General features: G+C 37.4%; 3 protein-coding genes across 6 annotated transcripts in view; all 3 read right to left on the bottom strand.

Moving 5' to 3' along the window:
• kcne4 (potassium voltage-gated channel, Isk-related family, member 4) overlaps nt 1-1,672 on the bottom strand; it is a 4,096-nt gene extending 2,424 nt beyond the window's left edge. Inside the window, exon 1 of the mRNA XM_079886897.1 lies at nt 1,360-1,672. The gene's annotated coding sequence lies outside the window, so the exon portion shown is untranslated. The remainder of the gene's footprint in view (nt 1-1,359) is intronic.
• A 2,139-nt stretch (nt 1,673-3,811) lies between these two features.
• On the bottom strand, nt 3,812-35,008 carry acsl3a (acyl-CoA synthetase long chain family member 3a). The gene is made up of 14 exons (XM_079886763.1): nt 34,376-35,008; nt 31,121-31,298; nt 27,803-27,912; nt 25,716-25,854; nt 20,275-20,425; nt 19,102-19,225; nt 17,409-17,480; nt 16,010-16,149; nt 14,522-14,694; nt 12,929-13,003; nt 10,820-11,011; nt 10,411-10,525; nt 8,532-8,689; nt 3,812-7,147 (listed from the first exon to the last, which is right to left on the bottom strand). The coding sequence occupies exons 1-14, from the start codon at nt 34,730-34,732 to the stop codon at nt 6,990-6,992; spliced, it is 2,142 nt and encodes a 713-aa protein (XP_079742889.1). The 5' UTR covers nt 34,733-35,008; the 3' UTR covers nt 3,812-6,989.
• A 7,745-nt stretch (nt 35,009-42,753) lies between these two features.
• Nucleotides 42,754-72,089, bottom strand: part of slc8a2b (solute carrier family 8 member 2b) — a 111,020-nt gene continuing 81,684 nt past the window's right edge. For 3 of the 4 annotated variants that reach the window (XM_079886737.1, XM_079886739.1, XM_079886738.1), the window contains exons 3-13: nt 67,197-67,334; nt 63,541-63,768; nt 62,023-62,367; nt 60,414-60,869; nt 58,691-59,067; nt 56,883-56,986; nt 53,754-53,771; nt 53,084-53,208; nt 51,207-51,306; nt 50,362-50,640; nt 42,754-48,083 (exon numbers count right to left, since the gene is read on the bottom strand). In XM_079886737.1, coding sequence (XP_079742863.1) covers nt 47,707-48,083; nt 50,362-50,640; nt 51,207-51,306; nt 53,084-53,208; nt 53,754-53,771; nt 56,883-56,986; nt 58,691-59,067; nt 60,414-60,869; nt 62,023-62,367; nt 63,541-63,768; nt 67,197-67,334 — 2,547 coding nt within the window. In that variant the 3' untranslated portion in view covers nt 42,754-47,706. The remainder of the gene's footprint in view (nt 48,084-50,361; nt 50,641-51,206; nt 51,307-53,083; nt 53,209-53,753; nt 53,772-56,882; nt 56,987-58,690; nt 59,068-60,413; nt 60,870-62,022; nt 62,368-63,540; nt 63,769-67,196; nt 67,335-72,089) is intronic. The other variant, XM_079886740.1, reaches the window with a different exon arrangement.

A 72,089-nucleotide genomic window follows, 5' to 3' on the forward strand; every position in this document is an offset into this window, starting at 1 on the left:
TTGCTGTGATGCATTTACACGGCTTTGACCAGCGGATGTCGCTAGTGTGGCACGCCCTTCTGCTCCGCTGCTTTGCGCATGCGTAGAAGTGCGAGAAAATAAGTCATTATTATGAGAAAGTTTCTCATTATTACGAGAAAGTTTCTCATTATTACGAGATGTTAAGTCATTATTATGAGAAAGTTTCTCATTATTACGAGATGTTAAGTCATTATTACGAGAAAGTTTCTCATTATTACGAGATGTTAAGTCATAATTATGAGAAAGTTTCTCATTATTACGAGATGTTAAGTCATTATTACGAGAAAGTTTCTCATTATTACGAGAAAGTTTCTCATTATTACGAGATGTTAAGTCATTATTACGAGAAAGTTTCTCATTATTATGAGAAAGTTTCTCATTATTACGAGATGTTAAGTCATTATTACGAGAAAGTTTCTCATTATTACGAGAAAGTTTCTCATTATTACGAGATGTTAAGTCATAATTATGAGAAAGTTTCTCATTATTATGACTTAAAGAATCTTTATTTTTTTACTCAATGTGGCGGAAACGGGCTTCCATACTATTCGGTGTCGTGTCGGCCCCTAAGTTAATATGATCTTTGCAATGGAAGTGAATCAATCAAAACTAACTTTAGCTGGATAATAACTTAATTCTAGAACTGTAAAGCCAAAACAATCTCTGTTACTTTAATTTCCTATCATCACTGTAAAGCTGCGTTGAAACAATCTATAGGCCTATAGTTAAAAGCACTATATAAATGAAGATGACTTGACTATTAGAATAAACATCTGTAAGAAAAAAGTGATTATATTAGAGTTCAATTCTTACTAATAACTTTTGCCTCAATTAACCCCCAATTGCTACTTTTTAATAGTTAGTAAGGTAGTTAAGTTTAGGTATTTGATTTAGAGATGTAGAAAATGGTCATGCAGAATAAGCAATTAATATGTGCTTTATAAATACTAATAAACAGTCAATATCCTAGTAATATGCATGCCAATAAGCAACGAGTTCATAGTGAGAATTGGACCCTAAACGTGTTACCGATAGTTGGCTATTATTATGACTAAAATTGGATCACAAAGAAATGGGGAATTTACAAAATCAGAATTCTTCCAGAAAACCTAAAACTAAAAAGAATCTTCAAAACCACTTAAAAAAACTATACAGACTAGGGCAAAATCAGCTCTAGCCTACATCAAAGTTCACAATGACTAAAGTTTTTGTAAACTATCCTCGCATATTTAGACATGACTTAAACATATGTTTATATTTGAAAGTAGCCTACACATCGCAGCTTTTTAATGTAAAGTAGTATAAAGTAGTCAAAAGGCCAGTGCTGTAGTTACTCACCGGGATGTTTCACCCTGCAGCGCGTCAGCCCGTTTCACGCGTTTCCTCGAGTCTCTCTGGATTGTAACGGGTTTGTCAGCAGAGTCCGGTTTAAATAGCGGATCCCATGCCTGGACACGAGCCAGCGGGATCTGCGACAGAGGTTCAGCGAGTCGAGATCCTCACGTTCCTCCTAGCGCTTGAGCTCACACACACATTCTGATGACGTTTAATGAAGTCCAAGTGCGCAGCGCTGCCAAATGTGCTCGTTTATCATAACATATCCAGACAGGCTTGCTTTAGGAAAGCCTCTTCTTCTGCAGAACAGCAAGCTTTTGGAAAAACCAGAGGAATGGGTTGCACGAGAAACAAGAATGGCTCACGCAAAAAGGAAAATCCTTCATCATTGAACAATGAACAAATATATTTTTTACTAAGATTAACAGATTAATGCATGCTTTAAAAAATATTTTTCTCATTGTTAGTCCATGTTAGCTAATGCATTAATGGGATAGTTCACCCAAAAATTAAAACTGTCATTAATTACTACGAATGTAAGTAAGAATTTCGTTCATCTTCGTAACACAAATTTTGATCTTTTTGAAGAAACCATGTAGTCAAACTTATCTTTGATCACCAAAATTTTACATTTAAACGCTATACTTTAAAAATTCTTCATGCCTTAAAATAGCTTGAATGTAACTCTACACCCTTGCCTCATTTAGTAAACATGGTTCTATGAATATGCAAATGAGCCCCGCCTCCACTCACTCACTCCAGCTCAGAGATCCACTGGTTGACGATCACACGTTGATCTGATTGGTTACAAGGTAGTTTGTGACGTCAGAAACACCAGCAATGTTTTTGAGACTGTCTTTGATTCACTGCAGTTTTAAGGAGAAAATACTCAGCAATGGTGTTGACATATAAATTTGCACATGGTTTGTCTTAAAGCATATTAAAAACACCAACATTAAAAGCTTGATTTTCACCACAGCGGGACTAATAACAGATTAATACATGCTTTAAAAATATATTGCTTGTTAGTTCATGTTAGCTAATGCATTATTAACTAATGAGACCTTATTGTAAAGGGTTACTTTAACAAGCATTACTATCAAAATTCAGGGTAACATTAATCAAATGCATACTAGGACTAATGCCAAGCATGCATTTGAAGTTTAAGCTGTACTGTACAACCCCACTGACGTAGTTTTCAAGGGTGTCCTGGTCTGGTTTACGTCAACAGTGAAAGAATCAGTGCCAACCTCATCTGTCTGGCAGTGATGCATCATGGGCAAGCGTAGCGTGGTATGGCTGCAGAAAACTGGAGCCAGAATATGCAAACCAAAGCCTGACCACACCTGTCAATTAGGATCGAGTAACAGAGAACTGACGCAAAGTGCATGAAGAATCTGATCAAATCAGCAGTTCTAGGGCAGTTCCCTGTCTGAGACCACATTACAGACACAACAGCATTATAACACTCAGTTCTTTCAGCTACATGGACTTTTTCCAATCATAAGTCGCTATAGGGAGTTTTGTACTCGGTAGATCTGTAATGAACACGAGTGTGTTGTCATTTATGGAAGTATTTCTATAAAAGGGTATAGCAGACTCAGACATTGTCAAGATCAGACACTTCAACTTGATTAAGTATAACCTGATTATTTACACAATGGAGTTAGAGTTAGTCATTGCTCAGTGACGGATTGAGTTTTGTTTTTTTTTACCTGAAGTTTGTTTTGAATGTTTTTAGAGTAACACAAACCGTCTGATATCACAAAACATCACACAATTCATCACCTCCATCGCTAATACTAACTGAAGAGGATGGAAAGTAGAAAAGAAAGCCTATAAAATTGATTACCAGTTAACAAACAATATTCACAAGTAAACATGTTTGATTAGCAACATGAAAATTATGAAGCTCTTGTAATCTTTCAGGGACATGGCAACATCCACTCAAACCAATAACTTACTCTATGTTCACTTAATTTGTCTTAAAGGTCCCGTATTATGCCCCTTTTCACAAGATGTAAAATAAGTCTCTGATGTCCCCAGAGTGTGTATGTGAAGTTTCAGCTCAAAATACCCAACAGATCATTTTTTATAGCATGTTTAAATTGACATTTTTTGGGGCTCAGAAAAACACGCTGTTTTAGTGTGTGCCCTTTAAATGCAAATAAGCTTCTGCTGCACGACACAGGGGGCGGAGCTTCATGAGCTCGCGCTCAGTCTCTCAGGACAATTTCATCTCACGGAATGATTATAATATCAGAAACTCTCAGTAACGGTGTTCATTTCGAGTCGGACAATAATGCCTACAGAGTCAGAGTGCTGTATAGAGATGGAACAGGTATAGTTTAGTAGTTTAATTACGGTTATTATAACGTATTTGTCATCTGCTTGTATGTATCCATTATTTATTAATAGCCTACAAGTCTGCTGTCTGAATGATGATCAAACATGTACTGATGAGTTTAATAAAGTTTATTGTACATCACACAAAAGATGAAGCGTCAGTTTTACTTCAGAAAATCACAGTAAGAGCTGAGTAAACACAGTAAGTTATTAGAAGTGCGCAAGTACATAAACGAATTTTGGTAGAGATGAGGGAGCATTCCTGTGGGCGGAGGTTAGTCAAAAAACGGTTCTACTGACGTCATTAAAGAAGGAAGTAGAGGGATGTAGTCCAAACGGGCCGTTCGCTGTAGGCGACTTCTGTTAAATAAAATATCTCGCTTGGCATTGAACTTTGAGCTTTATCATTTTACAGATATTATTTATGCTCTAACAGCAACATTACACACTAAGTAAAGTTTGAAACATGGGATCACGAAGAACGGGACCTTTAAGACACATTCTACATACTGTATGGTATATGTGTACTGAGTAGTATGAGTTTTTTTCCCAACAGGAAAGCCCTTCATTCCATTATCTCAAGTTCACAGGATAATTTTATGACAAATTACAAAATAAATGACTAACTTATGACCTGATATTGCAATGTCAATGACTGATTTCATTTTAGTTCAAAACGGGCTGTTATCAGGGGGCACCGAAAACAGAGTAGGACCAAAAGGACAAAGTAATAACGAAAGGAGAGAGATCGTGCGACAGCTGCTTCCACAGGGATCAAAATGAGTTCAGTTAACAAGCAGAGAAAAAGAAGAAGCAGGGAGCTCTTCTACTCATCCAAGATCAGCTATGAATAACAAAACTGTTATCATAAACCAAGAAGGTCTCTTATACCAGGAAAATGCAGTCTGTTAGCTTTTCAAGCTTTTTAGAGTACAACTGTCAGGTTCTGGAAGAAAAAACTATTTTTTTTTCCTCCTTCATTTGTTTCCTCCATAGGGAAATAGATTGTTAACAATAATGTGTAAACCTTTAAAGGAAGCCCTACTGTGAGTTCTGAGGTTGATTGTTGATGGTATAATTCTGTTGAAGCCACCCGTTTGCATTATTTCAATGTATTTGTTTAAATAATCATGTTAACAGGGGAATTCATGGTGTAAAACTACATTACCCATGATGCAGTGCAAAAATTCCACCAATCAGAGAAACATGGCAAGCAAAAGACATTGCAGGGACATCCAAAATGCCAGGATGTCATACATACAAGAATTGAACAACTCCATTTGCAGCAAGCCTCAGCTGGTATCTTAGATTTATTTATTTCTAAACGAAACAGTTCAACACGCTCTGAAACAACTCAAGCACATGTCAGTGTCTTTATAGACAAATAGAGGAAAACCTCCTTGAAATGAATCAATTCATTTTAAAATGTTTAATGGACACGGTTGAATGGTTTATATTAGAAGAATTATACTAGATCTATTATCCTGTCCAGCAGGATATACAGTCACCCAATAGGAACATTCCAATCCTTGCACATAAATCAGAATCATCCAATGAGCAGAAACGGTTTAGTGATTTCATACTCTCCAATGAGCATGCTCTAATATTTAAATAAATCAGATTATTAACAATAACAATAATTTAAAATAAGCTTAAAGATGTTTGATTTTCCAGATCGTTGGTTAATATGCACACAGTCTCCTCCCGACAGAATTCAATTCAAATTATGGAAAGATTGAAAAAGCAAATAATGGCTTTAAGATTTCCTCATGTGTTTAGACATAATGAAACCATTCCAACGTTTGCATCAGCATTTGTCTATATACAAGAAACTGAAGGTTTCAATGAAATAGTAAGCTTAGAAAAACATGTCTTTTGATTCATGGGGGGGGGGGGGGGGGGTATCATGCATAAAATGTCCTGAGAAATCGCACATTAAGCTACCCTGGTAATCCAGAGTTCTCGCGAGAGCACAAGTTGAATTTGCTCAGTGAGTTACTCTGGTGTCGAGTAATGATGCTCATTAAATATGCCCCTCGATCTGAGCTGCACCAATCACATCGGGTTATCTGATATAGGCGGGCCAGAGGCGAGCTAAACAGATGACGACAGCGCTGTGACGTAGAAGTCATTAGTAAACACTGCAAGATGCCTATGGATGAACACCAGTTGTTTGAAACGGCTTTGGCCTCTACAATGAACGAGTTAGACTTGGCTTTTTATTTAAAACAGGAACAGAAGACGCCGCTCGAATCGTTCCTTTGCAAGAAAGACGTTTTTGCTGTTTTGCCGACCGGATACGGCAAGAGTCTAATCTACCAGTTAGCTCCGCTGGTAGCTAAGCGTATGGGGTTTATTGTTGTGATTGGTCGTAAGTGTTATCCAATTGCGTGCAGTGAGATTTTCAAATGCATGCTTGGTGCCGCCCCTCGAGCTGGCTGAATTTCATTAGTCGACGCCAGACCATTAATCTTTTAGATTTAGGTCTGGATTTCCAGGCTAACATTAAGCACTAATTTAATTTGAATGTGAACCCTACATTTTGCAATCCAATTCACATATTACTTTGCATCTGAGTTACATGTTGAGAGCAAAACACAGTGCTTAGTCACCATGTATATAACTGGAGAAAGCCACCACGATAATGTCACCAGAAGATTTTTTTTTAGCATATATTTAGTATCATCAAATAACATATGCACGTTTGTATGATGTAAAACGCATTTAAATATACGCATCACAGCACTGTGCACGTGCACAAGGTATTACTGAATTCGAATGAGAGAATAGTCAGATTCATGGATTACTTCAGGTCTACACCACACCTTTCAATCCAATCGAAAAGTCATTCAGATCGAGCTCAATCGGATTGATCGAGGTGTTTACATGAAGGATATGAGCAATCAATCTGATTATAAATGGATTTTTTTGGGTGTACTATATGTAATTGTAACATTTTTGCATGTCAATTATTTCACACGTTCTGATTTGCTGACATGTCGTGGGGGGGTTTGGAGAGTGCGCATGTGCTTAAGTCTGGAGGAAGTCTGGCATTACTTTTGGCAGCTTTGAGTTTTGCTGGTTGTGAGTGTTTGTGTTTACTGGACATCAGAAATATCATACTGATTCAATCAACTGTTTGAAAACATTTCCAAATGATTATGTTCACGTGTCTGTAACATCCATGGGAAATCTCCATCCTGATTGGAGTTTGCTAAAGTGTGATAAGTTACTTTTTCTGGCCCTCTTGTCCATCTCTTTTGTCTGGAACCAGCAGTGGTTTGGTTCTACTTGGCACCATACATCCTCTCAATGTCATCCTGGTAGTGAGTTTTTAGCTCCTTTCGCTTGAGTTTAAAAGCGTCTGTAACCAGGCCGGTCTCTGGAGTCCAGGGCTCAATGCTCAAGCAGATCTTCCGGGGAATCTCAAATCTTTCTAACTGGGCTGTTAAATACACAGGAACAGGAAATGAATCATAAGCACAACTAAACTAAGTGGTAAAACAAGAAGCACAACAAATGACTTTGTGCAGGATATAAACATTAATCTATAGCAGGGGTTCCCAAACTTTTTTGTCAGCCGAACCCCTTAGATGTGAAATATTTACTTAATTTGGATCGGATCAGCACGGAATGGAATGGTTAAGCAAAGAGAACAGTTTGGCGAGACGGGGGAAAAGCAGCTTTTGTAGCTGGACTTTAAAATGGACTCAAACCTCTTTTTAGTTGTGATAGTGTCTCAGTCCATATTAGATGTGGATATATTTTAACTAGTTATAAAAATGAAGACCGGAATATATTACTTTTGTAAATTACAATTGTAATGTAAACTAAAAAAATATTATTTAATAATTATAATAATCATTTTATTGACACTACAACACTAATATTTATGCTGTATATTAAATTCTTTACTTTCAAATGTTCTGTAATAAAATAATCTAGAGCATGTTGTGTTCCCAAATGAACGTTAAACTCTCAGTAGTTCCCTGCATTTACTGTGAGAGGCTGAATACAGTAGATCATATGGTGATTATCGTGCAGCCCCATTTATTTATTTAGATTTTACATTTGATTAATTAATTATTAGCTTTTTAATCACCTCACAAACTCCCGGTTGGGAAGCCCTGATCTATAAAAGTAAAATTTTAAGATTGCGCAGGTGCATTCTAGAGCTGAACTATTCGGAATGAATTGAGAATCCCGATTTTTTTTTTCTTCAGATAGAGATCACGATTCTGAACAGACAATTAAACAAAATAACTAGTAAAATTTACTAGAGGTTCTGACAAAATGTTATTTGCTGGCGTATATTTAAAAATGTTTAATTCATTTGAAATACTTATTTAAAAAAATCGGTTTGAATGAATGATTCAGTGACTCAGTCATAAATATTTCACTTGTTTCATTATTGGATGAATCAGCGTTTTTGAACGAATCTTGAATGATTCAATGACAAATACATATTTAATTTAAACAGTCAGTTGTCGCCACCTACTGGTGTAACGATGTAATGATACAATCGTTATTTGGAAGCACCAAGTTACTTTCAAAAGGTGATTTGCTTTATTGTGATTACTTTGCAGAGCAAACACAGATTTGAATGTTCTGGTGTGATTAAAAATAAAAATAAATAAATAATAGACGAGAATCGTTGTCATTTAGGAATAAGTTTGCATGGGAGTTTGAATCGAGATTGCAATCTTTTAACAATTAATCATGCAGCTCTAATGCATTCTTAGAGAAACTTGCATTCTGTGCACAGTATACATGCAACATACTACAGAAATAGTATGAGTAGTATGATAGTATGCCATGGACCCATTCACCTGTCAGTGCCGCTTCTGTGATGACTTTAAGCACCTCCTCCACGATGACAGGGTTGTTACAGAGCTCCTCCCACAAACCTCTGATACGCTTCCTCTCCGCCAGCGCCAGGAGCTGCTTCTTATTGGGCACCACAAAGCCAATCACGTACGACTCGTCACTGGAAAACAGGAAGAGGAGGGACTACAATTATTTGTGGGTGTATTCAGGAGTGTTGACTATCAAAGTGTTTTAGTTAGGGTTGGGCAATATGATTTCTTAAGAGTCATTTTATTTCAAGAAATTGATATATATCACAATATAGTTACTTTTATTTTACTTCGTATTTATTAACAACAACAATAGGACAAATACAATATAAAAACTATACAAATGACTGAACTGTGCTTTAAGCTTTTCAGGTACAGTGGGTCTATTTAACAGTTGCATAATACATGAATTAAATAATTGTGGAATGTTGTAACATCATAATTATTACTAAACCGAATTTAATCAACATTGAACTCAAAGTGAATAATGACACTATTGTCTTCTGTAGAGCTCCTTATAAGGATTATGAACTAATTTCATACTTGATGGACTTTATTCAGCTACTGAACTGAATCGACACTATTGTCTTTTTTAGAGCTGCTTTACTACAGAATTTGAATTGGTCTCATATTTGATATGCATAACTGATCATTATTTTCCTGTTCATCACTGTGAAGCTGCTTTGAATTAATCTATATTTTATAAAAGTGCTTTATCAGTAAAGGTGACTTGACATGATTACTGACATACATTATTTAGAAATGATGTTACAGAATTCATATTAAAATACTGGTGATGCCAATGTGCTTGCTGTGTGCTGCCACTACATACACTGCCTGGACAAAAAAGACGCTGTTTGGCTTTAAATGGATTTAAAGGCAAATGCTTAAAGGTGCCATATTATGCCCCTTTTCACAAGATGTAATATAAATCTATGGTGTCCTCAGAATGTGTCTGTGAAATTTAAACCAAAAAAAAATACCCCCCAGATCATTTATTATAACTTGTCAAATTTGCCCCTTTTTGGGTGTGAGCAAAAATGCGCCGTTTTTGTGTGTGTCCCTTTAAATGCAAATGAGCTGGCGCTCCTCGTCTCCGTTCAGAAGACGGCCGATCCTTTACACGAGCTTTGGATAACGGCAATAACAAAACACGCAAATCTTATCCAAAATCTCAGAAATAACCAGTAGTGGACTGCAGCCTTACAGAGACTCAGAAGACGCTGCAACCTTTAGACGCACCTGAATGGTTAGTGGATACTTTTATGTAGTTGTTGTGGAGTTACATTGATTCATCTCATCGACTTGCATGTACTGTCATGTTTAACTTTTACACAAGGTGACACAGTTCCCTGAGGTCTTTATAAGACAGCTGAGGCATTTTTTTGGTCAAATAGTGTTCAGTGCTCGTCTGTGCAACAATGACAGAACAGTTTGCATGCTTTGCTCGAAGTTTTGCCATTGCGTCAGAACTGGTTACACTGTTGTCGCTTCCGAAAACCAAATGGTGGCACCGTGGGTGGAAACGTGCAGATTAAGAGGCGGTAATATTATAATAAGATCCCCTTCCTACGTCAAAAGTGGAGCGAAATCTGATTGGCTTATTTTTTGACATGCTTGCAGAGAAAGGCTTACCAAAACAAAGTTTACTGGGTTGTCACTTTTCACGTTTTCTGGGTTGGTAGATGCACCGGGGACCCGATTATAGCACTTAAACACGGAGAAAGTCAGATTTTCATGATATGTCCCCTTTTAGAGTCTATGAATGATTGTAACTGTACTAAGGCATTTGTAAGTACTGTAACACATGTGTTTTTATTAGTGCAGTACAGGTTGTACTTTGTGTTGGCACCTGCTGGCATAGGCACAGATGTTGTCGACGAGTGGGCAGCTTTTCAGGACGGCCTCCACTTTTCCCAGAGACACATATTCTCCAGCTTGAAGCTTCACCAGGTCTTTCTTACGGTCTTAATACACACACACACACACACACACACACATGCAAATATTAAGCAGATTTCATCTGATATGATAAGTGAACTACAGGAAGTTCTCCTTTCTCTCCCTTTTGGAGTGTATCCTGCTTTCTTTGAGTTCTTATCACTGCCTTTATGGAAATATGTTGACAGTAAGATGTGTCATTTACAGGAAGAACAGGACTAAAGCGTTTTATTGCAAAACAGATGGGATTTCCATTCGCTCACTCCTGCCAAAACAATCTTTATGATGTTCTGGATAATCTCTCTTTGTCGCTCTCTTACCGATAATCTTCAGACAGCCATCTCCATGAAACTCTCCGATGTCTCCAGTGCAGAACCACCGCTGGCCTTTCTTATCCACGAAGAAGTCCTCACGGTTCTTGTCTTTGTTCTTGTAGTAGCCCATTGTTATGTTTGGCCCACCGACCAGAATCTCTCCTCGCGGACAGGGCCGGTCTGTGCTGCGATAGCCACCTGGATACACACATACATGATGCATTATGATGACAAAAAAGAGGGATGGGAAAACAGACTACACTGTATAAAAGCGCAACAGAAGAATTCCAGAAATACAAGTATCTTTCAAAATCTCCAGAGCGAAACTGAAGACAGACCTATCACGGGTTCATAGGTTGTTTAGCCAAAAGCCAATGTTATTTTAGTCTTGTGTAGCCAAACGTTTGACAAATCGACATATGTTTAATCCACATTGCAGCTTATGTTGGCCAAGAACAGCCCACTTACACAGGAAGAGACCATCTGACTGACAAATAAAGGGACCAATCACAGTTTTTCTAGCCAATTTAGGAGCGGTTTCCATGAACAGGTTTAGTTAAAACACTGAAAATTGTCAGAAAGTGTGTGTCGACAAGTGCATGAATCCTTGTGAAAAAGAAGTGTGCTTAATTGATTGAATGTGTGCTTGTAGTGTACTTCAAATCTTAAAAGTATGTATTTTTTAAAAACTGTACTTGCAGATAATATAAGATTAATTAAATAAAAGGCCACTACTACTTCCATTACCGTTTCTTAACACACTCAAGTATACTTTTAAAATGTGCACTTTGTAATAATGTGAAATTACATGATTACACTCTAAATCATTATCTTTTCATATCTTTTGTCATGCTTTAAAGAAGTACACTTATTTTGATGTGTTGACTAACATACTAAAGCACATCTAAAGTGTTTGATTATAATTTAAACTGTAGTGTGTTTTGTGTTGTAGTATATTTAAATATGACACAAGTTTCAATAGCAATTACATTAGTGTATATTGGTAGTTTACCATATATACATGTCAATTCAGACATTCATCAGTACACTTAAACCATATATTTTAAAGACAGTATAATTATGAAATTACATATAAAGATGGAATTAAGTTAAGTGGGTCAAAAAAACACTTTAGTTCATCTAATTGCATTTAATATAAATTTAAACTATAATTTTTTTTATTGTAGTGCAATTAATGATTACGATTTATTTTAAGGTGTCAGTGTTACAGTGTAATTATACATTTAAGTACTGAGTAATAATAAATGAACTTCATGTATGCACTTACTATAGAGTTAGGATTAGGGTCTGGTTTAGGGTTAGTTGCATCTAAAAACAATACATTGCAGTTTCTGAAAGCAGTACATTCAATAAGTATAGTATACATGATAGTTAAGTATATTCTTTGAAAGCATGTTATTTACTTCAGCATACTTTAAAAAAAAATATTTACGTGTACTTCTTTTTCACAAGAGCTAATCTGCATATGGATATCTACTTTACTTGCTACTAAGCGCCTCGAACAAACTGAATGTCTTTCAAAGATTTGAACACACTACTCTGACAAACTTTGGCAAATCCAGCTCCACCAGTCAGAGAAGTCGTTTGGCTATCATGGAAATGGGTAACACAGTAATCTCCAAAGTAATACTGCAAGCTAGCGAAGACTGCCTAGATACCGTTATATAATGTTTTGTGAGGCCTTAGTGTTAAAGCATAAAAGTGTAACCATCTAATCCCTGTGACGCGTGGCCTTCCATTCTTATGGCTTTAATAATGCTGCCATTATATAACATTTTGGCCTGTATTTTCCTATGAATATAGACTGTTCATAGTAATTTGATGCGTTTTCAAATAAAATGTTTGGTATCATTTACAGAACACAGCTGAGCTGATCTGTCCAGAAATAGCCGCTCGAAGTGTCTTCCTTACAAGGCCACAAATGACCATAAATACTTTTTTCCACTTCCTTCTCTTTTGTTCTGCTGTTATATTGCTCATAATTCTCTCGAGGTAGCAAACCACCAGACGTATCTCCTGATGGATAGGTAAACGTCCATGACAGTGTTTTTATAAGAGCAGATAAATGTGTGTATGTATGTGTATCACACTCACCCTCTATCCAGTCCTTCAGCTGAATTTCACAGCAAACCAATGGTGCACCAACTCGTCCTGTACTGTAATCCCAAACTACACACACACACACACACACACACACACACACACACACACACACACACACACACACACACACAATGAGATCAAATAAAACAATCTGTGCTTTGGCTGTAAGGTCACCGTTATATAATTATTTCCATTGCAGAAAAAAACATTAGAACATAAGACTAAATGTGTTTCTTCGATTAAACGAAATCTCATATTTCAGGAGTCACCAGCTGCGTTGCCTGTTCAACCATAGATTCCTCTTAGGAACACAACCATCAATCATTTTACAAGGCAACTGTCTTCCACAAATGTCCATGTTAACGTTTTTAAGGAACAGGATATAGAGTTAGAGACCTAGTTTCATTTGGCTGGACTTTTGTAAATATAATTTTCTCATTAATACACAATTACTGTTATTTTGAGTATGCAGAATCTGTTTACGTATTAAAGAGATCATATCATGATTTGTTTGGACTCTGAGGTCCACTTATAATGTCAGTCATGTATTTTTTGCACCACAGACCACAGAACATTTTTAAACTAGTTTTATTGCTTTGAATGGGACAATGTAGTTTTGCTTGTATTACTTGTGTTGTAAAAACATGAGCTTTATAGCAACAGTCTATTTTCCATCATATGACCCATTGAAGTGTTACAATATCCATGATTGTGTGCCTTTAACACTATTTATATTTACATACCGTAAAGTTTGGGTTTGGTAAGATTTAAATGTTTTTTTTTTGTTTTTTTTTAAAAAAGAAGTCTCTAACCAAAGCTGCATTTATTTGATAAAAAATAAAGTAAAAACAGTCATATTTGAATATATTTTAAAATGTAATTTATTCCTCCTATCACGTTCTTCTGTTTATTTTTAGTTTGTATCGCATTATTAATCCTGTGTTTCCTTCTGTTGTCATGGTTACTGATTGATACACTGATTTCACACACCTGATCCTTGTTTTGTTTATTGAGTTTGCTTGGTATATAATGCCCTCATTTCTGTCTGTTCTTTGTATGGTACTGTTTGTGTTAGCTCATTGTATCTTTGTTTTGTTTAGTACATTTAAGTTAATAGTGCTGCAAATTAGATCCTCTGCGCCTCATCTTGTCTTCTTCCTGACCACCTACGTGTCACTGTCAATTTTCAGCATCATTACTCCAGTCTTCAGTGTCACATGATCCTTCAGAAATCAGTCTAATATGATGATTCGCTGCTCAAGAAACATTTCTGATTATTATCCATGTTGAAAACAGTTGTGCTGCTTAATATTGTTGAAACTGGGATTCTTTGATGAAAAGAAAGTTCAAAAGAACAGCGTTTATTTGAAAACGAAATATTTCGTAACATTATAAATGTCTTTACTGATGCTTTTGATCAATTTAATGCATCCTTGCTGAATAAAAGTATTAATGTCTTTTTAACAAAATGTCTTACTGACCCCAAACATTTAAAGGTAGTAGTGCAGGTTATGAAAATATGTATTTGAAGTATAGTATTTGAAATCATGAAATAACAGTGCACAGTAGAGGTGTAAATCTCACGCTGGCTGATGGTCCCGGCGCCGCAGGTCTCTGTGAGGCCGTAGCCCTGACCCACAGGGCAGCAGAAGCAGATGTTCATGAACCGCTGGGTCACTGCAGAGAGAGGTGCCCCGCCTGACAATAACACTCGTAAACGCCCACCTAACAACGCCCGAACCTTCCGGAAGACCAGCCTGGAGAGAGAAGAAAGATTGGGCTTTGATGGTAGAGTATATTGAGGACATGCGTGTAAGATGTGTCGAGTTTCTGTATGTGTGTGTGTGAGGGATGTCAGTGACTGTGAGAACCGGTTTTGGGGAGTTACTAAAATTAGTATTGCTATTCAATGATAATTCAATAATAATCAAATGCACCATCCCTGAATGCAGTCTTTCTTTCGAGTAGCATTGAGAAGACTAATTGATTGTGGTAAATTGTTTTTTGGATATTTCAATGAACTATTAAAAAATTGAACTCAGTATTCCAAGAATAGTGAAATAAATATTTAGTTAAATCAGTGTTTCTCAACCGGTGGGTCGGGACCCAAAAGTGGTTCTGAGTAGTGATGGGCAAGAGTGATCGAGTACTCGTTCGTGACAGCGACGATCGATCATGAAACTGACGATCGCCATGACTTTAAAAAATATATTTATCTTTTTTTCTGATTGGTTATTGCGGCATTTGGGGCGGTTCCTGAGGTCTGATTGGATAGCGTTAGACACATGCCTTCCAGACCGGCGAAATAAAGTGAAATTGGATTTGAAAGCGTGCTCTGTTTGCAGGTATGATGTTCATTCTATTCATCAGAAGCAGTTTCCATATGTTTTAGTAACAGTTCATGTTAGTATTGTGTATTTGGTAACTTGTTTCCATAACCCCAAAATGCCACTTTATTTTCACATGTTATTTTGTATATATTTAAGTGACTGGTGGTGGCTCATACCAACTTACCAACTTTATTGTATTAACAAAAACTATTTTGGGACTGCTATTTAATAGCCTTATCTTATATACCTACTATTTATTAGTTATTAGTCATATTCTTACAATTTACGTGTATGTTAAGTAAAGGAGGATGGTACTATGTGTGTGTATGTGTGTGTGTGAGTATGTGTGTCAAAAAGTTTTGTGAAATATATTTGCTTGGTTTTTATTACAAATGTATTAATATATATATATATATATATATATATATATATATGTGTGTGTGTGTGTGTGTGTGTGTGTATCCTAAAAAAAGTGGGTTGCGGCTTGATGAAAATGTGGGTCATGGCAAAACTAGTTGAGAACCACTGAGCTAAATAATGACTGATTCAATTATACAAGTTACATGTTTTTCATTATAGTTTTATAACAATTATGTAAATATACGTGTTCAAGTTTCGAAACACAAGCTTTACTGTAGTTTTACTACTCTAAATCATGAGCAGCTTGTAAAGAATGTTCTTCAACACTAGGGATGGAGTTTGTATGTGTGTGTGAGAGTATTCGTGTGTGTGTTTGATGTACTTGTCACACAGTGGAGTGCTGTATCCCATCGCAAGCTGCTCCATCTTATAGTTGTAGGCCAGTAGAAACAGAGTCCTCTGAAAAGTGCTCATTTCCTCCACCTTTAGCATTACATTCTTGTAGATTCGATCCATAATCTCCTATACACACGGACAGAGAAAATATGTGCATATAAGAGCCGCAGACATAACTGATGACCTCACTGAAACATGAAAGGGATTTCTATCTCTTTCTGACGTTGCATGAATGTCTTTGTTTCCAGACATTAATATATTTTTTAAAACGTTAATGCATGTCACACTGGCAATGACCTGAATACACCTCTTTTATGATACTCACGTTTACATTTCTGAATTAAAATTATATTTTTTTGTGGGGCTTGAAATCCAAAATGTCTACTTTGAGTAACCCTCCCCCAGATATCATAAGAAAGAAAAAAAGTCACAAATCTCGATATTTTAAAAAAGTAATAAAATTGAAAATCATTATATACATACTAACATATTTAATATACAATAAAATATACTATATAAAAGTCTAGAATTTTCTGACCAAAATATTTTTTTATGCTAAATTATTATTATTATTATTATTATTATTATTACATTATTAATATGTTTTTAACATTTTAAAAACTTTTGTCCACCAAAGCAAAAGTCATTGAGGTATAATCAACATGCAGGAGGCCATTCTGTGAAACAAAAAAACAAACAGGAAATAACATCACAAAAGGACCCCTAGACTGTGGGCACAGAAGCAATGACCTCTTCTCACAGAGAGAGGAGGATAAAAAGTACCACAAAAAAGTAGAACACATCTTAAAAAAAACTTAAAGCATAATATTTCATGGTACATGAATATGGTAGTCATTCAGAACAATGGTAATATTACCATCTGGTACCACCAAGGGAAGTGGACATGGATTCTAATTGAGTTCATGCTGACATTTTTCCATTTCACATTGTGATATGGGAGGGTGGAGAAGCCCCTTATGATTTTTCCCTTTTCAATGCTCCCTTATGATTCGGATGTTCTCCCACTGCTGAGAGAGCCGTGTCAGCCGCTGTGTTTATGGAAGTTTGCTGTGCTGTGTCGTTATCAGTCCACAGGGACCCTCGTATCCAACCACACCAAGACAGTGTGTGTGTGTGAGTGAGTGAGTGTGCATTTACAGTGTCCTCAGGCACAGAAAATCTTGAAATTAAACATTATTAATTGTGTATCTACAGTGTGTGAGTCACTACTTGTGTGTGTGTGTGTGTTTGTGTATGTCAGAGGGATATCCACACCGGGCTTTCTCACGTTCTGTTTACAGCTGCGAATCATTCTGGACAATCACATTCGCTGACATTAAACCCCAAAAGCCCAGAGAGAAACAGAGAGAAAGCTTCAGCCTTACTGGTACTGCTGCCATTAGAGTGGGCTTCAGGACACTGATGTCTCCTTTGCTTCCCTTCTTTATCTTGGTTGACTATAAAGTGAAAACAACACAAAAAGAGAAACATCTCTGTAAGTTTAATTCATCTCAACCCATTTGCAAAACCAAAGAAAACTCCCACAGTGCTGCACATTTTTTCCATTACGTGATTCTGACGTTTCAGCATTTTCTCTGGTGACAATATTTCGCTCCTATTATGCTTTTTTTTTTTTTTTTAGGATATAACCTTTAATGTAGGGTGTTATATAGCTGCTTGTGAATGTAAAAGGACTGTGAAGTTTCAAAGATCAGAGTGCACAATAAATGGAGGTATTTTCTCCTAAAAGAAAGAAATAATCTCAGTCTAAGGTCTTCATTGGCTGCCGCGAACAACGTCTACTTTGACCCGCCCTCAAACACTGTAGTTGTAGCGGATACTGAAAGAGTTTGGTTGGTGTTGTCGACAAAAGACCGTCAACCGTGTCAAAATTTCTGACACGGGCTGTAAGCGGTCGACCAATTACAACAGACTGGGCCGTCTGACCAATCAGAGCACAGCAGGCTCTTGGAAAGGCGGATTTTGTTTAAAAATGTTTAAAAACAGCTGATGATCAGTGCCGATTATATCCTGTCAATCAAAAGGGTGTGGTAAAACATGACCGACAGCAAATCACATTGTGTGTGAAGAAAATCTCTTGTGTTGAGTTAGTTAATGCAAGTTAATGCGACAATAACGCATTGACAGCTAAAAACAGCTACATAAAAGCAGGCTCTATTTGACCCTATGAATCACCCGTAGTTCAAGCCAGGGTTGCCAGATCTGCAGTTTTTCCCTATAGGCTACTGAACATTATTTGTAGCGCACCTCTCATCCAATAATCGCAAATAGCTCTGTGTTTTGATACTTACAAAAAGAAACAAAGTGTCATCTTTCAAATTCTGTCCATTTTATCACGAAATTCAAACAATAAATGGCGTTTTGATGCTCTTAAATGTGAGGTGACAGATCACTGTAGCGCCTCAGTTCAAGCAGTCTATTCTTCCACTTTAATACAAATTGTATCTAGAAAAACATGCATGAATATCAGAAGGTAAGTTGAAAGTTACAGTACAACTTGCCGAAATCCGTGTCATATCTCATGCAATCACTCAATCAGTGTTTCAACTGTGGAAAGATGTCAATAAAGATGTCACTTGCTTGTGAAGTAAATATTACATTTATTTATGCATTTAGCAGACGTTTTTATCCAAAGCGACTTACATTGCATTTCAAGGTACACATTTACATTCTTATCAGTTCTAGCTTTCCCTGGGAATTGAACCCATGACCTTGGCGTTGCAAGCGCCAACGCTCTACTGTTTGAGCCACAGGAAAAATTATAGTATGCCAAATGAGAGGGTTCTCTGTATAGTTTGCATATTTTTTTATCCATAAGAAAAAACTATCGGTATTGGTATCGGCTGATATAATTCTGAATAATCGGCTATCGGTATCGGCTGAGAAATTTCATATCGGTGCATCTCTACTTTAAATACTTGATTGTGACATCACAGAGCACTGTGTTGATTTCCTGAGTCCAATCACAGAGAGCGCTTTGATGAACAGAGTGCCTCACTGTAACATCATAGGCCTGTGTTTTGACTTTCAGAGTCGATAGGAGCAAAAGGTTATTACCTGGTCTGAGAGAGTTTGTGGTGAAGAGTAGCCGATTCTACAGCCGTGTGCAAAACACACCATCTCAGCGCTCAACTCTAACACATGAGCCAGTGGAAGGTAGCCAATGTATGTGTCATCCTCACTGCAAAAACAAAAACTGTCTGTTTAATATAAACATCAGGTTTTAAATTTAAAACCAGAGAATGGAAAATATGTGTTTTATATCTAAACATACAGTATCTAGTTAGTCAGACTCTGTTAATCATCAGGCCTGTTCTACACATTGTGTATAAAAAAATAAAATAGAATAATAAGAAATATACAGTGATTTTTTTCTGATACTACTTTACCAACAGCCATAAAAACAATTAAAGACTTGATCATTATGAAATCTACACTACTGTTTATCTTTTATTCAGCAAAGATGAATTAAAATAGAAAAAGGAGGACCACATTTACATCTAAATGGTCATTATTTTATACAGAAATATCTTTTTCCAAACAATAAGAAAGTTGGTGACAGTTGGGTTTCATTAGTAAACATTAGTTAACTACTAAAGTTAACATGAATTAAGAATGAAGAATACTTCTACAGCATTTATAAATCTTAGTTCATGTTAATTTCAACATTTACTCAAACATTATTAAAATCAAGTTGTATTTGTTAACATTAGTTAATGCACTGTGAACTAACATGAACAAGAACAGCTGGATTTTTAACTAACATTAACGAAGATGAATAAATACTGTGACAAATGTATTGCTCACTGTTAGTTCATGTTAGTTAATACATTAACTGATGTTAACTAATTAAACCTTATTGTAAAGTGTTACCAGAAAGTTTATTCTTTTATTTTATTTTGCCTCATAAAAGTTTGTTGCAAAAACAGTTTTTCCTGTATTTTCAGTTTGTTTTTTCAAACACATAGTAGAAGTGGACAATAAAATACACATGACATATATAATATGCAGTGCATGGCACAGGAATTCCCACAGACCCATAACTGTCACTGTTTTTTCTCTTTCTCACTCTCTGTTTATTTTATCCATAGGGAACGATTGGTTTTCTAGGAAACACTGATAAACATACAACATCCACAAACACATCAGTGAATGCACAATACTGCATGTGCACAGTTAATGCCAAGACATGACAGATCGAGGGATGTTAGCATGGATTTGTTTCCATACCCGAGGTTGGGAATCCTCTCTGCCATGCCAGTGATTGCGGCAATAATATTACTGTGAGAGATCATGACTCCTTTAGGCACTCCAGTGGAGCCGCTGGTGTACATGATCACGGCCACATCAGAGGCACACGGAGCCTGTCTCTGCCTCGACGCTGTGGAGACATCAGAAGAACTTACTACAAATGTCTAATTACATTCTCTATATGTGACACTGCACCACAAAACCAGTCACATGGGTCAATTTTTTGACATTGAGATGTATACATCATCTGAAAGCTGAATAAATAAGCTTTCCATTGATGTATGGTTTATTAGGATAGGACGATATTTGGCCGAGATACAACTATTTGAAAATCTGGAATCTGAGGGTGCAAACCAATCTAAACATTGAGAAAATCGCCTTTAAATTGTCCATTTATGTTGTGCTGCATTCACTCACAATAATAACTGTTTTATATATTTATGGTAGGAAATTTACAAAATATCTTCATGGAACATGATCTTTACTTAATATCCTAATGATTTTTGGCATAAAAGAAAAATCGATAATTTTGACCCATACAATGTATTGTTGGCAATTCCCACAAATATACCCGTGCGACTTGTGACTGGTTTTGTGATCCAGGGTCACATATATAAAGGGATTATTCTATTAAAGGTGCTCTAAGTGATGTCACACGTTTTTTAGGCCAAAACATTTTTTGTCACATACAGCAAACATCTGAACACACTGTAAAAAAACGCGGTCTCTGTAGACACCACAGGCTCCACAAACAGCAACAAAACCAAACTGGGCTCACCCGCACCAAGAAACAGAACAAACTGTGTTCCAGCCAATCACCGACAAGAAGTATTTGAGGGTGGGGTTTGGGGGGTTAGTGCGCGTACACATGAAGGGGGTGTGTGGAGGAGAGAGAAGCATCAAGCATGAAGAGGGAAGTTTGAATTATGGCCGACACACGACCAAAGAGACGACGTTCCGATGAACAAATTGCAAAGAAGAGGGACAAGGATAAGGAACACGCGAAGTACCGAATTTACATCGGAAAAACCTTCGAAAGGTGGCGAGAACTCCGCCGGCAGAACGGATTCCAATCCGACATTCAATTGCTCTGTTTTTGCAGAACAGGTAGTAGGCCTAAATCCATTTTTCTTTCTAAACTGACGTTCATGTTCGCCAAACCAACACAAGGATGTAATTAGCTAGAACTATGTAGTCAGCGTCAACTTTGGTGAATACAACATATATGTTTCTAGCAGCTAGCGATCAATTTCTATTGTAAATGATCAAGCAAATTCACAGTAGGGCGACAATTTGTGTGAATGATTGTTTTCAGCCACTGTTTGTTATGAATTTGAATGTTCATTTATAACGTTAGGCTATTGACAACTTTGACTAAATTTGTTTACGACGCCGCCGTTGTTTATGCTCACTGTGAAACGCGAAGCTAACGTTATCTTGCTATTATTGCGTCCTTGTATGGGCGATATAGTTATAACCTCATGTGGCGAAACGATTTTAAGACAATGTTTCTCTTTTTCTGCATTCTGTTCTGCAATATATAAAAGCATTTATCTAACTTGGTGACATTACACATTGAATGAAGTATCAGTAAAACTTAACTTTGTTTGTAGTGACTACTTTGACTTTCCTTTATGCCGGAAGGGAGGGGAGGAGGGAGGAGACGGGATGAGGAGGAGGGAGGGTCTAGCTAGCCTCCGTTTTGTTTGACAACAATTCGAATGTCTACAAGAAGTTACGACTCCCGGCATCGCTTATAGCACCTTTAATCACTAGCGTTCCAATTAGAATGCATTATATCTGGCTTTAGAATGCTTCACTGTGACAGAACAGGGCTTTGATCTCATCAATGCTTATTTGTTGTGACATCATAGAGAGTAGTGCTTTCATCTCATAACTGTGCAACTGTAAAATCACAGACGAGACCTTTGTACTCTTGAGTGTTTAATTATAACATCACAGAGCTTTGCCTTGATCTCCTGAGAGGATTATTTCAATAATTCCTTACTTTACCTGTCCAGCAAAATAAAATCAGTGTTTTATTCAGAATTGATTCCATTTTAACATATTATTAATAGTTTCCACACCCTTTGACTCGTGAATTTATATGAATCATTATGATTAAAGGGGGGGTGAAATGCTCATTTTCACTCAATCTCCTGTTAATCTTGAGTACCTATAGAGTAATATTGCATCCTTCATATCTCCAAAAAGTCTTTTGTTTTATTAAATTTTTAACAGAAAGATAGACTGTACCGAGTCTTTCCGGAAAAAAACGAGCGGCTGGGGGCGGGCCCTGTGGGCGAAGCTAAAGCTGTGCTAACGCGCCGAGCTAGTGACAACACACAGAGACATTTGTTCAACAAACAGTTTTACTCACCGTCCGGTTCCAGCGCACGACCGCGAACCTTTATCATTGTGACTGCTCGATCCTTAAGCATTAGACGATCTGCAAATCCGTCGATATGGGCTTTGTTTATAAAACAATCATCGTCGAAATGCAGGGAACAAACAGTCTAACAGTTAGCCTACACAACTCCGTTTATGCTCAGGAAAACAAACTCCATCCACGGGTTCCTTAACGCTGGGTTCTTTGGGAATCTGTGCAGGGTTGTCTTGCCCTGGCAACCAAAAACACACTTCTTTGGTGACATTGACTTCCCAAAAGCCGGGCAGGGCGCTTTGATGGCGAACTGCTTTCACTCTCTTGCTCTAGTCTACGAGTGCGCGCGCGGCCGCGATCTTACCGGAGAAGTGCCCTTAGGACCCATATAAGGAAATTCCGCCCTATCTTACGTAAGACAGAGCCATACTCGAAAAAAACTTTCCGAAACTTGTGACAAACCGGAAGGAGTATTTTTGGAACAAAAATACTCCTTCAAACGTACAACTTAGTTTTTGAAACTTTGTCCATGTTTAGCATGGGAATCCAACTCTTTACCAGTGTAAAAAACTCAGTATGCATGAAATAGCATTTCACCCCCCCTTTAAAATTCATTTTATATAGAGTTCAAGACAATTCAATATTTTAGATATGAGAATAACAAAAAACATGTATATTCACTACAGCAATTTCTATGACTCAATTTTCATGACATTTCACATGTTATTAAAGGGATAGTTCACTTTGAAATTAAATTTTGGTATGTTTTAGCTTACCTCAAGGGCATCCAAGATGTAGGTGTCTTTTTTTCCGCAGTAGTTTCAATTTTGATATTTTTTAGGTCAAACCGTTCTTGTCTGACAGTCATATAATGCAGGTCTATGGTCACGGTCTCAAAGAGCATGCACAGAGTCCAAATTAAAACAATTCCCCATCGTCCAAATTAAACAATTCCCCATCGTAAGTACACATTGATGGCCTAAGACACGAAACGAGCGGTTTGTGTGAGAAAACGAACAGTATTTATATCGTTTTTACCTCTTATAACACAACCACGTCCAAGTGATCTGAGTGCGCGAGCGCTTCCTGCTGTGTGACGTGTGCGCAGACTGGTGCATAGATATATATACACTAGATTTCGCATTAAAGACATTCGTTCCAATGAACTGCCGTAGACAAGGCGACCTCTAGTGTATATATATCTATGCACCAGTCTGCGCACGACACACAGCAGGATGCGCTCGCGCCCTCAGATCACTTGGACGTGGTTGTGTTATAAGAGGTAAAAACGATATAAATACTGTTCGTTTTCTCACACAAACCGCTCGTTTCGTGTCTTAGGCCATCAATGTGTACTTACGATGGGGAATTGTTTAATTTGGACGATGAGGAATTGTTTTAATTTGGACTCTGTGCATGCTCTTTGAGACCGTGACCATAGACCTGCATGATATGACTGACAGACAAGAACAGTTTGACCTAAAATTATCAAAATTGAAACTACTGCGGAAAAAAAGACACCTACATCTTGGATGCCCTTGAGGTAAGCTAAAACATACCAAAATTTAATTTCAAAGTGAACTATCCCTTTAAGTTTTCCAGGCCAGTTTTCATTCTGACTGTTTTTCTTAAAGCAACACTAAGGAACTTTTCCTCTTCGGTCCCCCTACAGGTTGGAAGCGGAATTGTCCATTACCGCTGTCGTAAATAATTTCGTCGCCCGCAGCCTACTGTCGCACTCACGCTCGCTGTTCATCCAGCACTAGCTTTGGAATGAACGATGTCCACAGACAAGGTAGAGTATGTTGCATGATTTCATGAAAGTATGATGTATTGTGACATCAGAAACTAAGGAAAACTAAATAATGACTATTGTAACGCTTGACGTAAAGCAAGTCAAATTTTTATTTTTTATTTTCTGAAACTATTCAAAATCATTTTGATATAAAGCTGAAATAAAATATAAATATTTGATGAAAAACTTAAACCTGAAAAACTTAAACTTAAAAAAAGGTAGACAAAAATGAATTGAAATAAAACAATTTAAGTTGAAGTACAAAAATTACCAAAATAAAAAATACAGAAAACATCTCCTTGACTGACATGAGAATGAGTACATTTTTATTTTTGGATAAGCTATTCCTTTTAAGAATCCTTTCTATTATAAGTATTCTTTCAAGTATGTTTTTTTCAAGTATGTTTTTCATATCCTTTCAGGCATGTCATTAACAAACAAACTATTTACTTTAAAGCAACACTAAGGAACATTTTTTTACCTTAAAATAATGTTTCCAAAATCGTATCAGTGGTTCATCAAGCCTTTATCGGCTATAACCGCACTATAAAAGTTTGCCAAACCGGGTCGCGTTTCTGTAGTTCGAATGAGACATAAGAAAACTACACTGGTTTGAAACTACTATTATTTGGTGAATAACCCATAACACTGCATATGAGGGGAGGATAGGTTGTAAACTTGAATTTATAGTTGTTTGAAGTATATTGATAAAGACTACCCAAGTAAAAATATAGTTGTATGTGTGAATGAATGAAATAAGATAAGAACAGGAAGCGGGGGTGAAATGTCAGTAGCAGAACAGAACGTTTTAGCTTTGAAAATGAGAGTGCCATTTGAGCCGTCCCAAGATTTTAGAACCATTAATGTGGAACATGGGAATCGAGTGTGTACATTTGTGTGCATGAGTGTGTTTTAAGGGGCCAATGTGATTTAGCATTAGCACGCTGACACAGAACAGAGCGAATGTCATGTTGAGCCGAAGGAGGAAGATCAGCTCAATGTCATGTGAAGTCTGTGGCAGTGTGAGAAAACATGACCCGACACACACATACACACTCTCCAGTGTGTGACGACGACTACTACTACCAGCTGTTGAGGGCTTCACAGAGAATTATAACGGAGGAAGTAAACGGCAGAGCGAAAGAGTCAGGGACACCCTCGACCCTGGCCTTAATTTGACACAGATGGAGGATTTCTCATTCACATGACCTAAAATGACCTCACACACACACACACTAGTACCATTCTCAGGATGGGCCCCAAGTCTCTTCACAGCCGCCATGCTGTGGACACTGATGCCTCGTGGGTATTCAGAGCCGCTGTTGAGCTTATCGTCAACTACGATGATATGTCGTAATCTCGGAACCTCCAGCAAAATGTTCTGTGTGTTAAAATACAGACAGACAAAAACATTAGTGCATGTATTTAACTGCCATAATGTGATGTATTTCAGAACAAATTATAATATTCAGTAGGAGGGATAGTGTTGTCAAAGTACCGGTACTTCGGTACCAAGTCGGTACTGACATTTTGAACATGTGACGATACCAGCATTTCTGTAGTACCGGGTAAAATGTTACGAGACCAGCATTTCTGTAGTACCAGGTAAAATGTTATGAGACCAGCATTTCTGTAGTACCGGGTATATTCCGTAACGTTACCCACTGATAGGCAGCTGCTTTCAGTCGCTTCCGTGTTTATCTAAGCGCGGGGCTCCAGACTAACTTTTTTACTAGGAGCACTGTAGACGATATATACCACAATATATACAGTGTCTGTGTATATTAAACCGCAAAAAGACTATTTAAATATTAACCCAGCATGTTCTACTTGTCTCTGTGAATGTATGGCACAGACACACGGTTTCATTTACCTCACACACACACACACACACACACTGAAGCACGAGTGATGCTCGCGCTGTTTTCAGTCTCTGCTGCCTCACGATATGATGACATGATGAAATTCATCTTCAGAGCCACTCTGAGAGTCACTTCATGAGCATTTTACCGTTTCATCATTTGAGAAAAACTATCGTCATATCATACACACACAGAAACTCAAAGGTCTTCACGGAAACCCGTCAAAATAAAAGTTCGGTTTAACTTGAAATTGACAGAAATAATTATATTAGGCTACTGTACAGTAGATTTAGCCACGTCTCCATGTATTAAAAATATTAAAAATAATGTTTGCACTGTGCATAGACGGTTGCTTATTTTTCACTTGTTTTTTTTTTTTATAAGCAATATTTAAGTTTAAACAGTATGTAGCCTTCAATGCTTATGTATTATTTACTTATGATTAACGTCATAAATAATAAAGTCATTGAATTGAATTGAATTTTTTTGAAATATTAAATAAAATAGAAAAATAGTTCCAACAGATTTTGCTGTGGTACCGAAATTGGTACCGAGAACCGTAAAATTTTAATGGTATCGGTACCGACTACTGTAATTTTGGTATCGTGACATCCCTAAGGAGGGATATAATTTATCTATTGGGATTTGGTTGGGTCATGTAAAGTAGGCTGTGATATACCCATGCGGTCTCAGTTAAAGGAGCATTTCACCCGTGGGAGCATTAATCTTTATTGAAAGTGGGTCATATATGCAGTCGAAATGTAACATAAATTTCGATTTTGGTGCCTTCTTGACCGAGGAAAGACAGAAAGGAGCTTTAGGGCGCATTTGTATGGAAGACAACATCTCCCACAATGCACCACATTGCACAGCTCCGCAAGCCACTCCCAAGTTGTAACTTCACATCTGGCTCGACAGCGCCTGTTAGCTTAGCTTCCAAACAAGATGGCGGATATTGCTTTTAGTTTCTGCAAGTGAAGTCCCACCCACTGATCTGTAATAGGTCTGCAGCGTGTGTGGGTCCCACTGACCCACGAGTGTTTGTAGTCTCAACCCCTCTACAAAGATATGGGACTTCCTGCTTAGAATGACGCAAAATGACGATTTTTACATCATTAAACGCAGGAACTGCAACACTGAAATCCGTATTTCTCCCGTCTCAGGTGAAAATTAGGGAATAATACATGACCATTCAAAAATATGACTGGGTTTCTAACGATACAAAGCTTAATGCAAATGGGTGAATTGTTCCTTTAAGTCCAAGGGGTCAAAGTTTGGCTAGTTAGCCCCTGCTGGTAGATGCTGTAACTACTTTATCCTTTGCCAGCAACATATTTAGTTACATTAGATGTTCTTTATAAGTCATATTAAATAATATCTGAGTAAAACCAGTTAAGATTAATACATAAAACACTTTGTTAGTCAGGTTTTTGACTGCAGGAACTACAGTCCAGAGTGTCTGATCACCTTGAGTTTGGTTTCCAGAAGGTCTTTGCTGGTGATAATGTGGGAAACTTCAGCTTCATTGAGTCCATGAGCAATAGCAGGACCTCCCAGAGTCGAGTAAAGAGTTACCACTGTAAAACACACATACACACGTTGGGTCTTCAGGTTTTATGGGGACTTTAAAGAGACATCATGATTTTTATACTGTACAAACCATATATTATATCCTCTAACCCTAAATCTACCCATCATAGAAAACTTTCTGCAATTTTACATTTTCAAAAAACATCACTTAGTATGATTTATAAGCTGTTTTCCTCATGGGGACAAAAATGTCCCCGCATTACAAGGAATTTGGATATTACCATCTTTGGGTGGACGTTTCATTCCATTCCATTCAATTGTACATATATAAACACACACACACACACACACACACACACACACACACACACACACACACACACACACACACACACACACACACACACACACACACACACACACACACACACACACACACTTTCCCCTTAAAGGAGACATATCATGCTTTTAAATCGTTCCTTTTTACATATAAATCATACATTTGTAGTCTATATAAAGCAGAACTGCAATGCTTGGGTCTGAATTCCTCATTATTATAGCTCCACAGGCCACTTTTCTACCCCTTTTCTGATGTGCGTCTGAGAGCAACTCGTTTTGGTGCGGTCTCTTTAAATACAATTGAGATACTTCATACCCCGCCCCCTCTCCAGGTTGCAGAGGTGACACTCGGTTCAACTCCACCCCGTTCGGCCATTTTTGTAGTCTGATAGCAGAGATAGGATTATCTAGCGGCACAGAAACTTTTTATTCACACGTTATTAACAAAATGTCAACAACGGAAGACTTGTCCAGCCAGCCTTACATGTTCAAGCCAGAGTCGGAGCCGGAGCGAGATGAAAATGAAGACGACGAACCTGCAGAACAACGTCTTCATATGGATGTATCGCAATGGTGTGCTACTGTATTTACACATGAAACTTTGGTCTTTCAACCTTTTACCACCGTGTCGATTTATTTTGATTAATATGTGCGAGGGAGAGAGAGCAAGACAGCGTCTAGTTTGGAGACGGTGATGTCTTGTTTACACTTTCGCCTCTCTGAAGAGAGAGAGTGAGCGTGCGCGCGACCGGGTCTCTCTCTCTGCTCGTTCTTTTAGTTAAACATGCGCCCTGTCACAAGCGCGGCAGTTCATCTACATTAGACGGTGTAATGAAGCGTGTGGGTTACTACATCCAACAACCGATCATTTTAACTTACCCTCTCGTAACTTCTGCATCTTTTAGCTTGGACTACAAAATTGCAGCGAGAAATAATAATGGCGGATTGCTCGAAGTGTTGGGCTGGAAGTCAATGTCCTTATTTGGCAGTTCCGCTGCAAATACTGTGACGTAATAGTTCACAAAACGTCATAGATAACAGAAAAATCGGAACAGGTTGAAAAATATGACCAAAACAGAATATAAAGATATCAACGAAGCACCTGAAGAGAATAATTTCAACTTTTCTGTACTTCTAAACACTCCAAATATACAACAAAATGCATTTAAGGGCTAAAAAAGTGGATTTAGCATGATATGTCCCCTTTAAGTTTGAGCATGCAGTCGTGTAGCTGTGTCAGTTATCAGTAGCAGCAGCACGCATGGCTGTGAAAAGTTCAGGATGAGGGCAAACAAGCACAAGCCAGAACACACATGCACAAACACAACACACACAGTAAACAAAGCTAATCATGCACATATGAAGAAATATTCATATAGATATATGCACATTTTTGCACATGACAAACATACATGAAACAATCCATGTGCCTTTACTTTTGTGCTCATCCACAGACATAAACACACACTGACAAAAGCACACTGAGAACATAGGGGGTCCGTGAGCTGCGTTCTGTGACATCATCAGTCTGCGTCACTGCCTGAGGGCGCGACACTTCAGCCGTGAGACACAAACAGAAAAGAGATCACCACGGAAACATCAACATGCACACACATGCAAATAAGCTTAAATGTTTAAGAGCACACACACACACACACACACATTTTCTAACATAAATACATGAAACAATTCATGTTTGCAACATATGAACACACAGCTACTCTCTCTCTCACACATACACACAAACACACACACACACACACACACACACACACACACACACACACGCACACACACGTAGGCCGGATGACAACAAGTACGTGAGCATCTGATGTTGACAGGAACACCAGGGTGCAGAAGTCAGCCAAAGAGACATAGAAGTCTGAGTGTGTGTGTGTGTGTGTGTGTGTGTGTGTGTGTTTGTGTGAACACATTATGTCACAGACACGAGGGGGTGAATCTCATGATATCAAGTCTCCAAAAAACAATAAAATAAACATAAATAATATATACATTTATATTAGTTTATAAATTATTTGTATTATATATATATATATATATATATATATACATACACACACTGCATTATATATAATTTACTGCATTATATATAATATATATATATACAATCTATGTATGATATAATGTATTATATTATGTATATACACACACATTTAATTCATTTTATTTATATATTTTTTTTTCACACACATAGTGAAACCAGTGAGTCCTTGTGGGGACATCCTTATTTTTGTGTTTGAGTGTGTGTGAGTGTGTGTTTAGGGATGGCCCCAGACCTGAGAAAAATCACGTCGCTATCAGACACTTTAGAGGGAAAGTGAGAGGAAAAAAAGGAAAAGAGAGAGGAGGAGGAGGAGGAGGGGAGGATGGCGAGTTTATATAACAGCAGTGCAATGAGGACAATCTGACCTCCATACAAAACACACACACACAAACCTCTGTATTAGCCCCATGTGTGTCATAAACACACAAATATGAAACAAATCTGGCTGTAGACTTGCATAAATGTGCGGGTCGAGATGTGCATATGTTAACATGAACAACAGTGTCACATTGCGTGCCTATATATGTACCATGTTGTGTTTTCTATGATGCATAAATAAGTCAAATTGACTAAAGCTTGTCATTTCTGTAGAGGATGACAATGTTAGGGCATTATGGGAAGTCGCTTGGGTGTTTCTATGCATTTGCAATTTTCTAAAAGATTTGAGGCATGTAGCAATGAGTTTGCACAATCTAAAGTATGTGCTGATTCTTTAAAGAAACATGTTTAATCCACAAAGAATCCTATACCAACTCAAGAAACCTAAACAGCCTAAAACCGGCTCTTGATAAGAAGGCTCTTTGCTGAACCCAAGAGATGTTCTTTGTTTTGTACGTGTTCGTGTGACTCACATGGGAAGTTGTACATGAAACAGGCTTGCGCCGCTATGATCCACTCCTCTCTGGTCTCGCAGATGATGGCAATGTTTTTCAGAGGTCTCTGTCCTAGAGAAGCCAAACCGCTCCCGAACGCTCTCACTTCTTTATACACCTGATCATACGACATCCAGCGATACTCTCCCAAAATCACCTGCAGAGAAACAGAGAGTATGAAAGGGTAATTAGTCCACCTGTTCAGTCCTTTAACTTTCCCCCATGCCACTGTACCAGACTTTACAATTTTACAGATCAACAGCTCCTCCTATTGGTTCATTATATAGTCACAGGTCATGGAGAATTTATAGGATTCATACATAGTCAACATTACATTTCAGAAGCATTTTGTTTAATCTTTTTCCAAAAGTTCAGTAGCCAAGGTTTTTTAAAGTCATAACATCACTTGTGTCCCACATTATGCACTATACACTTTGCACACATGCACGTACACACTGTGTGGTCTATGACCTTCATAAGGTTATTTTGTCGTTCAGCATCAGAGTCTGAAAGCTCCTCTGCTACGTGATTAAAACTGTGACAGTTCAGGGCATGAAGTGTCCAACATTCCACACTTCATCCGGGAATTTCCATTTGGAGTTTCCAGTGTGACCATTAGGGTCATAACTTTTTGACTATTTTTCAAATGAAAGATTTCCTGTGTCATACATCATGAACTTTTGCTTAAAAACAATGAAAAAGCCCCTAATTCCTCTAAGTTTAAAAAAAGGTAACCCTAGATCATAAAGGGGAACAACCATATAACAAACAATACTGCTTATGTCATATTATATTACTGCTTAAACGAATATCAAAAAGTATCAAGTTGAGTTGTTTGCTTATAAAGCTCCCTCTCTCATATATGTATACCAAGATTTGTTCTAGAAAGTTCCAGAAAGTTCTAAACAGTTCTAGAAAGTTAAGAAGTGCTACTTTTAAGCACAAGCAGTAACATTTGTTGTATGATTGTTCCTATTTTTTTATTGTTCCTATTAAAAAAGGGTGACCTTTTTTAAAACTTAGAGGAATTAGGGCATTTTTCACTGTTTTTAAGCAAAAGTTCATCGATTTATGATACAGGAAATCTTTTATTTGAAAAATGAGTCAAAAAGTTCTAACAGTGCACACACTACTCACACTATTTACACAATATAGATATAGCTAATGGGGACGCACCTATAGTTGTACATTTTAAATCCTCTGTCTGACCTTTACAATTAAAGATCTGGTTGCTTAATAAAAAAAGGTAAACTTCAAAATAGCAAGAAAAATCTGTTTTCTGATATGATCAAGATTAATGTATGTAGACATACTTTAACTTTTACAGACACAAAGTAGTATTATTGAGAACAGTATAATTATATTTTTTTCTCTCCTGTATTGTACTGCTATATAATACCCATGCCTCTTTATAAGCATTTAAATGTAAAGTTTGTCATGATTTTTTTTTGTGCACAGGACAAATTAACTTGAAAAATCCCTCCACAGTCTATTTCAACATTTATCGACGCCTGTTCAGTATCCAGAAACTTTGTAAGGAAGTTGTCATTATTTTTACATCCAAAGAATTTCCGGTCATTTACATAATAATCATCTTGAAGATACAGATATAAAAGCTGGATGGAAAATAAAATAAAAAATGAAATGCAACAAAAGTGCATCAGGTATCAGGTTTGTGTTTTGGATGTTCAAACCAGAATAGTGTACAAATAGAGCACTCTCTTAAACAATGTTAGAACAAAAGCAAATCACCCAGCAGAAAGAAACATCCAGCAGCAGTTGTTTGGGATGCATAATCAAGCCCTTTTCATCTTGCACAACAGCAGCACATGTTTGGCAGCTTTAGTTGAGTAACAGCAGCAACACAGGAGAATAGTATTACTATATGAGCTGCTCCAGTGCTGGACAATAGGATTATCATCAGAACTGAGAGATCATTCACATGCTGCAGGTCAGTCTGTTACAGGCTGCTTGACTTAAACGGGTCATGACATGGAAAACAAGATTTTCTCTGTGCTTTCGAAAACAGAGTTTAATGTATTACGCACACACACACCCACGCAACACAAAACAGACCTCCCTTATTAGTCCACTCCACTCAGACCATTTATAAAGTTATCACAACATGTCATTCAGAAATCATCACATTTATGACATCAGCTCATTAACTTTAGGCCCAATTTTTGAATATATGTTTATTAAATTTATCCAATATTTGAATACACACTATCGGTCAAAACTTTAGATTCATTAAGATTTTTTATATTATCTTATGCTCATCAAGGCTGCATTAATTTGACCAAAAATACAGTAAAAACTTTATAGTTGTGAAATATTATTACAATTTAAGACAAGTGTTTTCTATGTGAATATATTTTAAAGAGTAATTTATTCAATTAATGCTTTTATTCAGCAAGGATGCATTAAATTGATCAAAAGTGACAGTAAAGACATTTGCAATGTTAAAAAGAGATTTAAATAAAATAAATGCTGTTCTTGTCTTGAACTTTCTATTCGTCAAAGAATTCTGAGGGAATTTCAATGTTCAAGTTTTCAACATTGATAATAAAAAAAAACAATTATTTTTAATTGAGCCCCAATAATAACTGATAATAACTGAACAGCAAATCATCATATTCTACTGATTTCTGAAGGATCATGTGACGCTGAAGACTGGAGTAATGTTAAAATTCAGATTTGATCACAGGACTAAATTACATTTTAAAATATATTCACATAGAAAACATTTTTATTTCCATTTTTATTGCATTTTTGGTCAAATAAATACACCCTTGTTGAGCAGAAGAGACTTCTTTCAAAAAACATAAAAATAAATAAATCTGTAATATATACAATTATTTCAAACTTTATTTGGCCAGTAGCGTAGGCTTACTAATTACTATACAGTAATTCCCACACAGAAGTAGCATATACTAGGCAGCGTACAATTAATTTTGTGTCTAATTCAATATTTTTAAATTATTTTAATAATATAATATTATTCCTTATTTGATGAGCAAGTTTTCAGTATTTTTTTAAGCATGATTTCAATGATTAATCCATTGGTGGATGACTAGTCAACCATCTCTAAGGTGAGAAGTGTTCATAAAAACTAAACTATGACTTTTGGTTTAACCAACAATATGAGTGGACATCAGTGGAGGAGGGATACTTCAACACATCCAAGAGTTTTGAAGGGCCAAAGCATAGCATGGACTTTCAGACGATACACACCTTCTTGAAGACTCTTCCATCCTCCTGACCTTCGTCCTCCTCGCTCAGCAACTCTCTGGTGCCCAGGCAGTCCAGGTCAGGATAGCGGCTCACGGTTGATTCAAACACCCGATCGAGTGTGTTCACCCCGGGCTGTAGGCACACTGCCAACGCCCTCAGCGCTCCGACATCCCGGTACGGTCCCGACGGGTGTGCGCTCAGGGAACGGCCTTTCACCCTCCGCGAACACTCGGAGAACGACTGCAGTTCGGACGATCTCAGCAACAGGTACGGCAGGTACGAGATGAGAGAGTAAAGCCAAACCACCAATCTGAATATGACGACCACTACTGGACTCACATCCTGCTTCAGCCTCATACTGACAGAATGAAGTAGAAATAATGTTGTCACTTCCTCCTCTTCTTTTCTTCTCCTCTGCGATGTGTCAGTGAAGCTTTGTTTCTAAAACAAGAAAAACAAGCAGTCAGTCTTCCATGCTGTTAAACACACACTAACACCGAACAGCATCAGGACATTCAAATGATTATAAACCAAAAACCAAAAGATCATGGGCGATTACTTGTTAGATTTGACCCATGTGACCCCATCCGTGAGAGGAGAGCAGATTTGAAAGTGGTAAATATAGAGGTGTGTAACGTCTAACAACAGCCCAGATTTCTGCACAAATCCAAAAGTGGGTGAAAGGTGACATTGAAACTAAGCATGTGCATGAGTTTTTGTGAGCGTGGGTCAGGGTTATTTTTGTTAACTAAAACCATAAAAACCAAATATTTGGACACAAAAGAAGATATTTTGAAGAATGTTGGGAACCAAACAGTTGACAGACCCCAATGACTTCCATAGTAGGAAAAACAATTAAAAAATACTATGGAAGTCAATGAGTCCATCAACTGTCTGGTTCCCAAAATCCTTTAAATATATTATTTTGTGTTCAACAGAAGAAAGAAACTCATACAGGTTTGGAACAACTTGAGGGTGAGTAAATGATGACAATTTTCATTTTTTGGGTGAACAATCCCTTTAAAGCGACTTTGACTAAAATCATATGCTGTTATTGTTTGCATGGAACACAAAAGGAGATACAGTATATTATACAATATAAAAATTGTACTGTTTTCCATACTAGGACATTTTAAAGTGGAAAAAACACAACTTGTGTGCTTAATTCAAAGTCTTCTAAGGGCACATGAGCTTTGTGTGAGGAACTGACTGAAATTTAAGTCATTCTATCACTTTCACAGATGACACTGTGATCAATCATGTGACACACAAGAACCAATGCGATTTGCCTTTAATGGCACTTGGTGCAACGCTTGTTTAAGCATGAATGAGAATTGTGAGGGGGAGATTATAAGTGAATAATTCTTTCATTTTAAAAGAATACCCCCCCCCCCCAAAAAAAAAAATCAATCATTATTCACTCATGAAATTAAGTCATTAATCATTAATTAATTAAATCAATTGTTCGCATTCAGTAAGCTATTTTCTGTGATTGTGTGGGCACTTCCGATTAATTTGCCACTATAGGTAAATAACGGGAAGAATAATAAAATGCTGTAAATGATCAAATATTTTGTGCTACAAACCAGTGTGTTTATGATTATGATAATGAATTAAAATAATGTGATAACAAGAAACAGTTTGCAATATCAAGCAGCATAACGGACAGCTTTTTTTGTTTTTGAAACAAAACAAAACAAAACAAAACAAAAAAAACCCTGAAAATATAAAAATAAAAAACATTTCAAAATATGAATATATTGAACAGTGAATATGTATGACATGGATGTGTAGTGGTGTGGTTGGGGAAGTGGGGGGGTTGTGTCACTGGTTGAAGCTGTCCGTGGTCCTGAAGCCACCCAGGTCCCTAAATGAAATCCTGTATTAATAATAATAAGATTGACATGTCTGTTTGTCAATTAATAAACACGGACAAGGTGGATCATCTACGCAGGGCTGAAGAGCATAATCTGACATTGCAACATTAGCCTAATAACACAAGGGATCAATACTGATGGCTATTTTTGCCCATACTGCCCATCACAACCAGCCTCCCATGATTACATACAATCACAAAACACATAAATACACTCTTAAGCCCTATTCGGACGGAACTAGTTTGACATGGAGAGGTGGGGCAAAGTAATAATTACCAGAACTTCTCTGTGATTTTAGTCCCATCTGAATGTGCCATATCAGTAATCATTATGGACAATGTCAGTAAAGATTACTGCGACTTTTACCTTCAGTAAAAGGTCCGGAAAAATGACCTCAGGCAATACTAATCCCGTGCGTAGACCCGCTGTAAATATGTAAGTAAATAATTCGTCATATCGTGTTTAAAAGTAGTTTTCTGCAGTTTTTCAAGTATGGAGACGCTTGAAGAAGCATTCAGTTGCGTTCTAGACGCTGGTACTCAAACTCAAGTGTTTTCCACACACCTTTCAGATCAGAAAGAAGATCGAAAGCACTTTAGAGGCACGAAACATCTTTTAGTGTTAGGTAAGTGCCTATTACCAACACAATCCAATCTGAAGTTAATTAATACATCGTCCGACCGGACATAACTGTTTTATATATATAAATATAGGTTATATGTGTTTGCGCATGTGATATCAGGAAGCAAAGTAATACACACATGACGACAGGAGGGTGACGGCGATGTGCAAATCGAGTTACTCTCCCACTTCTGCTAGTTTTACTGAGATATCTTATTCCGTGCAGGCCATTAGGCCCCTGTTCACACCAAGGACGATAACTATAACGATAAAAATAAATCATTCTAAAGATAAAAGAACAGCAGAGTTCACACCACAACTTTAACGATAACGGCACATGGAAACGATATCGTTAGAATCACTTTTCGAACAATTTTTTTTCCAGCTGATGAACAATACAAACGTAGACAGCGAATCAAAATCCACCCTGCTTTAAAGAGCTTGAGCATTTAAAACGGCAGATGACAAAATTGCAGTGTGCTTAGAATAGACAGAACGATATCATGTGCAGGTGTGGAAAATAATATAGTTAGGCTATCGTTCTCGGTGTGAAAGGGCCTAAATTAAGCTTCTTTATAAAACTTTTCTTGAGTGATTGTTGTGTGAGTGAGTGATTATTGTGACATTCCAATACACATTCTACAAAGTCAGAAAAAGAAGCAATAAGATTCAACATATGTGACCCTGGACCACAAAACCAATCACAAGTCGCACGGGTATATTTGTGGCAATAGCCAATATGGGTCAAAATTATCGATTTTTCTTTTATGCCAAAAATCATTAGGATATTAAGTAAAGATCATGTTCCATGAAGATATTTTGTAAATTTCCTACCGTAAATATATAAAACATTTATTTTTGTGAGTGAATGCAGCACAATCGCGAACTTAAATGGACAACTTTAAAGGAGATTTTCTCAATGTTCAGATTTTTATGTACCCTCAGATTCCAGATTTTAAAATAGTTGTATCTCGGCCAAATATTGTCATATCCTAACAAACCATACATCAATGGAAAGCTTATTTATTAAGCTTTCAGATGATGCATACATCTCAATTAAAAAAAAATGGCCCATGTGACTGGTTTTGTGGTCCAGGGTCACATATAGGCTATGATCATAAATGGTGTCAAGCAGTAAACTAAAAGAATACTGAACCAAAATGAGTATTACAGTCAAATAGGCCTAATCCCCAGTGTTTGCATATATGCACAGCAGATCAAATATCCAGGAATATTTCAGAGGCACTGTATTCATGCACACAACGCCCACCGAGCGGAAGCTATTCCTGCAGATGTCATTTATAATTCACACTCACTCATCTATCTGTAAAAATATCCCTTTCATACATTCTCAAGGATCTCATGAATAACTCAGTGAATGTCAGCAAATGCATGACAGATCATCCGCCGCTGCCCAACTCTGCTCTGCTATCAAGAATATAAAGTTTTAAAACTAAGGTTTTTTAATGTAGATCTTATAATTTGTTTTCTTCCAGTGAGATGCACAATGAAAGTGGATGGTGATAGACCTATATATTATATTCAATTTTAAGATTACAGTCAAGCTCCTAAGGCAGAAAAAAGCACCATTAAAAGTTGTGTGTACTATTGTTTTGTGCACTTACAATAGCTTTGTGGGAGAAACACTTTGTGGGTACAATAACACAATAGCTTTGTGGGCGAAACACTAATATTTAAGCTGTTAATCAATGCTAAGTCTCCAATCTTATTTGCAGTTGAGTTCAATTAAAAAAATGGTGCCTTTTTGTCATGCACAATGTTAAGTAACATTATTTATGAGCTTTTTTTCCTTCTTCTTCAGTTTTCTGGGGTTTGTCTATCCACTTTCCTTGTTTCGAAAACTAAAGCATTTTTTCTGCTTTTGTCTTAAAATATGACATTGAATTGGAATAAATTAACACTGTTATTTTTGGGTAAACCGTTCCTTGATGTCCTCACACATTTTTAGCCTCTCCTTTTTTTTCTTCATCATTTGTTTTCTGTACATCGCCCCACACCCATCTTTTTCTGAGCGTTGAGTGTGAGTCACAGCTGTCTTTTCAGTGTACATAAAGCGAGAGTTAGGCCTATTCAAGCTCAAGTCTGAATGCTCTTAACCAGCAAATCTAATGCAGCATGTAAGAGCATTGCACAACAACATGAGCTGAATATCGTGGGTCTGAAACAGAGTGTTCTGTATTTATGATGAAAATGGTTTTGTGTGATAAATCTGAAATCGCTGCTATTCATTATGTGAAGAGAGGCGAGATTTACTTCCTCTTTCCAATGAAAGGATCATTGTTTGACACCACAAACACTCATGCAGGATTGAAGAAGAGGCTGAGTGAGAGAAACAGAGGGAGAGCGAGAGAGTCATGTTGTGTGAAGCAACACAGAGAATGTGTCTGCTTTACTGTGCATCGTTGTGCCCTATATGAGCATCTGTGGCCTTTATCTGTGTGTGTTTTCTGCAGTCAGTGTCTGGCAAAAAAGGATGGTTGAAGAAAATGTTATTTTGCATAAAGAAAAAAGCATTATGACATTACTTTCATGACAATAAAGCACGTTTCACCTAAATCCTGTCAGAGCACAATTGTTTTTTTAAATAAAATGTTTGCATTGCATTACTGTAATGAGAACTAAACTCATTCAGTTTCATTGAACACTGTTGACTCCTGGCAACATGAGCGTAATAAAAACATCTGTTGGAATGGCTCCGTGGTAGTGGCATTCAAATAATGTCTCAATTCAAATCTTAATGGACCATTCTTTATGCAAAATATATTAGGGTTAAAATGTGAGAAATGTTTTGATCGTTTTCATGTCATCCACTCAATAGCACAGATGTATGGTATCGGACGATAAAAGCAAGTATTTTCACTATCGGCTGTCAATCAAAAACGTGTTCAGACTGCAACTCGGACTGTGTGTGAAGAAAATCTCTCTTGGGTTGAATTTAGGGCAAGTAAATAGTAAAAAAAAAGCGACATAAAATAGTTTAAAAAGTGACATAAATCCCCATTTATGCCCAGTTTGCATCCAGGGCATCGTCGGTTCCGATGTTCGGCCCAGATTATCTGGTAATGTGAGCGTTTACAGATCAAATCTTAAACCTCCCGAACTGCTCGAGGACACATCGGGTCAACCTGATAATATCAAACATGTTTGATATGATTTTAAATCAGAATGATTACAACTATTATTACGTCAGGACTTCCACAATAGCCAATGAGAGACAAGTCTACAAGGAGACGGAAGTGACTGAACTTTTGAAATGGCGACAGCGAAACAACAACAAGCAGCTGTACGGCTCCAGCGGACAACGGGATGGAGGAACGACTGGTGGACATGTGGCAACAACACGACTGCCTTTATAATATGTCCTCATCATATAATGTCTGACGTGACACAGTCTCCATTTAGTTCACATCCGCTTCCCTGTGAGATCACGTGAGGTGCTAAATCTGGCATGATCATCTTGTAGTGTGTGAAGCGCCACGGTTTTCAAATCTTGCAGTGTGTGCAGGTTTGAGATCTGAAAGAATTCTGTAAAAAGTGAATAGTTGGATCAACTTAAAAAAATTACTTCAATTAGTAACACCTAAAGAAATTACGTTTTCTCAACTTAAATTATCACGTTTTATCGTGAAAAACGTGATAATTTAAGTTGAGAAAACTTAATTTCTTTAGGTGTTACCAATTGAAGTATTTTTTTTAAGTTGATCCAACTATTCACTTTTTACAGTGAATAAAATCTGTGAAGATTCTCCTTATGTGCGTGATGCAACCAGATTTCACAACTGGTTAAGATTTAACTCCTGTACTCTGAGTATTAGGCCTACCGAAATAAATCATGTCTCATGTAATTGCTCAATAAGTTGTCGCTTAACGAGGCATTTACCTCCCAATGTTCACAGATCGTTTGTTAGCTATGAAAACACTAGTGAGGAGTTTATTTACTGTTTTATCATATTTATTTATTGTTATTTTTATATGCAGGTTTGAATAGCCTACATTTTTAGTGTTTATGAAAACTACCTAATGTGCAACTGAGCGGCATTCAAACATTTAAGTTTTTATTTGAGTATAATTTATTACATCTGAGAATAAATAGTTGAATATAATAGTTTGTGCTGTTTCAACATCTTATACTATAGTAATAGAGGGGGTTCCCTGATATTTCAAACTATCAGTATGGGCAGATATTATTCTGAATAATCAGCTATCGGTATCGGCAGAGTAATCAGTGCATATAAAACACAATCAGAACTTGAGTGATGGAGAACTGACTGACATGTTTGTCATGGCAACAGTTCATTCATGAATCATCCGAGCTTGTGTTGTGTCAGCAAACCAGGACGTGCATGAGAATGAGAGAACAGAACTGGATCAGACACCATTTAATGAATTCAAACACTGAAAACTAAAATATACAAGCTCAAACGTTAAGAATGCAGCAAAGCTTAAGAAACTGAATAGGCTTATTAAAACAAAGGCACAATAATGACATAAGTTGAAAAAAGCTTGGTGTTTACAGACACTAAATACCTGCCACAGCTCAATCTCATGACCTCTCCCACTCAACAAGACACAAAAGCATCTCTGTGTGCCATTCCTAATCATAATTTGATTCCTTATTACAGCAATATGAATCCCAGACTCACTCTGAAAGAATGAGGTAAACCAACTTTAAAGTCTGAAGAGTCTCATGAAGATAATCTCTCTTCAAGCACATTAACCTTTTATTTGTTTAAATGCCTCAACTTGGAGATGGAAATTAAAAGGTTGAGTGGTTTTAAACTGCATTTCCTCCTAAATAGGTAAATTTCAACAGCCTTTTCAAACATTTCAGCAACTGCTAAAGTTAGTAAATAGACGCTCGTGAACATAATTCGCTTTCAGTAGAGAAGTAACGTTAACGTAACGTAACGTAACTTGTATCAAATGATTTCAGTTAGGATCAGTATCGGACGGTATATCAACAACAATCCATAAGTATTTTAATTATGCATCACTTTATTAAAGGTCTACATATATATATAAAAAAGAATCACTAAAACATGTTGGGGGTCTGTTTTAAACGTCTTCTAAACGTCTTTAGATAGTTTAGAAAGTGCTAGAATCATGATGTGTCAGACCCTCAACCGCTCGCGCCACAAAAATGACAGAAAGATAATTCATTTAAACATCGACCCCGTTTAAAGTCATCGTATAGATCGCACACTGACCTTAATTCGTTTCCGGAGAGAGAATATTTCACTTTTTACACGCAGCCGCTCACCTGGGAAGTCACGCTGACTGACTACTATAAACACTGATCAACGGTCGGGAGGGTTTGAATGGAAGCCGGGGAGGCGGCGGTTTGTAGCACGCGCTCATGGGTGTAAAGCGCGAGCTGTGATTGGACTTTCCGCGGTGGCGCGTGCCGGGATCCGATGCGTGATGTCACCGGTACCCGTGGCTCGGGTCACTCGGTTTGTCCCGTTTGTCGCGGATAACGTATGACGAGTTTCTTTAACACTTTACAATTTTCCTGTGACTCTTAAGGAATTCTCTCTTGTATTTTCTTCCATTAATTGTGGTGTAATATGTAGAGGTGTTGTCATCGGTTCGTATGCCCATTAATAACCCAACTGATAGCCTGCCCTACAGTATGTGGTAAAATACGTTTTTTTTTTACAGTCCAAAAACAACAACAAATCTATTTGTTTTCTATTTCTAAAGGAGGTTGTCATCAAGTCTTGCTCTAGACTAAATTAGTTAATGGATTAGATCCGAAAGAACAAAACATGTATAGCCTACCTCGTAATTTCAGATCAAGATGATGTTGAACAAGGATCCAGATGATGAAATTCAATTACAAACAACCAAAAACTCACACACATCTTTTCTTTTTACTTTTTTGAAGCTACAGGCTTTAAAACTGTAAGTCAAAGCAGTATACAAAGCAAGTGTTGTGTTTTCAGATTTTAAAGAATAGTGAGTTTTAAACATGAAAACATTTCAAGTAAAAACAGTCATACTTTAGCTGAGGACAGTAAAGATGCACTTAACAAGAAATAATAACAGAAATATACATTGTACACTCGTAGGTGCCATTTATGAACCTTAAAATAGTTTACTTTCTCTATTTTTATTATTTTTGATGAAAAAAGAAAGCTTACTGGAATGGTAAACTGTCAGTATTGAACATAATGATGCTGTCAAAACTTACTACAACACAGTTCTCTGAACTTGACTTTTGTGATCACTAGATGGCATTACAACTGCTGGATTTATTTGAGTGAATTATCTGATCTGTACATTTTACTGTCCTATTTGCATGATTGTATATACAAATTAACAGTAATAGGCCGACAGCAGCCTTTACATACGGAGATCCAATAATTTGAGTTTTGATGTGTTATATATAGATGTTATTACAAACCACTCAAGGACAGTACGTTTAAAATAAATAAACTATGGTCTGCTTGAGCTCTAACAGCTACATCATTATTTTTTTCTTCTTAATTGGGACACAGTACACATCATGCCATTTTCTTCCAAACAAATGTCCTCAGCCTTTAGTTTTGTCTTGACTTTTTCTGTTACTGACATGACAAAATGAACAAAAACATACAAACATAAAATCCTTATATATTACTTTCTAGTGAATTATTACAGTATTTGATATATATTAATGTCACATCATTTCTGACACATTATTAAAGTAATTTAACAGGCAGAAAGAGAATGATCACAGATAGAAGTGCACAAAAACAAGGCAGGGAGCAAGACCAGTTTGAGGTCGACACATACAACATACAAAAGGACAAGACAGATTCATAACATGAAAAGTAACAACTATTTTTCACATTTCTCTAGGCAGAAAAGAAATTAAGTGTAACAAACTGTTTGTCAATATCTTCCTCACTTCCAATTCTATTCTAAAACAAGGAGGATCATTAATATAATATTGTGTGAAGGGTACAAAAATACCTGCAAGTAAAATCAAATAAAAATGCAAAATAAGAAACGAAAGATGGGATAATACAGTAAATGTAAACTTTGACACTAATAACAGCTCATGCCTACAAACAGGTACATCATGCATTTTGCACATTAGAGGCACATGTACAGCTTCACATTTACAGTAATGAACACAGTCCAACCGCTCAGATATGCAACATCATCACCAGACATGTGTTGGAAAAAGCCAAGATGGCCTTTTCTCAATGAACAACATGCCCTTAACACGGTTAACAGACAAGACAGTCACAGCTACAGTGTATTCTTACTCTGTTATCATGAGTTAAATTCCTTGTAAATGAATTAATAAATAAAAATAGCCTTTGGCCCAGTGCACAAGAAACTGTTTTACAGAGACATGTTACTTGCAATTCAAAAACACATGATAGATAGACAGACAGACAGACAGACAGATAGATAGATAGATAGATAGATAGATAGATAGATAGATAGATAGATAGATAGATAGATAGATAGATAGATAGATAGATAGATAGATAGATAGATAGATAGAGTGTGCAGCACGTACAGATGTATTTACTGCACTAATAAACACTGCAAATGGAGTCTGAATTATCATACAACATATATGGTGATTTCTTACAACCCAAGTAAACCTACTGAAAATATCTAAACATCTTGGAAATAGTTATCAAAAACCATTACATCAAGAACTACTGAGCTTCCTATCAATTTGAGAACACTTGGAAATAGAAAAATCACCTACTGAAAATGTCGTATTCCAAAAAGGTTTTACAAAGCGTTCGACTTCAACAGAGTTGTAAAAAGAGTAAACATCTGACATTCAGGGCAATGGGTGATTTCTTCCGCTCGATTCAGCTCGATTCCACAAAAACATAAGATCACTGATGATAAAACTGAATAAAATTAAAACCCATTAACTTTCAGAAAATCTCTATCACGCTCCTTGTCATTTGTCGGATTTATTGCACGTTCTCTTCGTAGTGTTAAGAAGAAAAAGCCAACATGCACTAAAGGAAACCTGGAAGCAAGCAAAAGGGTCAGGATAGGCACCAAGTATTACTGAAGGGTTTACTGTCACATATTGCACGCTTTGTCTCAATCAATTTGGTTTCTGTTGTACTCAGAGAAAACATGAACACACTAACACGTAACACAATACAGATACAATTATGAAATGTTATTAGCTAAGTCTCTTAAGGCAATAACAGATTTGGGATTCTGCTCATCTAAGATTGACCCCGTCCTTCAGGGTTTCAAATATGAAAATCTCTGTCAAAGAAAAGCAACATTTTCTTACATTTTCTAAATCGAACCCCCATTGAACAATTTTTCTACTGATGTGTTTTAACAGTCCGTTTAAGCCAGTTGAAGTTGATGCTGATGTTGAGCGAGTATAAAACAAGATTTCATGCTTTATCATTCTCACAACATCTAAGTCAGAGAACATATTTCTCTCTGCCGTAATGCAATCAAAGGCATGAACGTTGTTCAACGTGAGAAATATGAAAACGTGAGGCAAAGCAAAGCTTGCCACGTGAAAACAGATCAATGGTGCTTTTTTTGTTGTTTTTTTGTTCTTGAAAATAATAAGAAATCCTGATCTGCTCTTCAATAAATGAAATATTCTTAAGTAAATACTGATCTCACACTCAAATATCATAAAAGAGATCTGGCAGCCATCGTTGTAGTCGCAGAATCGGTCGTCCCTTTTAGTAAACAAACATTGTAAACTTCAAATTCATGCATGTCTTCAGAGTCAACGCATGCCTTTATAGATCTGCCAATATCTACTCAATCATGCATTTCGATTGACTAGACCACAGACAAAAGTCTAGCACAGATACACACATCACACAGCTTTTTACAAACATCTACAGACTGGACAGATGAGCCGACGACACAAAAACGCTTAGAATCCCCTTAACGTACATATACACACAATCCTGAGTGCTCTACGAGTAAACAACATTTTATTGTGAATCTGTCAGGGACCAGACGATTCAAGGACCAATCAGCTTTCAGCACCACGCTAAAGAGTTTATAAAGAACCAATCAATGCGCAGCTCTTTAAATCATTAATTGTTAGAAGCCCCAGACAGCTTTACACAATGGCGAATCTGTACAACTTTAGTGTTTTGTTATGAGAACTTGGATGCGTCAAATAAACGTGATCACACCCTAATAAAGTCGACATCCAAATCATTCGTCCTCCTAATAAACCTGTATTAAGAAGAAGATAAACTCTCAGTTACTTTGACTGGACTGAGCTCCATTCGATGGAGACGTCTTTTATTCCTGGCATACTCTGAACACTGCTGTGGTCTCATTCTAAAGAGAGGAAAACAGTTTCACGCACATCCCAGTATAGGCTTGGAGATATGGAGATGACGGCGGGTGTTTTCCGGTGGGATTTTTTACATTGAGAGAGTTCCATTGTCTCCGGGCAGCAGAAAGCGCAGAATGAACAATTGAAGATTCAAATCGTCATGATGTCATCAAGAGAGTTCCATTGTCTCTAGGCAACAGAAAGCGCAGAATGAATGTAACAATTGAAGATTCAAATCATGACGATGTCATCGAGAGCAGTGTTCCATTTCAGCAGGTCCCAGTCATAACACTGTGTGAGACGTTGAAGTGTGGAATAAGTGTTCGTGTGAAAATATCTGGATCCAATGCCTTTAAACTAGCAGAATATTGAGTCTGAAGTTTGATGAATAACTTTCTAGTTCCATCTTCAATCATTCTTCCGTCCGTGAGCTGACGCAGCCCTATTTTAGACTCTTTTTTTGCCTCTATTTTGCTGCCTAATACGAATTTCTGGTATCGTTAAACATTTTATATTTTGTCATTGTAGGGCACAATTAAAAGTCTTTGATCGCTTAGTGTCTAATAAACAGCTAAGTCTGACAGATTAACGGACAATATTTATGCAAAGTAAATATTTTGCTATTTAGCATTCCAGTCACGTTACTGTAAAACTGAATTAGTGTTGGCTCTGATGAATGAGCAGTCCGACATCAATCACTCAAGCTGAAACATTAGTTGTACAGTACCATTTCAATTTAATTTGTGACTGTTAGGTGGCGCGGTCACACTAGACTGCATTATTATTAGTTATTTATATTTTATTACTTATTAAAACAAGAAGCCCTAGAGCATGACATCATATCCTGCTGTGCATATTCACTGCAGGCAGGGTCTAAAGTAATTTTGCATGCTTGAAAGTCCGTCTTGCATTTTACTCTGGAGTCATATATTGTACGATCTGTCAAGCAGCGATCGTAAAGAACTGCTTTAGTACAGAATGATGCACACAGCCCAAGCAAAACTGCTGATCCGTTAAGCAGCTCTATTGCTGGGCATTTTCATTAGCATCTAAAATGCCATCACTATAGTTGGCGTTTCCTTTTCTCTTTACTCTGATGTGTTGTGCCCTTGAACCGTTAAAAAGCCTGTTATGTCACAATGTCTGCAGTGCTAAACAAAAGTCGTCAGTTCTGCCCATGAGCTCGAGAGACGAAAAGACTATTTTACATCATCGCTCCCTCTTTTGTTCTAGTGCTTTACACTCTTTTATGCCCTCTTTTGCTACATGCTTTGCATTCATAAACTCCTCTTCTTTCATCTCTCTCAAACATTGTCCATCTCTTGTGGTTTTTCTCTGAACTTCTTCCACCTTCCACCAATTCTCTACCAGGGTTCTTCGATACATCTAACTTGAACGATCCTTGTTTTACCAAATACGTGTTTTGTAAGTGTGTGTGCAAATTTGTGTGTTGATGTGTGTAGCTTCTTGGCTCCGAGCCTCCCCCCTCCCCCTCCCTCGCTCTGCAGGGCCGTTCAGAAGCCCTCGATGTGGCAGTAGGCCTCAAGGCTGGAGAAGAGGATATAGAGGAACCACAGACCCAGAAAGAGGAGTGTAGTGAGTATACGTGAGACACGAGGGCCGCCCAGCTCTCCCCCGATTGACGGTCGGCGCCGGAACAGTAGTACCGCCATGCAGACGAAGGCAAAAATAGTGAAGAGTGTGACGGAGAAGGCCAATGATCCGGGGTCCACGTTAAACTTCTTGCCCTTGATGGCCCAGTACACGGCCGCCACGGACCAGGCCACGCCGATACCCAGAAACACATTGACGGCATTGCTGCCGGTGACGTTTCCGATGGAGGCGTCTGCGTACTGATCCTGAGTAGCGGCGACTTTACTGGCGAATGTGTCTGAAAAAGAGAGATAAAGAGCATGAGAAAATATAGGCATTAGTGGTCGATTTATATATGGACAATATTTGTGTAGCTTTTCATTTCTTAAGGCGAGACACGGCAGGCAAAAACATTGATTTTTCATGCAGTGGTCAGTTTTGAGATTTTGGGCTAGTTTACTCCTTCAGTATGTGTTCTTTCAAGCTGCTATAAAGAAAACGTTGAAAATATACATTAAGATGTTTATTTTATTACATTTTGTTTACTTGCGGCAGTAAGTTTCTCCCGAATTTACCAAGTTATCATTCCAACACGACATGCCAAGTTAACCTCTGTTTACTGAAGTCTGTCATGACCGGTATCGTTGTAAAGCTCTGAGTCTCCTGCACAACACTATGTAACCCAAATATGGGCATTTCCTTCCTATCAGTAAACAATCGTGAATGTCCAAAGGGGGATTTAAAGCTAACGACGAAATCTCATTTAGAGCTACGGTATATAAATCTTTAAATGCCGCTTTCTCAAAAAAAAAATTCTCAAAAGAGTTTTTTGTCATTCTCCAGTACAAACATCTCAGCCTATGTACACCAAACTTTCCAGTTATACACTTAGCAGCATTCTGAAGATATGTTCAGAGGGATTTGTTAATAAATCATTCCTGGCCTGATTTATGTGACATTTTAATAAAAAATAATAATAATGGCGAAAATCGATTTTTTTTAAGGCTATGGACAGTATATTTTGATTTCCAAGGTAATGAAAGCATATATTCTGAAATCCCTCTGAATTTTTTTTTTCATCTTGTGTGTAAACAAAATGAAAAAAGAATTTTGCACCTGGCTTTATCATATGTTCAGATCTATCTACCGAAAATATTTGCAAAATCGTGCATATTTAATGAGATAATGCCTAATTTGCATAATTAAACATACAAATTTCTAAAACTTGTAATACATTTTTTTTTTTATATGCTTGTGTAAGTAATCAACTGAGGAAGTTTCATGGTGATATCTATTATTTTAAAATTTTACCCTATTCACCTGTAGTGTCTCGCCTTAAACATGTAGGAAGACACATTATGGGCATATTCTTGAATATGTCCAGTGTCAAGATTCATCCAGCTCAAATTGTGAAAGAATGGTTGTGAGGAGAATGAAGAATCAGTTTCACACATGAATTGGCTCCTCTGAGTCCAGATCTTGAATTTATTGAAAGTCTTTGGGATGTGCTGGACGAGACTTGCATTGACAATACAAGATCTTGACCAAAAATGTATGCACCTCTTGATGGAAATAAATGTTGTGATGATATTTCCATGAAAAGGTGCATCAATTTTCCCAAACACCTTCAATGTGCGATCACTGCAATAATGATCCAATAATATACTCGTAATCAATTGCCTGTTTAAATCCAAACAGCAACTTTTTTTTGGCCGGCAATGTATAATATAATATAATATAATATAATATAATATAATATAATATAATATAATATAATATAATATAATATAATATAATATAATATAATATAATATACACACATTAGATATTTAGATTTCATATTATTATTATTAATAATAATGTTTTTTGTGTCATTTATTTTTACTAAATTGTGATATAAAACTATATGCACTACCATTCAAAGTTTGGGGTACGTTTTTTTTTTAAAGAAATTAATATTTTTATTCAGCGGGGATGCATTAAACTGATAAAAAACGGACAGTAATGACATTTATAATATTACAAAAGATTACAAATATATGCTGTTCTTTTGAACTTTCTGTTCATAAAAGAATCCTAAAAAATAATCTGTATCACGGTTTCCACACAAATCTGAAGCAGCACAACTGTTTTCAACACTGATAATAATGAGAAATGTCTCTTGAGCAGCAAATCAGCATATTAGACGGATTTCTGAAGAATCATGTGACACTGAAGACTGGAGTAACAATGCATAAATTTGAACTTATATTCAAATAAAAAACAGTTAATTTAAATTGTAATAATATTTCACAATATCACTGTTTTTACTGTATCTTTGTTCAAATAAATGCAGCCTTGGTGAGCAGAAGAGACTTCTTTCAAAAAAAATCTCACTGATATACCGTACATAGATCCCAAAAAGTATCTGGACACTGAAGTCAAAAGTAAAAAAAAAAAAAAGTATGTTTGTGCATTTTTGTTCCCAATAAATTCATCTTGCATTTATGCTGTGTTATTTAATGCAGTGTCATTCAGAGATTTTAAAGTGTGGCTGAAGTGCCCCTAAATATTGGCTTAAATGTCCTGAAGCACACCTGGGATAGAAGTGCCCAGAGCCACGAACACGACAGCGGTGACAGTGTCCCGAAGGCCGACAGTGCAGCCGAAGTGAGACGCCAGGTCTCCGATGACCGCGGTGAGGAGGCCAATTACAATGATGGACACCACGAAACAGGCCCAGCCGTTCCAGTACTCCGTGGGCGGAACGAACGCGAACAGAACCTTCCAGAACACTGTCAGGAAGTGCATGACGTAATCGCAGCAGGACGGGAGACGCTCCTCTCGACCCTCATCTTCATCATCGTCTCCATCACCTGAGGATGACACACAATATTAAAGATTTAAACAACCACATTCTGGACAGTTTTATATGTGCGGTCATTAACACAACTAACCACCAGATGACAGTCTCACATCACTTACTGTACATGCACCTCCATACACACACAACCTTATATCCTTCAATCCAAACCATTTTTTTTACAAGTTTCATCATAACAAAATAAATATTGTTTGACTTTAAATAAACAGTATGGACCATTTCTGTGGTACTTTTATGATGCATTTTAAGTTGTTATGGAAAATTGCGCACTGAACACTCTTCTTTTCTGTTCCATGAAATCAAAGTGCACAAATGCTTACAAAACAAGTCATTTTTTATCTGAGCTATTGTGTATTGCTGAAGCTTCTGAGACTGAGCTTTTAAGAGGAGCAGCTTGAGAATGAAAGAGCCTCATTATGTGTTTTATTAAGTCTGTGTATCGCTGAGGGAATGACATTTATACAGTGTGACTCATACAATGTATTCCTGTTTCAAAAGAGACATCCAACACACTGTTGAAGAACACAAAAGGTGTGTGAGACAGACAGACAGACAGACCTGCACTGACGGTCACCGCATCCACAAACTGCTCTCGCCAGGAATGAGTGCCGATGACCAGCGCCAGGTTAGTCTTCTTGATCAGTTTATCAACGGTGCTCTGAAACACAGCAACAGATCACTGGCAACATTTAGACCACAGGATTCAGTACATTTAAGGTTGTTCACATGACATCATTAATGTGGCCCATATCAGACATAATAAACTTGTGTTTAAACTCGCTTGACGCTTGCAGAAACTCCATCATGCATCATGTCACAGTTCAGGATAATCACTAGGGACTGTGCTTGTTCTTGGGACTCTCATTGTAACGGTGTCAATCTATCCTGGTATATTTGTCACAAATATTAACAAAAATTTCATAATATCATTTAATATTATGCACAATTATGATATATGACAAGAAGTAAGATTGACATAAAAAAATCATTCTGATGTCACTGTTCACTCTGATGTCATTATCTATTTATTTATTTCTATATGTATGTTCAGAACTGAAAATATCAGAGTTAATGTGATTCTTGCTCACAAAATAATAAACAAATATATAATAAATGGCAATAAATACATACTGTATATTATTATTAGTATTTTCAGAATTTAAAAATATTAGATTCAGAGTGATTTTTGGGATAAAAAAACAATAATAAAAATAAATATGTCTATATATAATAAATTATTAATATATGCATAAATATTATCAATGATAATAATAATACAAATAAATATATATATTACTATTAATAGTATTATTATTATGATATATTTTCAGAATTTAAAATATCAGATTCGGTGTGATTTTTGTTAACATAAACAATAATAAAAAATAAATATATGTATACAATAAATGCAATATATAAAATAAAATATATATGCATAAATATTATTTATAATAATAAACACACACACACATATATATAAGAAAGAAAGAAAGAATCTGAATAGAATCAGATCTGGACCACTGAAGTGCTGGCAATGAATTCTTTTGATATTACTATCATGACCAACCTAATGAACCTGACAACTGTTCGTTTAGCACCACTGATCTGATATATGAGTGTAATATTTATATCATCAGAATTTAATCAACCCATCAAATGTTGCTGTCATCAACAAGCATGAACAGAGCTGAAAAACATAATGCATCTTTTCACCCCGGGTAATCATTAAGTGGGAGCTTCAAATGATTTTTTTTGGTAAATAGTCATAAACAGTTAGAATTGAAAATTATGCACTGCAAATATGAAGAAAAAAATCTAACCATCGTGTGCAGGAATACATTGGGAATCTACTGGGAATCACAAGCTATGGGCTGGTATCAATGATGCATGTGCATTTTTCATGCCGTATACCACATACCCTAAATAGACCTGTACTGAACGCTGTACATGAGGAACAGATCAGCATGCATGATTTCACCATGTGACCTTATGTCATGTCTTTTTAGAGGTTGAAGAACAGATGGAGTAAGACCATCTGAAAAATGCCATCATGATTTCTTTTAAATAAATTAAAATGCTTTAAATAAATTAAAAGACCACCTGAAAAATGCCATCATATTTTGACATTACATTAATTAGAATAAAATTAAAATATTAAAATACAATAAAATATGGACTGACTGCTTTTAATGTTTTCAGATGGGATACCACAGTAAATTCATAGGACTTCACTAAACTAAACTAAACTAAACTAAACTAAAATAAATAAATAAATAAATAAAATAAAATAAAATATGGAACTACAATTTCCAATGTTTCTAGATGTGATGCTTTACATGCTTTACATGCTTTCAAATTCAAATTTCAATATATATATATATATAAAATAAAAAAAATATGGACTGACTATTTTTCCAGATTTTCAGATGTAATACCTTAAATTCATAGGACTCCTCGATCACCACCTCCAGCCGGCTGTGCTCCCCCAGAACAGGTTTGCCCATCTCTGCTATCTTCCTGGCCTCCTCCTCCTCCGTGCTCAGCTGTGCCTCCGGATCCTCTGAAAGAGACACATGATAAAGGAAAAGAAACAGACAGAAGACAGAAAAGAATGAGATACAACAGGCAGGAAATGGAGGGCATACCCCTTCCCTGTCAATCAAAAACAGCTCAACCAATTAATACGACACCACGTACAACACCACGACACACACACACAAGCGAAACAACACGGTTTGAAATCAGGCTTTGAGAGATGTTCTGAATGCATGTGATGCCTCTGTGCCAGACTGTGGATTTACAAACTTTTAAGTCCACATTAAAAATGTACAACCATTTTACTTTCTTCCAGAGTGAAAAAGATTCAGAGAGTAAAAACTGGGATTGATTAGATTGTGAAAACTACCATTGAGATTTTTTTTTTCACTTTCTGTCTAATCTTTTGAACTCCTCTCTTTCAGCGGTCCCTCTTTTCACACCATAATCGTGTCCCTCAAGGGTTCAGGGAAGCTTCTAGCGCTTTTTCTCTTCTCTTCTGAGTGTGTAACATGAGGATTAGTGTGGACACATGTCAGAGTTTGATCAGAGGTTGATCTGAAACCTTACCTTGGTTCAGCAGCAGGGCTGCGTGGTGTAAGGAGGGACAAGAGAGATGGAGTTAGTGCTGAAGATGAGTTTACTCCATTAATAAACACATACATACACACACAAACACACACATACACATACACACACAAACACACACAAACACACGCATCTACACACATCTCGGAGCCGTGGTCCTGTTCCAAACCCTAGTGAGCTGCCTCTCTGAATACTACGGGTTTATTCACACCTGTCTTGTTTGGTTCAATTGAATTGAACTCAAGTTTGTTTCCCCCCTTGGTGCGGATCTTTTGGGCAGGTGTAAATACAGCAATCGCACTCGGGTATGGATCAAACAACCATACCGAGACCCAGCTGAGGAGGTGGTCTCGGTCCAGTTCCAAACAAACTCTGGTGCAGCGCACATAAGAGCATGCTCTCTGCCGGAACCGTCTTGCAGCACATCTTAATCTTCGCAAAATTCTAATTACAACATCGTATAGATGACTGTGGCAAGCAGGATGAGGCCGAGGGCCGTGAGAGAATGGTGGAGTATCTGCGAGACGCACCGGTCACGTATCTCACGGAGGAGCGGAAGCATAAAATAGAGAGTGATGACAGTGAAGGACAAGAGAGGACCAGGCCTGGACTTTTATTATGTTTTGTTTATATGTCGGCAGTCGTCCGTGAGGGACTGCCTTTTTTACTTTCGTTTTAAGTTTGTTTTATTATTAAATTGTTTAAATGTCTGTCAGTTCCCGCCTCCTTCTTCCCATAACAACATACTTTGTTACAATGACATTGTATCATATGATGCTCATAAGTTTCTTCATATTGCATTAGTAGCTGATAACACCAAATCAGTAAAAGAATAAAAATTGCACTATGTGTCAATAAACCCTAAAACAAATGCTCAGACAAATAGCACTGCTCATTTGATGCCTGCATGAAGTCCCTTTTTTATTATATTGCGAGTGTAAACTAGGGATGCACCGAATCTAGATTTTTGGGGTTCGGCCGAATACCGAATCCACTGGCTAAGATTCTGCCGAATCCGAAACTGAATACCGAATCCTACTGCCATCCTCAGTCCATTAACACAGTAAACACATTAATGAAGTAAACAAGGTTCTCAGCAGTGGATTTTTCATTTTATTTTATTTTAAATGTAGAAAAAAAAAAAAAGAATAAGCAACATTCTGCATTTTAATAGCGCCGATGTTGTGTATTGTTTAGGGTCCTTGCCACCACGAGTTAAATCGGCATTGCAAATTGAACATGTAGCTCGACTTGAATTGCCTTCTTTTGACTGAAAGTACTGCCAAACAACACCTTTTCTGCTCACGAGTTCCATTTTCACTTTCTCACAGCCTACTGCATTCGAACAGTCCACCTACTGTAACGAGTGGAAATAAGGTGTGGCCCTTTTAAGAGCTGCGCGCTCCCTGTTGAACTCTCTGCAGTCTGTATTGTATGTGCCGTGCGCCTCAAACACCCCATGTATGCAGGTTATTTCTGCTTGATGCTCATTTTTATCTTATTTTGTTTATTAAGTAACGCTGTGGACAGTAGAACGTGTGACAGACAGTTACACGAGTTCAATTGGGGAATAAAGTGCGAGTTGTTAGAAGCCAATCGCCTCCGTGAGTCTGCCTGGCCTCTGCAATAACTTTAGCTGTGAGCTATCCCTATTTTTCTTCCTGACAAAACGTGTACACTACGTAAACTAAACACCTGCCCGTAATCAACGGCGGCGTGACGTCGACCAGCGTAGCGTGCAAGCCTAGGGTTCGGTTCGGTGGAAAAAAATTCTAAGGTTCGGCAGAAACCGAACCCCGTTAAAAAACCCAATATTCGGCCGAATCCAAAGCCGAATCCTGGATTCGGTGCATCCCTAGTGTAAACCCTCCGGTGCTAATTGCACTGCTTCAACCGTCGTCTCTGGCATGGAATGCGGGCGCGCTAACAAGGTTGCTAAAGACCAAAGTATCTTGAGTCCAGGGGAGTGAGGTTTACACGCACAGCTCTTACTAGTTTGCCTCTATTAAACTCCTAAACCTCACTCCCATCTGGGTCACGGCACCAAATGTAATCCCTCCGGTCCAACTCGACCCGCTCCGAGCAGGATTTGAACTGGCGTCTCCCATGGGAGGTGGGCACGCAAACAAGGACGCAGTCTCTAGCATCAGTCCCTAACGCGCCTCTTAAGGCCAGGGGAGTGAGGTTTAGACGGAATTTGGACAGCTCTTACTAGCTAGCTCTTACTAGTTTCACTCACCCCCAAAGCCTCATTCTTATCCGGGTCACGGCACCAAATGAAATGCTCCGAGTGGGATTCAAACTGGCATGTCCGGCATGGGAGGCAGGCATGCTAACAAGGATGCTAGCTGGCCTCCGTTACACGATAATTTGATAATCTTGCTAATTTACACTTACACTTTTAAACCATTCCAGCACAAGAAGAGCCGAAAGAGAACTTAATTTGGTACTCGCATGCCGAAGCGAGCACACACAAAGAGGCAAATGATTCAGCATCTCCTTGAGCTTGAAAGAACACATACGCATAAAATATGTCAAAATACCTGTCTTGGCAAGTATTCTTGTAAACACAGTCGGTTATGTCTTGAGTGAACGTGAACAGTTGAGAAATAAACAGTATCATTAAATTGGATCCGTGCATTAAGTCTTAAAATGACAGCAGCCTATAAATACCTGCTGCTATCTAACATTAATTTTAATCAAACAACAAAACACATCTTTAACAAAGATTAATCTGTATTTAATTTATACAGTGAACACTAGAGTGTCATTTTACATTTAGGCCTAATTATAAAATATCTGTACCTGAATACTACAGTTCATTTATTTGCAACTTTGTTATATTGTATTTTATATATGCTTGTAATTGGTGTACTGTTTCTATTTTGCAGATCCAAAAAATGATCCGACCCGTGACTCAAAATCCGTAATATGATCCGAACCATGAGTTTTGTAATCCGCTGAACCACTACTGTCTAGATAGGCAGCTCATTAGGGCTGGAGCGAAGCCAACTGTATCGAAAATCACTTGAACCCGAATGTCAAATGAATTCCCAAAACCACTCTAAAACCAATAGAGCTACTTTCTTGTTCTCGTAGTGCAAAACACACCTGAGATGCCCCTCTTCAGCCAGCGAGGTTCCTCAAGAACGATGAAGAAATTCTCATGTTTCTCGTACTCTTCATCATCAATGATCCTCACCTGAAAGGTCTGACTGCAGACATGCACACACAAACACACACACACACAGACAAATTATACACAAGTAATCAGAAATTCAGGTGGTGGCTTTGAAGTCTCACATCGATTACTGCGACAAGTGACAGAAAACTGAGACGATGGCAGAAAGCTGGAAGTGCATAATGACACACACACAAACACGCACACACACACACACACACACACACACACACACACACACACACACACACACACACACACACACACACACACACACACACACACACACACACTATTATAAATACTTAATGCCATTCCTCAGGGGTCATGAACAGCAGCGCTCCACCCTGACATGAAATCACATTAAAAGAACTGATGAATGATCAACACACACACACACACGCACACACACACACACACACACACACACACACACACACACATAAACAACATACAAATACACATAGGCACAAAACCATGCTCACACAAATCATGGAAAAATGTAAGCATTTAAATCACTTCAAAAGGCTGCATATCAATATTTATTCACATTCACAGACACACATGCTCCCATTATAAAAAAACAAAATCCACAATGCTCTTTGTAAGGAAGCTACATTGTTGAGTAGGTTTGGATTTACCTCCAGCACAAACATGCACACAGGAAAATCGTAATGTTTAGTGCTCATCCATAATGTAGGACACTGTCAGGTTCATCCGGCATGGTCAGAAAAGACTCCAGACAGGCGGAAACGTTGCATCCACTAACTGATCTCATTGGCTCACGCATACTAAGCTAGCTCACTATAGCTCATTCTCCAGGGATTTGAACAAGTCCCGCCAAACATATATATTATAATGTCTCAAATCATGTGTCTTGTTCAGGGGAGGAGTTCGTCATTAGAAATTTTCGTCTGCTGGATGATAAAACGGGAGAAAAATCATATTGTAGGAGGAACCAGAGCTATATCCAGAGACAAGAGGATCACTGAGACAGTTATACACCCTAGCAACTGTCTATCAACTCTCTAGTAACTGTCTATCAACTCTCTAGTAACCACTCAGAACACCCTAGCAAATGCTTATAAACTTCCTACTCAGAATCCCATAGCAACTGCCTAGCTACTCTGGTAACCACTCAGAACACCCTAGCAACTCTCTAATAACCACTAACAACACAATAACAACTGCCTAGCAACACACTAGTAACCATTCAGAATGCCTACTTTAAGAAACTACCCAGAATATCCTGGAAACTGCCTAACAACTCTCTAGTAACCAGTAAGACCACCCTAGCAACTACCCAAATCTCTAGTAAGTAACCAATCAGGACACCTTTGCAACTGCTGAGCAACTCTCTATGAACCACTCAGAACACCCTAGCAACTCTTTAGTAACCACCCAGCACACCTAGCAACTGTCTAGCAACACACTAGTAACCACTCAGAGCACCTAAGCAACCACTCAGAATATCCTGGAAACTGCCAAGCAAGTCCCTAATAATAACCACTAAAACACCCTAGCAACTGTCTATAGACTTTCTATTAGCCGCTAAAATCACCAGGTAACCACCCAGAACACAATGGCAAATCTCTAGTAACAACTCAGAACACCCTAGCAACTACATAGGCATGCCCTGGCAACCACCCAGAACACTCTTACATCGTGGAAGTTAGTTATGCACAGCCAAACACAGCTATATCTGATTTCTTTCGTCTTTTCACAGAAGCACACTCACGTTGTCTGGTCGTTGGCGAATTCCAGCTCTCCGTGTGTGTCCTCATAGTCGACCCCTCCCCCATGGGCCGATCCGGGCTCTGTGTGGTACGGAATGATCACGGTTCCGCGGGCGCCAGAGTTCCGGACCACCGTCACCTCCATGGTGCCCACGCTCTCGCTCACTCGCACCATGTGGTCTGTAAAAGTGAAGATCCCCGCGTGGTCGTCGTCCAGGATGGTGACCGTAGCCATCAGCGGTTCCACCAGACGGGCCTTGGGACCCTGATCCGTGTCGTCACTCTCAAACATACCCTCCGCATCACCGATACGCAGATTCAGCAAACGCACAAAGAAATGTTCGTCTTCCTCAAAGATGTCATCGTCGATGATTCCCACCTAGAAAGAGACATACAGATGTCTATAAACTTTCAGTGAAGTGATTTTACTTCAGTACAGCTCAGAACATGCACCGTGGACAAGTACTTTAGTGACTTAACATTCATCACACATGGATTTGTAGGGCTCTGATTTTTCAGATCAATGCATCTGTCATTCTGAATCCTCTCTGTCTTTTTGGTAAAGAGACTGTCAATCATTGTCACTCCCCAATGACAGACTCTACAGCCCTGTTGCCATGGATACACAGCCCTGTCCATCTCAGCAGAGTGGATGTTTGTCTCAAAGGATGTGTACAACATGAAAGATTAAGAGGCTTTTAAGGTACAGAATAAAGCATTGTCCTTGAGACTCACCTGTTCATGAAAGATTCCTGTTAATGGATGAAAAAGAATCAGTACTAGACTAAACCTTTTGATCTAGGACTTCTAGAAACTGTATGTGGTGAACATGCTCTAAGAAAACTTAAAAGTAAGCTTATAGTAACTTACTTATAAAGTAAGTAACTTAGAAAGTAACTTATAGTACTGCAATGCTCACACAAATACTGTTTTCATGATCAATCATTGGTATCACTTCCGATGTGATTGGTATCACATACTCAGATACTTGAGACTATCACTAGTCGAGACCAGATCCACTTGCAGGTTGTTCAACTGATTAAAATTCTGTTCAGATAAAGTATCTGAATATTCAAACTGAATATTTAGATACTTGAGACCATCCCAACTGATTAATCATCTACATCAGCTTGGGCCATCTTATGACCATAAATGGTCAGTTTGAACAAGGTAGATACCATGTAAAACCATCTACTGGTTTCTGCTTTACCAAACTTTATGTTGAAGACATGTTCTGAGAAAACTTAAAAAGAAAGAATTGTGTAGTACTACGAAGTTCATGCAAATACTTTTCATGATCAATCATTGGTGACACTTCCGAATATTCGGATACTTGAGACCATCCCAACTTCTTAACCAGCTTGGACAAGATTTTGAGCATAAATGATCAGTTTGGACAAGATAGAGAAACCATGTAAAACCATCTACCAGTTTCTGCTGGACCAAACTTTATGTTGTGGACATGTTCTTAGAAAACGTACGAAAAAAAGAAACGTATAGAACAACAAAGTTCATGCAAATACTTTTCATGATCAATCATTAGTGATACTTCTGAATATTCGGATACTTGAGACCATCCCAACTGATTAACCATCTAGACCAGCTGGGACCAGATAATGAGCATAAATGATCCGTTGGGACAATATATAAACCTTGCAAAACCATCTACTGGTTTAAGCTGGATTTACAAGCAATGTTTTCTTTTCTCCTTTCACTCCTTCTCACCTTAATGTCTTTCTTGGTTTCTCCAGGTTTGAACACCAGCGTCCCTTCGCAGTACTTATAATCTGATCCAGCGTTGGCCGTGCCATCTTCTGTACAGTAGTCAATGTAGAAAGTGCTCTCCCCCAGGCCTCCTCGACACACCACAGGTATCATGATGGCGCCGCAGTTCTCCATGCACTGGACATGCGCGCTCTCGAAGGAGATGCGGCTGCAGACGGCCAGATCGGACTCCTCCAAAGGCTCGGTGCCGCCCACCACAACAGTGCGGCGAGAGTGATCAGCCGTGTGTTTCTTCAGCACATTACCGGCCCCAATCATCATGCGTGTGGCCTGGACACGATAAAAAGCACGACTTTTCTGCTGATGAAGGAGGGCGTAGTAGTTGGCCAAGTCTACCAGCTGATCCAGCTCCTTATCTGGATATTTCTGCTTCAGGTCCTTCAGGATACGGATCACCTGCCAAGCAACATTCAAAGGTCAGTGGCAGTTCTGCAAGTCCAATTTCAGTTCTGTCATAATATACTCTCCCTAGTGCTGTTTCAAACCTGAAAATAGCTGTGGCTTTCAATGCTCAATGCGAGCATATGACTCACTCTGCCAAGTTTTACGTCAATGACACCAACCAAACATAATTGGTTCTCACAAATTGTGAGTCAAATGCAAATTAGATTTGAGACTTGTAGCTGAGGGAAAGAACTTAAATTTCAGCCTGTTCCTCACGTTAAGCTATCACTATACTACACAAGACATGGAATATAGCACCTTCGCTGTATGGACATTGCTTACAGTTATTTTTTACTTTTCTGGAGTTTCGCAACTGACACTTTGACGCTTCAAAAAGGTTCATAAAGAGATTGTGAAACGAATCCATATGAATTGAGCGGTTTAGTCAGAATTTTCTGAAGAGACTCGATCGCTTTATATGATGATCAGATTTAATTTAGGCTTTTATTCACATATCAGTGAATATAAACAGAAGCTCAACCAAACCTGCTTGACGCGTGAGAACAAACCTCATTGGTTCTTTCAGTTTACCACAACTGATGTGTGAGTTGATGAATGAATAAAAGCCCAAATTCAATCTGTTCATCACATAAAGCGATTGTGTCTCTTCAGAAACTTTTGGACTAAACCACTCAAATCACATGGATTAGTTTTCTGATCGCTTTATGAACTTTTTGAAACGTCAAAGTGGCAGTGTGAAGCTGTCAATGGAGGGACAGAAAGCTCTCAGATTTCATCAAAAAGATCTCCATTTGTGTTCCGAAGATGAATCCAGTCTTACGGGATTGGAAAGACATACAGTAAGGGCGAGTAATTAATGACAGAATTTTCACTTTTGGGTGAACTATCCCATGGTTATGGGTTCCATGGTTATTGAAAAAATATAAGATGGGAATAAAACAATTATATTTCAGTGCTTTGGCGTTTACTCTGAAAACTTTTGTGTTTTCTCTCAAAACTTTTGTGTTCCCCTGAGAAACTTTTTAGTACGGTGTCTCGGATTGTCAGGATGAAAAACATGTCAACCAAGGTGAAATTTAAAGTTCTGTGAGTGGGTATCGATGCATAAATGTTTGTTTAAATGAGTGCATGTGTATCTTCTCACTTCTTTACGACTCTCGTCCAGTTCCTTGGCACCGTCCATGTAAACGGTCGTGCTGTTGGAGTTGGGTAGAGTTGCCATGGTGCCTGTTGTGTTGCCGGTCCCATCCTGGTAATGTTCCTGTGTGCCGATCCCTATGGCTCCACCCCTCAGTGGAAACTTGCCGTCCATCAACATCTCCATACCTTTGGGGGTCATTTCCCCCTCTGTCTCAACAACAACACCTGTTCTTTTGTCGGCACGGTAGCGTTTGGACATGTACTTGTAGAAAAGGAGGCGCCGGTCAGCAATCCACGCCAGAATCACACAAACGGGGAAATAGCAGAGAGTGACAAGAGCTTCCCATATCTACACACACACATACACATCAATACAGCAAACACACAAAGTAAACAGAGCACAGATTAGTGCTTTGGAGAGAAAAGACCACAGCAAACAAAAGAAAAACAAACAGTCTGATATGAAACAAGTAAAGAGGCACTTCTAGCTACATTAAACAGAGACAAACAGCTCGGTACCTGCTCACTTCACCATTACAAATGACTCAATATGGTCTTGTTGTCTGAAGGACCAGTAGATAAACAACATTTATAATCATTTCGTGTGACTTAGTAAAGCACAGTGTTTGTCACACACATATTGTACTTGTATAAACGAGTAAATCTGCCAAAAAATGTCCTAGTCACATTTCAAGTTAAAATCAAAAGAAAAAAATAGATATTATATTTTTTTATTAATAAAATAAAGTTCTTTTCTATGAACAGTAAGTTTTTTTTACATTGCTTTGTATTATTTTCATGACAATTAAGCACATTTCACTGCCAAATTCTCATAACTGTAATATCTCCAGACTGTTACTTTTGAGTTTTCAGTAATCCTCAATATTCTCAATGGTCATTCTCATTAGATTCTCATTAGTGTAAATCGTTACTTTTCACATTTCAGTAATGAGAATGAGATTTTTTTAGACATTTATTAAAGGGATTTGTGGTGAAGTTATCATAATTGTCATGAAAATATATGCAATGCAAAATATCTTTAATGTTCTTTGGCAATTGCATATCAAGTGTTATTTTTTTTGTATTATATGCATAAATATGCATGTACTATATGTTACTTTGCATATAGCGAAACTAATATGTACATTATAAAACTGAATAAAAACGTGCTGATTTTAGGGATGAAACATGACCTGGACCTAATATAGTTTTGTGGGATTCACACACGCACGCACACACGCACACACACGCACACACACAGACACACGCAATGATTTTTATACCCTACAAACTGTATATTCTATCCCCTAACCCTAACCCTACCATCACAAAAAAAACTTTCCGCATTTTTGCATTTTCAAAAAACATAATTTAATATGATTTATAAGTTGTTTTCCTCATGGGGACCAAAAAAAAGTCCTGTAAGGTAAAAACATTTCTGGTATTGCCATCCTTGTGGGGAAAACGTAGGGTTTACCACGACCACACACACACACACTCACGCACGCACGCGCACACACACCTCCACGACTCCAGGTGAGATGACCGCCAGGATCATGTAGAGCCAGATGTAAGCGAAGATACTCCAGAACGCGGTGATGAAGAAGACTCTCAGATGTTTAATCTTCCTCACTTCGCCTTCAGGAATCACCCACACACAGATTCCAATGATCACAAACATATTAAAGGCAGCGCTGCCCACAATGGTGCCTGGACCCAGCTCACCGGACTCAAAACCATGACCACACACCTGAAACACACAACATCACAGCCAATCAGAACACATCTGAGCTTTACTGTATACAGTAGCAATGTGGAGCAGCAGATTTTTGGGCCAATGAGATTTTGTGAGTTAGTTTAAGTTATAGGAATTTTGTTATTTGCTTTAGTCATTTTTATTTTGTTAGTATGTTTTATTTTATAGTTTTTTTGTTTACACTTTAATTTAATTTACATGTATATTTACTTCAGTTTTAGTTTGAGTAATTTTAGTACTTCAAGTTAAACTTATTTATTTCAACATTTCTAATTTTCATTCATTTTTAAAAAGTTTTTCATCTACTTTTAAAAAATTTATTTCAACTTTACTTCAATTGAACTCAACAATTTTTAATTACATGTTTTTTAGGCCACAATGCTATCGGCTCCAACAATAGTTTTTAGCAACCAACAACAAAACTGATTGAAGTTTGAAAGATGATGTATAAGGTAATAAAATGCAGAAAGGGGTTGAGGCACGAATTAAATAAAAAGGCTGAATCTATTCGCAAGCAGTTGATGTTTAATGAAAACAAACTCATATAAACACTTCTTAAATACAAAACACAGCAAACAGAACAACCACTCAGTAAAGAAAGATGAGATTGGACCAAGAACATAACAAACACAGGGCTATACAGTATATACAAACGTAGAGCAATAAAGGAAATGAGAAACAGGTGCAGAGAATCAATCAAACAATGAATCACCATAGAAACAAAGCAAACACAGGAAGTCCAACTCAAACAAAACTCAAACATGGACCAGACATGACAATGGCTACTCTTAGCTTTGCAGCTGTTCATTGTCAACAAGAACATCTCCTATCAACCAAATTGGGAAAGATATACAATGCTATGCAATATTATGAGGGTGTACGATCACGAACGACACGATAATTCATGTTCTATTATGTAGTATGTAGCATGTTCTCTGGTAATTTCATCTTGTAATGCCATTGTAATGCACTTTTCCAATTAGTTCAAAGTTAGTTCCAGTTTCCAAGTTGTAAATTCACACTTTCCAAGTTGAATGGAGCGCAGAATTCGGCCTATGCAAACATTTCAGCGTTTAAATGGTTCAATTAAATGACAGAACAGACAAAACAATTCAACAAGAGACGAATTGTGTCACTTTCCTCTTCAACATTAGATCAATGAGAAATGGGTGTTATTCAGATTCAGTAACATTCAATGTCACTTTCACTGAATATCCTTAATAATGAAGTGAATGTCCTTGGGGAAGATAAAACAAACAAAAAAAGAATGAAATAAAAAGCACGCAGGTGTTGTTTATCTATGCTGGGGCTCTATCACTGATATATCTACACCAGGCGGCGAACCTTTGGGATCAGTCTGCGACAAACAGATAAATCAACCAGTGTCTCCTTTCCAGCTGAGCTTGCAATGAGATTTCACACTTCTGACGCCAAAATCTGCCAGACTGCATCTCCTTCACTGCAATGTTTCAAGATGAACGATGCATTGTGCTTACGTTGTTTAGATGCGTTTGTCGTACAACAATAATCCCGCTGTGTACGTGAAACCCTTGAGTGAAACACAGAGGCCTGACGGATGTCCTAACACATTAGATCAAGAGATTCAGAGTGACAAACAACGTGGAGAGGCTAATGCGTGGCAATAAAGCTGAGCTAGAGCTCCACTGACGTGCTAAATGTTGGCCGAGACAGCGGTGAGCGTCTCCCGCAGGCACAGTCTCACAGATCTGAGAAAGCGTTTGATTCCATGCTGTGGATGAAGAGGAACGAAGGAGCGTCTCATTAATAAACATGATCTGGACACTCATTAGCGAGAGCAGCGATCAGCATGCATCTCTCTAACCATCTCCATCTACATCTTAAACGGCCAAGACGCTGTGTGACCCATCAAAATGCTCTGACAAACACATTTTCTGTCCTGTTTTTGCAAACATACAACTGAAACAGAAAGTGCCCTGCTGAAAAATAACGTGTAAAAAAGTGTGCAAAAGCTGGGAGATTATGTTACTAGATAGATACTATATTTTAGTATGACACTATTATAGTTTTTGTTTATATACTGAATTAGACTTTATTTGTATATTTTCATTTTAATTTTAGTTAAAGTTTAAGAATTTTATCGTGCTTTTGTCATTTTTATGTCTATAGGTACGTTCACGCCATGTTGTAATTACCGTAATTACGAGATTTCAACTTGTAAAAAGCGTTCACGTCCTTGTAGAGCTCGTAATTACAATTTGTAAGCTGTGAATTTTCTGAGAGCTCCTACTTGAACCACATGAACACTGGACCACCTGACCGTGTTGACGTCTCAAAATTACGGTAATTGCGATATGGCATGAATGCAGCATATATACAGTAGTTTTAATTAAGTTTTAGTTTTAGGGTTTACACAACAGCAATGTACTAAAAATGGAAAAACGTACAGATGACAATGTTTTCAAAACAATTCCCGTTCACATGGAGCTGCAAAAACGCCTAAAAATGTTGTATTCTGCTGCCAGGCCAGTAGTTGGCGATGTTACTGTACGTTGTAAAGAAACACTACAACATGCGCATGATATCACTGTTTTCAAAAATTTACATTTTTGTTGATTTTCACAGAGACAATAACGGTATAGTTTTCTAAAACTTGCACTTTGAAACCCGTTTTCAAAAGTTTGTTGTTGTGTAAATGAACGGTCAAAACGCATAAAAAGTTTTCCATTTTTAGTTGAAATCAGTGTGTTAACGGCCCCTTGGTTATTTAAATACATCAACTTGAATAAACTGAACAAAAATAAGAAATGTTGCTTTGTCAACTAGCTGAAGTAATACATTTAAAATTAAATAAATGTATAAAATTAATACAAATAAAATAAAATAAAATAATTTTAATATTAAATAATATGAATACATTTAAAGTTTTCAAAATTTTATTTTAGTTAATGTTATTCTTTTTTTTCAAATAATGAAAATGTTTTTATGGGTTTAATTTTAGTTTTAGTTAACAATAATAACCCTGCATCACAGCCTGGCAAAATTCATGACTAATGTGAGTACTTTTGTAAGTTTCTTGTATTCTACACATTTTTGTATGTGCCCCTGAGAGCAAGATGAGTAACAATATTTATATACATTTTCCCAGAAAGAGAGAAAGACTGTACATTTTTAAATGCTAAAATTTCTCAAAGCTGAAGCCACAAAACATATATTTTATTTTCATGAATCTATAAATTATGGATGGATCGTGCTTCAATGCAAACAGAATGAAAAGACAAATCATCACCTAAATTATGAGTGGTAATGTTGCTAATGAAATAGTAAAACCCCAGGCTACGCTAATGAGGGTTTAGCCATCTGCTGTGAATGCAATAAGTAGTTAAGCAGTTAATTGTCGAAGAAAGGCTTCCTAACTTGTACATTTGTCAAGTCTCACCCACCTCAATGACTGACAGGAGAATTTCAGGGGCGGAGGATCCAAGTGCCATCAGGGTCAAATTTGACACGGTCTCGTTCCAGATTCTCACAGTGGCCACCGACGTTTCTCCGCTGGGCATGGTGATGGTCACTTCTTTTTCCTGGGAGAGCAGAAGGGAACATGTTCAGGATACAGACAGCTAGTCATTATTGCTAACTAAAGCCTGACAGGTTCTTGCAGCAGGGTCGTGCACCACTTAGGATGTAATTGAATTTGAACTGAGGAAGCAAACAGAATGCAGAAATGCAGTTCAATTCTAAATGGAATTTTCAAAATGAAAAAAAAAAAATGAATTTAATATTTAAACCATCAAAATATGCAGAACATATTTTATATAAATACATACACTGCCATTCAAATTTTTTAAAAATGTTTTTAAAAGAAGTCTCTTCTGCACACCAAGGCTGGATTTATTTGATTACAAATACAAAAACAAACCGTAACATTGTGAAATATTATTACAATTTGAAATAACTGTTTTCTATTTTAATATATTATAAAATGTAATTTATTCCTGTGATCAAAGCTGAATTTTCAGCATCATTACTCCAGTTTTCAGTGTCACAATGTCCTTCAGAAATCAGTATAATATGATGACTTGCTGCTCAAGAAACATTTATTATTATTATCAATGAAAAAATGTGTGTAAAAAACATTTTCAGGATGAAAAACCGCCAAACTGTATAAAAACCCTGAGGCACAGACAACCATCATACTCACACTCCACAACTCAATAATGCGCCGCTATGCTGTCAGAGATCATAATTCTGGTATGGTGTTTTTATTGTTTGCACTTTCATTGCACCTGAAGTCAGTCAAACTGTCATGGTTCAGTTGTTCCTTTTGAGATAGAAGAGTTCAAGTCTAGTTTTTCTGCCTGGTTTGACCTGGAGGCTCTAGAGTGTGTGTGTGCCTCTGATCCAGTGCAATGCAGAGCTGGAAACACTTCCCTTTATTAATTTGCAACTCGCATTACAGGAATTATGACTACCCTTCAGAATGATGCATCTAAGGCAGTCTGTGCCTGCATGTGTGAGACGTCAAGTCAAGAAAGGACTCAGACAGCTGATTTCTTTATGATTCAGTGCTAAAACATGCTAAAAAAGGTAGAAATGTGTTAAAACATGCTAACAACATGGTAAAACATGCTAGCAACGTGCTAATTCAAGCTAGCAACATGTTAAACATGCTAATTCATACTAGCAATGTGGTAAAACATGGTAGTAACATGCTAATTCATGTTAGCAATGTCCATGTTAACAATGTGGTAAAACATGGTAGTAACATGCTAATTCATGTTAGCAATGTGCATGTTAGCAATGTGGTAAAACATGGTAGTAACATGCTAATTCATGTTAGCAATGAGGTAAAACATGTTATCAACATGCTAATTCATGTTAGCAACATGCTAAAAATGTGTTAAAACAAATTACAATTATTTTTTACAATTATTCATGAGATCATTCATGCATTATAAGGTGCATTACAAGGCATAATGAATGCATAAAAAAAACTTTATAATGCATTAGCAGTAGCGCGGGAAGGGGGGTGCTGCGGGGGCTGCAGCCCCCTCGTCATAGCATCAACACCCCCAAGTGGGGGGCTGTGGACTAACATAATACTGTACTTTAAAAACGTGAAATAAAAATAAATAAATGGACAGCGTTAACGAACTCTCTTATGCCTAATGTAGTGAGTGTTCAAGCTACGGAGAAAATGAAATAAAGTTTGAATTTGTCATGCTTTGTTCTGATCAGAGCACGTGAACGGAGAGCGCATTTCTGAATATTCTGCTCCGCTCGCTCATTCCGCTCAGGGTCGCTCGCTCAACCCAGAATGGCCTGCTGGGAATAAGGGCTGCCTCCGACTAAAGTTTATTTCTAGTCGACTAGTAGTTGTTCATTTAAAACATTAGTGGACAAATCGCCCCTTTATATTAATTTTATTACTTAAATAGGCTATATACAGGATAATGAGCGTGTACATAATATAGCAGCATTCAAGCGCACGGCCGCACGCATAAAGATTACCACAAAGAACCAGCAAAATTATGAATATGTCAAAAATAGCAAGGAGACATTTTGTTTATTAATAAACTGGGCCCGGTTTCCCGATAACGCTCACTCTTAGCGCGCTAAGAAAGCTCGAAAGATATATCTTACCAAAGTTGTTTATGTTCCTAAGTGTGTTCCCCGAACCATACCTTAGGAAGCTGCTTAAGATATGCCTTCTTACGTGCGACGTTACCTGGCGCTGTCCGTGGCGATGGTGCTGAATTGTTTGATATCGATGGCTCGAGAATCAATTATTCTCTCGTGCAGGGGCTGTTTATGTGAGAAAAAGCGGTGATCTTTATAAATGAAGCACTTCAGAAATAGTTGAAATTGCAATTTATTATGATTATTGGATATTATAAAAAATAATCCAAACTATAATAGCCTAGCCTACATATTTTAAAATTGTAACATACAGTATATTGCTGCCACAATAACCTTTTCAAACATTTACGTGCCTTCTTCTCTTTCCCATTTTTGTTCGCTGAGGTGGAGCTGCGATGAAATATTGTTCTTGTAAATACTTTCCAGCATTTCAGTAATAAAAGTTTACATCTTGCGTACGGTGCTCGGCAGTGATCAAAAAGGATTTAAACCGTGAATTTTGAATCTCTTGTAAACTCAGAGATGTGGATTCAGACGGCAATTAAATTACCACACGACCTGTTTGTCAAAAAACAGAAGGTACTGATTTGGCCAGGGATTTTTACGCGGGTTGGGTGAGAAAAACACTGATATTATGGATTCGGACGGCACTAAAATCACCGACTTACCCCTGTAAATGTTTAAAATACCGGACGAGCCCATGAGAAACAATATTAGCGTCCGAATAGGACTTAACTGACAGTAGCCTATGCTTTCACTGGCCTTTAAAAGAGCGTTTTAATTAAATTAATAATATTGTATAATAATATAATTAAAAATCTAACAACAATCAGTGTAATGACAATTTTATTCTTTGCATGAAAACACTTGAATTAGCCTAATTTAATACTGTCTGGGTGTATTAAAACTTCAGAATTATATTCATATAGACCTGCAACAGTGATAAGGTAAAGCTAAGAGTGGTCCAGACCAACCTTACGAAAGTGTGACTTACAGAAGATATACTTAGCGAACGAACGTTTCGGGAATCGTGCCATAAGGTTAAGAGAGAGGTTAAGGAATAGGTTAAGAACAACTTAGAGATAAGAACGCTTTGGGAAACCGGGCCCTGGTGTTTTCTGTGTCGCTGCAAAGATGAAGTTGGTGATCCGGACTCGCCATGAACGCCAGAGAGAAATGCACATTTCATATGGATTACATAATCAGGGTGTAGCCTATTTCTTTTCGTTTTGAATAGTTTTGTTTAAAAGTAGACATTTCAAGCTTTTTATAATAGATAGCCTATATTTCTCAAATCTGTGATGCACAAGCTGAGTTTCGGCGCCCTCCAGTTCACGTGCAATGCAAGTGATTGTGCCGTACATTGTCTGCTATATATTTGCTTCTTATTTATTAAATACAGGCAATTGGTTGATAAAACATTGATCAAAATTAAGATACAATTTATACAAAACGAAAATCTTTTGAAAATCTACAAAACAAAACTCAATGAAGTGGTCAAAATCATGTTTTACCCACTCCATGTCTCCAGACATATTGCGCATCTCATGATGTATCTTTATCTTTCTCATGCTGCATATGCTCACTTTCATAATCAACACTGATTAAATTAAAAAAATAACATTAGCCTATAATATTTAAACATAAATATGAAACTAAATGTTTTCTTTAATGGCTACGACACATATACAGTATTGAGAAATTTCATGTCTTGTCGTCAGCCACAACATAATGACGTCACATATTTTCCAACCCAGCCCTCAGCCCCCCTCGCATGAAACAGCTTCCAGCGCGCCTGTATACATAAAGGCTTTAAGTGTTACCAAACATTTTCATTGAATGTTTTAAGTTGCTCGGCTGTGCGTCGTCAACACCAAAACACACCTATTCAGATTTCTGCACTTTCATGCATACAGACAACAAAAGATGTGTTGTTATGGCTTTTTCCAAAATGTGCACAATAAACAGGCTCAGAGATGTTTCAAAATATTAGCTCTTCCTTGGCTAACATCTCCAGACTATTTTTGGTGGTCTCTGGTGCTGTTTTCACACTTGCATTTCCCATGACCCTGCAGACAAGGTTGTTTTGACAAGGGTCTTTCTAGGGGACGCTTTGATTAATGAGGTAGACTCAGAGCTGTTGGCTTTGATTTGGTAAAGGAGAGAAACTCAACGGAGAGAAAGAAAGCAACTGACTCCTCACAAAAAACTCTGTTAGGCAATTTAGATTAACATTATGATGCTATTATGTTTGTACCGGTATTGTTTTATCAGCATTATACTATTATAGGTTTTATTAATATTTTGAATTATTTTTTATTTTTTAATTTAATTTTTATTATTATTATTATTATTACTAGTGCAAAAAATGCCCGTGCAAAATCAGTTTTTGTGTGTGTTTTTAGTAATTGTTGGTTTGGTGTGTTTGAGTGCTCATTGTTACAATTACACAGCAAAAGTTCAGTGACATTTTTATTTGTGCATGGTAAAAAGCACACAGTGAACTCCGAGAAAACGCTATGCTTGAGCAAACAGTTTGTGAATAGGCAACTACAAATGATGCCCGTGAAAGAGACTGTGAACGCATTGAATAGGATATGTTTAGTTGGTGAATAGCATAGGCTACTATTACACAGTAGCGATAGCGTTAAGCGCACCAGAATGAAATATAATATTCAGAAGTAAACAGCATAGCT

Source organism: Squalius cephalus (genome assembly GCF_949319135.1).
Source record: "Squalius cephalus genome assembly, chromosome: 11".
Lineage (NCBI taxonomy): Eukaryota > Metazoa > Chordata > Actinopteri > Cypriniformes > Leuciscidae > Squalius > Squalius cephalus.

What these genes read in the sequence shown, in the direction of transcription:
- acsl3a (XM_079886763.1), bottom strand. Translation starts at nt 34,732, where the DNA reads ATGAGGCTGAAGCAGGATGTGAGTCCAGTAGTGGTCGTCATATTCAGA. An exon ending in TTTCATGTACAACTTCCCAT is followed by an intron (nt 27,913 to 31,120) that starts GTGAGTCACACG and finishes TGTGTTTTACAG; the next exon opens with TGGTAACTCTTTACTCGACT. An exon ending in AGCACTCCACTGTGTGACAA is followed by an intron (nt 14,695 to 16,009) that starts GTACATCAAACA and finishes TTCTCTCTCCAG; the next exon opens with GCTGGTCTTCCGGAAGGTTC.